The following is a 72,089-nucleotide window of genomic DNA, read 5'->3' as shown; positions in this document are numbered from 1 at the left end:
CAAGTAATTTTTATTTAATTGCTTTAAATTAATAATAAATGCAAATGAATTCTCCTGTAATATACAAGGGATATTACTGTGCATCGATAAATGAAAAACATTTTGCACAATAAATATGTTTAAGCTTCTACAATGACCCTCCAGTTTATATTACAATGACGGCAATTTTTACTTCTCATTTCTTCCAACGAAATAATTCTATTCGGTATAAGAACTAACCTATGCTTTTATTGAAAACATTAAACGGATAATAAATCGCATTTCAGTAACTTTTCAACCGGATTCTGCCGTACAATTTCGTTATTTTATGATTGATCCCTATTTAAATGAAAAATTTAAATGAAAAGTGATGGGCCGGACAAGTACTTTTAACACATATTTAAACATAATTTGTACCGATCCAAAATCGACGTCGAATATTGTCAATAATATCAGGGAATCCTGAAAGTCTGAGGGGAATCGATTATCTTCTAAATCTCTGCCACCATAGAGTTTTAATTGAAGGTATTAATACTTATTTCCATTCGAACGAAATAATAAAATCTTAAAAAGTTTCGTTGACATATGCATCACGCATTTTTTCAAAACAACACGGATCAGAGACTACATTTACGCGGCCGCGCTTTTATACTGGTTTAGTTCACTAAAGACCAGTTTTCTTAATATTATGACACCACATCACTATTTTCACTAAAAGAATAGATATTATGCACTTTACTAGATGACGAAAATTTTTTTAAATTAAATTTAGACCGCACTTCGTTATGTCGAAACTACGTTTGTTTATGATGCTATCAAAAACTGACAGGTTGTACATAGATACGTTCACGAAGTCTGAACGTGGCTACGTTCATGGAGTCTGAACATGGATACGTTCATGGAGTCTAAACGTAGTCGGTCAGCTGGAGTGAGCCAAGATCGGTGAGCCAATCAGAATCCGTTGAGACACAACTCTACTACCACTAACTTCGTCGAACGCGTATACGTATATGTCAAACCTGTTATGCGATAGTAATTTTTGCATAATCTTAAAGGTTTTTGTCAACAATCACTCCACCGATCATGTAGATTTAGGGCGGAATCGAAAGAGAATTTATTAATTAGTCTCAAGTTTAATTTCCAAAGCCTTAGATGACTTATGAGTTTCGTAATTGAACAAAATGACATACCAATATTACCCCCACCACCGCGAATCGTTTTATTCAGAGAAAGTATAGTCTCGGCGAGAGCCTCGGGCCAGCAGACGACAGGGCTGTCAATGTACTTGTCCCGAGATTCTACCGAGTCTCTTGATTGTATTCTCATTTGATATACGTAAATCTGATTCCCTATTTAGCTTTAGCGCCCCAAAAACTACGGGAAGTTCATACGTATGCAGTGGTAAGATTTTTTTGCAAATTTTGATCGCTTGAATCCGCCATTCAAATTTCGAAAACCTGATTCTGAATCTGCATTTAGTAATCTGAAGAAGCGGAGGTATCAATTTTCATGAAGTTTCGCTAAAAGCAAGTTTTTCTTATATTTGTATAATTGTTGTATTCATCAACATTTTTTCGAGATTTCCAGAGGTCCTAAAAATGAATATCCTTGTCAACTATAAACTTACTCTGTTGATAGTATTTTTCCCAATTACATTTCGTTGCCGCAACAACTTGTGACACATATTTGTATGTACGTATTATGTGAAGAATGGTTACGCTCATCATCCATTAGTACGATCGTAAGTTGTATCTAGTGTTTGAAGCATTTATGAACATTAATGCTTAGTTATTCTAAGTTTTTTCCTACTTTTCACTGAAAGAGCAATATGTGTTTGCTTCTTTGCAGCCCATTCTTGTAGCCTCAACATAACCAGCATCCTTACAATACACGATTTAGTTTTTTTTTAATAACCGATCACTCATCATCGTGTTTTTGATATACATAAAATATGAGAAAGAATGGTCGCGGTCGTGATCATTCGAAAAAGTCTCAAAATTCTAACACAAACAGTGGAAAATATCGTTCGTAGTTAGATTATTGCACAGATTTCTTCACAAGGTGCATATTTAGTCAGGCTCATAAGTTTTTCACATTAAGGGATACGTTTTATTCCACTTTCAGGCTGTCACACTTAGAATTATTATACTTCGAATAAGTCAATATTCGATAAAAGAATTTAAGGATCCATCACAATTTACCATAGTGACGTTTGGATTTATCCGTTCGATCAGAATGTCGCTTGAATTTGTGAAAAGTGAAAAGGGCCAAATAAGATTGTTACTAAATGGATTTTTATACCACAAAGACAGTTATTATATGAATACTGATAGCACCTATTGGCGTTGTATTCATCAGCGTGAAAAACACTGCACTGGTCGAGTAATCACAAGCCAAGATAAGATCGTAAAGATTGTTGATCACAATCATAGTGCTGAAGCTTCATTCATCGTTAAAGAAAAAGTTGTAGAGAATTTGAAACATAGTGCCCTAAATACTACACTCAGTAGTCATAAACTCATTTCTAATGTTGCTGCTGACATGTCTGACAGTGTTATTGCTTTGATGCCGTCGACTAGTTCATTAAAAAGAACTTTGCGAAACATTCGCCATGAAAATGAAAATCATCCGTCAAATCCATTACATCGAAAAGATTTTATCCTTCCGCAATATTTTTGTGAGACCGAAAAGAAAGCCGATTTTTTATTGTACGATAAAGGAGCTGTGGAGAATCGTATGCTCATTTTTGGAACCCAGGAAAATTTGCAATTGTTAGCCAGTGCTGAGCATTGGTATGCGGATGGAACGTTCGACTCATGTCCTTCTATTTTTGCGCAGTTGTATACGATCCATGCAAATATCGAAAATAGAATCGTACCATTGGTCTACGCTTTATTGCCTGGTAAATCAGAAGTCGTATATCGTGAAATGCTTGATCAATTGATAAACATCCAGGCAGATTTGAGTCCTTCAACTGTACTCATAGACATGGAAAGAGCTGCGGTTCAAGCATTTTTAGGCACCTTTCCCGATGTATCAATACGGTTTTGCAATTTTCACTTCAATCAATCAGTCTATCGGAAAGTCATGACTTATAACTTGAAATCGGTCTATGACACAGATGAGATTTTCGCAAAAAAAATTAAGCTTTTGGCGGCTCTTGCTTTTGTTCCGATCGATAACGTGGAAAATTTATTCGATCGAATTGTAGACGAAGTGTTTCAAAACCCTGAAAAAGATGAAGAAAACTTTCTTTTTTCTTTTGAAGAACAATTCATTGGTCGCGTTGATCGACGAGGAAACAGACGACCTGCAAATTTTCCAATAGAATATTAGAATCATTACGATTCATGTCAAGCAGATTTACCACGCACAAATAACCATGTTGAAGGATGGCATCGTGGATTCAATTCCCTTGTTAAACAAAAAAATCCAACACTGTGGTCTTTGATTACTTGTTTAAAAACTGAACAATCGAGAATCGAAATGATTATTGAACAAATTCGTAATGCAGTTCCAACAGGTCCACCGTCAAAAAAATACAAGGATCTCAACAAGAGACTTTTGGAAATAGTGCAAAAATTCAACGCACCGATTTACGAGAATAAAATGAATTATTTGAAAGCTATTGCTAATCATCTTTCTTTATAAAAAATTTAAAAAAAAATTCGGAAAAAATGATTCGAAAGCCTAAATACGAGTTCTAGCTCATAAATTATAAAGTAAGGAACAAAAAAAATCTCAGTATTGTAAAAACATTTTGAAAAAACAAAGAACATGAAGCTGCAAAGTGAAATTCGAAAAAAAAAACAGTTTTTAGGGTTTCAGGCCACGAAAATTTTTCAAATTGTAATTCAATCTGTGATAAGCGTCGAAAGATTCAGGTAAAACTCCGAAAAAAAACGTGAAGAATACAAAAAATATTCTAAATTAAAGAGATTTATGACACACGAAAATGATTTGGAAATTCAAACATTCATTTCTAGTTTGTTTCAGTGAAAGGAAAATAACAAATAAGAAATACATTAAGATTCAAAAAAACTAGCAAAATTTCTTGAAAAAAAACAACGAAAAAAAGCGAAGTACGAATTTTGATAGAAAATTAATTTCTTGTTTATAGGTCGTAGGTTAATTGGAAAGGAAAAAAACGAATAAAAAGGAAAGGAATATAAATGAAAAAAAATTACGTTTCGATTGGATAAAAAAAACTCGTACAATTGAGCAAAGCGACGAAAAAAAAATGCAAAAAACTTAATTTAATCAGAACTTAATCGTTTCTAGTTTGTAGATTGTAGGTCAATTGAAAAGATAAAAGCAAAAAAACCAATAAAAAGCAAAATAAGAAAGGAAAACTAAAAAATATAAATTAAAAAAAAATTAAAATTAAAATTAAAAAAATAAAAATAAAATAAAAAAAAATAAAAAAAATAAAAATAAAAAAAATAAAAATAAAAAAAATAAAAAAAAATAAAAATAAAAAAAATATAAAAAATGGAGTCAGAAGCCCACGACGTCCACGATCGTTGACTCTGGGTAATGCTAACAATGGGTACTAACAATTAGAAGTGAACATGTACGGGGGAAAAAATGGGAGCAGTACATTTTGCCGCAGCCGTTTCGGCGCAATCGTTTTCGAGATAATTCATCGAATACTATTCATCGAATGGAAAATTCATCGAATGGACTATTCATCGAATAGAAAATTCATGGAATGACAACGAAAAAGACAGAAAAAACCCGGATGAAAAATGTGTCGTATTATAATGAAAATTACTAAAATATGGATGAAAATATTATTTGATCCGAACAAACCGTACGGTATCTGTATACTTTATCAAGATGCGCTGTGGGCCTTCGACGTGGGAGCAGTACATTTGGCGAGAATATTTTGGCGCAGGGACGCTGTGTGCCCGAAGATTCAACTTTACGAAAAAAAACGAAATCGCACCATATCCACACTCACCCTGGCACCATGTTTTTGTGCTAAACAACCGTAGAGGGATTTAACGCGGGTGATGGGGGTTCGGGGGGCAGAGCCCCCCGAGAATGACTATTAAAATTTTAAAGCAATCATCCTCTTTTTTCCTTTTTCAGGTATTTCATCAGAGATTTTCATTTTTCTTATAAAATAACCAAACATCGGAACAGCCTCGTCTAGCAGTCTAAAAAATATTTATTGGAACAGTAGTTCAACGATATTTTCATTCATATATCAGTCATTTTGATTATAGTTTGATAAACTTTTTAATACTTTTTCAATCGATGAATTTCCCATTCGATCAATTTTTCATTCGATGAATTTTCTATTCGATGAATAGTGTTCGATGAATTGTTTTTCGACGAATTGTATTCGGTGAATGTTCCGCAAATCCTAAAATTTATGATATAAATCGGAGGACAAGCGTTTTATTGAAATTGTTCTATGGAGCGTTTAAATCCAAAAAAAAATCACTTCAAAGGTATTGTAATTCGTTACGTTATGGTGGCAGAAATTTAGAAAAAAATCGATTCTGCTCAGACTTTCAAGATCCCCTGGTATTATTGACAATATTCGACGTCGATTTTGGATCAGTACAAATTATGTTTAAATATGTGCTAAAAGTACTTGTCCGGCTTATTACTTTTCATTAAAATTTTTCATTGAAATAAAGATCAATCATAAAATAACGATATTGTACGACAGAATCTGGTTAAAAATTTACTGAAATGCGATTTATTATCCGTTGAATGTTCTCAATAAAAGGATAGGTTAGTTCTTATACCGAATAAAATTATTTGGCTTGAAGAAATAAGAAGTAAAAATTGCTGCAGTGTAATATAAACTGGACGATTATTCTAGAAGCTTAAACATTTATTGTGCAAAATGTTTTTCATTCATCGATGCACAGTAATATCCCTTGTATATTACAGGAGAATACATTTGCATTTGTTATTAATTTAACGCAATTGAGTAAAAATTACTTGAAAATGACTTTCCCAATGCCCTTTGTATGCATACTTATGATTCATCAGTTCTAGAAGAGCCCTGATTTTTATTTGAATGAAAAATTGAAATGAAAAGTGATGGGCCGGACAAGTACTTTTAACACATATTTAAATATAATTTGTATTGATCCAATCGACGTCGAATTCTGTGCGGATAATACCAGAAAATCCTAAAAGTCTGAGAAGAATTGATTTTCTTATAATTCTCGGCCACCATAGAGTAACAAATAAATTTAGCTTTCATGTGATTTTTTTTATAGTCCAGTCACCTTAGCATAAGTTCTATTCAAGAGACCTAGAGGTTAGCCAATTTTTTTATAGGTTGTTTGGACCTACAGGAATATAGCCCTGAGTTTTCGAACAAATCCGACTTGCACTTTTGCAATAAAAAATTATTGAAAAAAAAAATCGATTATTTTGAGTTGGTGCTCAGGGAACGCATCTGATCGAAAAACTTAACACATGAAAGTTGTTCGGCATAACGTCCTCTATAAAAAAGGTCTCATACAAAAATGCGCTATCATTGTTAATTAAGCAGTTAATTGCAAATAAAGACAAAAAATCACAACTTTGTTTTTGCTGCTACAATCGTTTGTTTGTAGAGTAATCGGTTTGAAATTCATACAAGATGTAGGGAATTCAATGCCCAAGAGAATGGTGCCAGATTTATTAACCTGTGAGATATAGTTTAGCAACAATTTGCGATCTTCGAAAAAACTTTGACATCTCATAGAATTTGGCGATGAAGGCCTACAGTGTAGAAAAAAATCGAGGAGCTTCGTGTCACCGTGCACAAACTTTTTGGAAAAAATAAATCGTTTTTGTTGATAATAAATAGTGTTTTTTGACGTTTTAAAAATTTTGCTTATAAACAAATAGCAATTCTGGACAAAGTTACAAAGATATTCGGAAAAATCTTGGACCATTCGATGCGTTTTTGGAAAACGAACAATTTAAAAAAAAAAAGTCGCAATATCTCTATTACAGACCGAGATATGAATATTTTTATATTTTTGCAAATATCTGTTGTTGATATTGAGATTTTTGCAAAAATCAAATTCGATAGCCTTCCGTAGGGTTCCGGCTATGAGATTCGATAAAATACTGACCTCCAACAGGGATTTTGTCATCACGGTTATCCGTGTAATCTACTCGACGGCGCGCGGCCGAGAGCGCGGCGACGGCCGCTCGCCCGGGCGCGGCGGTGGGGGTACCCCCTCACGCTCCGCAGCGCCGCTCGAGCGACTTAGTTAACAAATTTGATAATTCCCCTTAGAATGGTCGTAGAACGATGTATTTTTTTTTCATTTTGCGTGATTTTTTCTCGCGAACACGATGGTACCATTAAAAATCATGTCCGTCCCATAGGAGAGCCGCCACGATCGATTTTAAAAATTCCACATATAACCATGCTTTAAATTCAATTTACCGTTAATGGGAGCACTATTCAAGCAGCTGGTCAGAGTATAATGATGGCTATGTACGGAGCGCGTAATGGTGATCTTACGAATTATCAGGAATTCCAATATATGTGTTTTACAAAATCGAGTCTTAAAAATACATTCAATTTAAGTTCTCTTCCCCCAACTGCTCAGGCTTGTAATGAACATTCGCTTCGCACATTTCTACAAGTTTGCCAATGGCAAGGCGAATGTTCAAAGGACCCGATGCAGTGGGGGTGGAAAAAAACTGGACATATTTTAGAACCAATCACATGTAGGAAAGATCCCATTCCGTCGAATTTGTTGGAAATCATTTCTTGCTCGTGCGATAAGAGTGGCTGTACATCTTATTGTACGTGCAGGAAATTAGGATTAAAATATACGGTACTATGTAAAAAATGTAACGGCATGAGTTGTGCGAATACTGCCGAACACGAAATAATATTAAGCGATGATGAGGATGGAGAAGAAAATTTCTATTATGAAGAAGCGATCGACGATCAAATAGAAATTGACTTGCCCGTTGTAACGGTGCCAATAAATGTAAAAGTATCCAATAGCGACGATGAGTATGAACCTGACGAGAAAAAAATCAAAACGATGTGAACAACTATTCTTTCTTAATTTTTTTTCATTCACATAAATAAACGAATTGTAATGAATGAAACAATGTTGAAGAAAATATTTATTCATGATACCCTATCCCATTAACGGTAAATTGAATTTAAAGCATGGTTATATGTGGAATTTTTAAAATCGATGGTGGCGGCTCTCCTATGGGACGGACATGATTTTTAATGGTACCATCGTGTTCGCGAGAAAAAATCACGCAAAATTAAAAAAAATACATCGTTCTACGACCATTCTAAAGGGAATTATCAAATTTGTTAACTAAGTCGCTCGAGCGGCGCTGCGGAGCGTGAGGGGGTACCCCCACTGCCGCGCCCGGGCGAGCGGCCGTCACAGCGCTCTCGGCCGCGCGCCGTCGAGTAGATTACACGGATAACCGTGATGACAAAATCCCTGTTGGAGGTCAGTATTTTATCGAATCTCATAGCCGGAACCCTACGGAGGGCTATCGAATTTGATTTTTGCAAAAATCTCAATATCAACAACAGATATTTGCAAAAATATAAAAATATTCATATCTCGGTCGGTAATAGAGATATTGCGACTTTTTTTTTTTTAAATTGTTCGTTTTCCAAAAACGCATCGAATGGTCCAAGATTTTTCCGAATATCTTTGTAACTTTGTCCAGAATTGCTATTTGTTTATAAGCAAAATTTTTAAAACGTCAAAAAACACTATTTATTATCAACAAAAACGATTTATTTTTTCCAAAAAGTTTGTGCACGGTGACACGAAGCTCCTCGATTTTTTTCTACACTGTAGGCCTTCATCGCCAAATTCTATGAGATGTCAAAGTTTTTTCGAAGATCGCAAATTGTTGCTAAACTATATCTCACAGGTTAATAAATCTGCCACCATTCTCTTGGGCATTGAATTCCCTACATCTTGTATGAATTTCAAACCGATTACTCTACAAACAAACGATTGTAGCAGCAAAAACAAAGTTGTGATTTTTTGTCTTTATTTGCAATTAACTGCTTAATTAACAATGATAGCGCATTTTTGTATGAGACCTTTTTTATAGAGGACGTTATGCCGAACAACTTTCATGTGTTAAGTTTTTCGATCAGATGCGTTCCCTGAGCACCAACTCAAAATAATCGATTTTTTTTTTCAATAATTTTTTATTGCAAAAGTGCAAGTCGGATTTGTTCGAAAACTCAGGGCTATATTCCTGTTGGTCCAAACAACCTATAAAAAAATTGGCTAACCTCTAGGTCTCTTGAATAGAACTTCGTAAAATATGGCCTAAGGTGACTGGACTACTTAGCACATATTTATCCACAGAAATTTCAAAGTTCGCAGGTATCTGCTGCGATTCAATGTATCCGTGCAATGAGTTTGGAAGACAGCAATTTCAAATCCACCCATAAATGAGCAACTGAAGACTTTTGTAATGAATTTTTCACTTTATGTTTATGTTACAGTGAGAGTCAAAAAGTAAAATGAATAGCACAGTATATAAATTTTATAGTTTGCAGATTTTTGCTGTATTTCAATGATCCAAATCTATAGTATTATAGTGAAAAGTTGTTAAAAGTCATGATGTTACATTTCAATGACATAGCGCACATTGCATTCAGCAATTCTGTAAGTTTCTGGGGATGTTGGTAGGCATCATATTTGATCGCATCCAAAACTGAGCAATAGTAGACTTATCGGAATGAATTTTTTTTATAATAATTCCATATTTGTAGTTTGCAAAGTGAAAATACTCAACATACATGTCATTCTATAAGTTTTGTTATCAAAATTTGTGTTTGCATACCACATTCCTGAGATACGACTTTTCATATCATTAGCAAAAAAAGCATCCAAAGGCTTTCTGGAAAAGTTTCCAAATTTATCACTTGACAGACCTAATGGGAAAAGAATAACTACACACTATACCAAGACCAGATTTTTATTTGAAAATCTGATTTACAAAATGTGCAATTCAAGATCATGGTTAGAAAGCTCTCGAATCATGTTACCACAATCATCATGAAGGAGTAGAAAATTATAGAACACAAATTAGGGAACGAATTAATAATATGAATCGATCCGCTGCAAACTGAGCGGGTGAAAACAAAAGGATCGGAGAGGGCAGAGCCAAACTGAATATCAAGCAAAATATGGGGATGTTTAAAAATAATGACGACACAAGAAATAAATTAGAAAACATTTATTCAATTAAAGTTTCTAATATCATTCTAACAGTTGCGTGTATTTTTGTTCTATTTATTCGTATATATAACCTATGTACACATGATATATAACCACGCCACTGACAATATATTCGCACTGGACTATATTTTTCTATTTATTCGTATATATAACCTATGTACACATGATATTTGAAGGATTATTTCAGTGAACACTTATTTCCAATCGAACGAAATAATGAAATCTTGAAAAGTTTCGTTGACATATATGCATCACGCATTTTTTATATTCTTTTTCACACACACATCACAGACTACATTTACGCGGCCGCTTTGATACCGGTTTAATATTATGCACTTCTTTAGATGACGAAAATTATTTTTTTATTGATCCCGCACGCACTTCGTAATGTCGAAACTCTGTTCATACGATCAAAAACTGACACATGGTTTGTACATATATATATGTATATCGGTCGAATTTATGACTGCTGTTACCAGCTGTGCTGCGCCGTGTGCTACGTTCTGAAGTTGACGTCAGATTTCCAATCATCAACAACTAATTTCAACAACCAATCACAACGTCTAAAAATGGATGTCGTCAGATCCAACGAATCAGAAACTCGAGAGCATCAAAGTGCCTTTGATGGTGTTTATAAATACAGACGCATAAATTCTTGAATGTGTTGGTAACTTTTGCATAATCTTGAGCCCGTGCAAAGTTTTGTCTCAGCAAATACGCCACCGATCATGCTGATTTAGGGCGGAATCGAAAGAGAATTACTCAACTGGCTTAAACTTCAATTTTCAAGTTGCTAAATGGCTCCTGAGCTTCGTAATTCAATAAAATCACATGCCAATTTTACCCCCACCACGGCGAGTCGTTTTATTCAGAGAAAGTATAGTCTCGGCGAGAGTCTCAGGCCAGCAGACGACAGGGCTGTCAATGTACTTGTCCCGAGACTCTACCGAGTCTCTTGATTCGAGGCAGTGGGGGTAAAATTGGCATGTGATTTTCTTTAATAGCGAAGCTCATGAGTTATGTACGGCTTTGAAAATTGAACTTTAAGCTAATTAAGAAGTTCTCTGTCGAATGAGCCCAAAATCAGCATTCTCGGTGGCATATTTGCTGAGAAAAAACTTTGCACGGGCTCAAGATTATGCAAAAGTTACTGACACATCACGAGTTCGACGTATACGTATTTTGACGTAGTTAGTGGTAGTAGAGTTGTGCCTCTACGCATTCTGATTGGCTCAACGATGTCGGCTCCTCCAGCTGCTAGGCCGACCGCCGGTGGAGCTCAAGAGTTAGAAGGCCTAAAATAGCGAACAGGCATTCTGTATATCTATATATGCGTTACACAGAATGCCTGTTCGCCATTTTAGGCCTTCTAACTTTTGAGTTTTACCCCGACCGCGCTCAGACTCCGTGAATATTATATATACATATATAAACCATGTGTCAGTTTTCGATCATCGTATAAACAAACGGAGTTTTGACATTATGGAATGCGTGTGGGAAAAATAAAGAAAACTTTGGTCATCTAACGAAGTGCATAGTACTAAAACCTGTGGAATACTAAACTAAACCGGTATAAAAGCAGTCGCGTAAATGTAGTCTGTGATCCGACGTGTGTAAAAAAGAATAAAATAAAAAAATACGCGGTGCATGTCGACGAAACTTTTTAAGATTTCATTAATTCGTTTGACTGAAAATAAGTTTATCATTTATATCATTTGTAAAAATAAATTAGAAAACATTTATTCGATTGGAGTTTCTCACATTATATATACTAACAGTTCCGTGCGTTCTTGTTTTATTAATTATCAACCATAATATTTCAGATCGCAAAAAGAAAATTTGACGTTATAAGTTGACGAACATTTTTTCTTACAACTTCCAGACCTATTTTTGATAAACTGATTTGCCTTATTTATATTATTCACTAACTATGCGAACGTTTGTTACATATGTCCCGCACTTCGTAACGTCAAACCCCGGCCGGTTCGTTGTTACCACACAGCTATCAAAGGGAACTCGTATATATAACCTACATAATTACACATGATATATAATCACGCAACTGACGATATATTTACACTGAACAATATTCCGCGCACTCTAGTTTAATTGAAAGATTATCTCAGTTGACACTTATTTCCAATCTAATGAAATAATGAAATCTTGAAAAGTTTCGTTGACATACGCATCGCGCATTTTTTATATTTTTTATTTGCACACACACAGATCACAGTCTACATTTACGCGGCCGCTTTTATACCGGTTTAGTATACCACAAGGTTTAACAAAATAAATATTAACCACTTTTCACTAACCATTTTCATTTATTAATTAGAGTCCGCACACAACAGCACTTTGGGGATCATAACCTCACCTGTCAAAATGACGTTCAGTATGAAAACAAGTCTCGGGTGGTTTCTGATGTGCGTATCGATGCATTGATATCATATAACCTATTTTGTGTCATCATTATTTTTGAATATTCCCATATTTTGCTTCCTATTGAATCTGGCTCTGCTCTTTCCGATCCTTGTTTTGACTCCATCGGTTTGCAGCGGATCGATACATATTATTAATTGGTTGCCTAATATGTGTCCTTTAATTTTCTACCATTTCTTCATGCTGATTGTGGTAACCTGATTCAAGTGGTTTCCGACTATGATCATTATTCGCACATTTTGTATATCAGATTCTCAAAACAGTTTCTGGTGTTGATATAAGTGTAGTTATACTTTTTCCACCTGGCCTGTCGAGTAATAAATTTTGAAACTTGTTCCAAAAAGTCTTTGGATGCTTTTTTTGCTGATAATATGAAAAGTTAAATCTTTGGAATGCAGTAGGCAAACACAAATTTTGACAACAATACTTATGAAATAACGTGTATGTTGAGTATTCCTATTCTGCAAACTGCAAATGTGGAATTATTAGTGAAAACATTCATTACGATAAGTCTACAGTTGCTCAGTTTTGGATGCGATTGAGTATAATGCCTGCCAATATCATGGAAACCTACAGAATTTCTGAATGTTATGTGCGCTATGTCATTTTAATGTAACATCATGACTTCTAACACCCTTTCACTATAATACTATATATTTGGATCACTGAAATACAGAAAAATCTGCAAACTATAAAATTTATATACTGTGCCATTCATTTTACTTTTTGACTCTCACCGTAACATAAATATGAAGTGAAAAATTCATTAGAAAAGTCTTCAGTTGCTCATTTATGGATGGATTTGAAATTGCTGTCTTCCAAACTAATTGCGCAGATACATTGAATCGCAGCAGATACCTGCGAACTTTGAAATTTCTGTGGATAAGTATATGTGCTAGTATCATCCCCTATCTTTGATTATAGTAATATGGAATGGAACTTTGTTCAGCAAGTTTTAAAGTGTTTCTTTTCAAATAGTATTGAAGTTTGTATTACTGCGGTATGGAGCGAATACCTTCAAACTTTGATATTTTTGTGTCTCAGCATGTGTGCCAATCATTTTAATTTTTTACTCCAACCGTAACATGTAATTTCAAAAATTCATCACAATAGTTTTCAGCTTTACTATTTAACTTAATTTTCTTTTTTCTAAATTCCATGCTAAATTTCTTAATTTCTAAATTTATTTCTAAATTATCCTGAAATGAAATGTTTTCCTCCACAACCAATGCAGGTACCTTAATCGTCTTTGATTTCCGTTGCTCTGTAGAATTAAGTACGCTCAGTTTTTTTTGCTTCTTTGAGTTCTGACACAATAAATGTTTTCGGGTGCCTTTTTTCTGCAACTATCAAACTGTAGATAATTGGATCTCAGCGGCCACTTGCAAACTTTGGAAATATATTTCATCGGGGGCATGTTTTGGATGACACGAAAACGTCTGGATTCAGAATGGAAAAGCGACATTTAAAAATGGCCAATTCTGTTGGATTTGTTGTGTCTTGAATTTGATCTGTCTTTCCTCTTCTCCTTTCTTTTTTCTAACGTTATAAGCCGGAAATCACATCTCAGCCCGCAACACGCATTGCTACATGCTCTTGAGTTCCCAATGGACAAAACATATTAGGGTACAAGGAAAAAAAGCGCCAAAGTCCAAGAACAGACCTGTGACGAAATATTTCCAGTAAAATTTTGACGCAAAATAGGTCCTTTTTCGTGGAAACCAGCGTTATAAGCCGAAAATCATATCCCGGCCTCCAACCCGCTTGCGACCGTGCGCCTCGGTTTCTAATTGACAAAACATATCAAAGTACAAAGAAAAAAATTGCCAAAGTCCAAGGACAGACCTGTGACGAAATATTTTCAGTACTATTTTGACGAAAAATAGGTCTTTTTTCGTGAAAACCAACGTTATAAGACGAAAATCATAAATAATCCATAGAAATTCAAACTAAAATCCTATCGTTCACTGAAAATAAATAAGGAACTTTTGAGAAAAAAGACGTGATATCAAACCATAAACTTCCCCTAGGAAAAAAAAGGTTGGGACAAGTACATTGATGGTCCCTCGTTTGCTGATAATTCCATCCATAAAAAAAACTTAAAAAAAAATTTTTTTTAAATTGTAAAAAAAATTATTTCATAAAAAAAAATACAGAACAATTCGAAAAAAAATTCACAAATCTTGAAAAAACATTATATTAAAACAAAAACTAATCTGTATCTATTTTTTAAAGTGTCAAAAGAATCAAATAACAAGTAAAAAATAAAAAACCGAAAAACCGGTCTTGAAATCATTTTGGAAACCGATGCCTCATTCTTCTTATTAGATTCGAACAGCTAAATCAACTGAAAAAAATTCCATCGAATTTACGTGCGGCATTAAAATTTATTATATTAATTCGAGGCCAAGTATTTTCTAATGAATTGAAAAAATTTACCACTCGAATTACGTGCAGCATTAAAATTTGTGATATCAATCGGTGGACAAGTATTTTATTAGTAACTCCAAATTTGGACATTATTAAATTCTTCTAAGAAGCTTTTAAATCCAAAAAAATCACATGAAAGCTAGTCATTTGTTACTCTATGGTGGCAGAGACTTATAAGAAAATCGATTCTTATCAGACTTTCAGGATCCTCTGGTATTATTCACAAAATTCGACGTCGATTGGATCGATACAAATTATGTTTAAATATGTGTTAAAAGTACTTGTCCGGCCCATCACTTTCCGTTTAAATTGTTCATCCCAATAATAATCAGTACTTGTCTAGAGCTGATGGATCACAAGTATCCATGCAGAGGGAATTGAGAGAATTATCTTCAAGTAATTTTTACGTAATTGCACTAATTTAATAAAAAAAGCAAAGAAATTGTTCCGCAATATACAAGGGATATTATTGTCCATTGATAAATGAAAATAATTGTACATAATATATATGTTCAAGTTTAAAAAATAACTCTCCAGTTTGTATTCAATGACGGCAATTTTTGCTTCTCACTTATTCTTCCAGCAAACGAATTCCATTCGGAATAAGAACTAACCTATACTATTATTGAGAACATTTAACTTATAATGAATCGCATTTCAATAAATGTTTAACCGGATTCTGCCATACAATTCCATTTTTTCATGATTGATTTTTATTTAAATGAATAGTGATGGGCCGGACAAGTACTTTTAACACATATTTAAACATAATTTGTACCCCTAGGAAAAAAAAGGTTGGGACAAGTACATTGATGGTCCCTCGTTTGTTGATAATTCCATCCATGAAAAAAACTTTAAAACAAAATTTTTATAAAAAATGGGCAAAAAAATTATTTTATAAAAAAAATACAGAACAATTCGAAAAAAATTTCACAAATCTTGAAAAAGCATTATCTTTAAAAAAAACTAAACTTTATCTCTTTTTTAAAGTGTTAAAAGAATCAAATAACAAGTAAAAAATAAAAACCGAAAAATCGCGCTTGAAATCATTTTGGAAACCGATGCCTCATTCTTCTTATTTGATTCGAAGGGCTAAATCAACTAAAAAAAATTCCATCTAATTTACGTGCAGCATTAAAATTTATTATATCAATTCGAGGCCAAGTATTTTCTAATAAATTGAAAAAAGTTACCATTTGAGTTACGTGCAGCACTAAAATTTATGATATCAATCGAAGGACAAGTAATTTATGAGTAACTCCAAATTTCAACATTATGGAACTGTTTTAAGAAGCTTTTAAATCCAAAAAAATCACATGCAAACAAGTCATTTCTTACTCTATGATGGCAGAGACAATCGATTTTTTTCAGACTTTCAGGAGCTACTGATATTATTCACAATATTCGACGTCGATTGGATCGATAGAAATTATGTTTAAATATGAGTTAAAAGTACTTGTCCGGCCCATCACTTTTCATTTAAATCAAATAAAAATCAATCATAAAAAAACGAAACTGTACGGGAGAATCCGGTTAAAAATTTATTGACATGCGATTTAGGTTAGTTATGCCGAATGAAATTCGTTCGCTGGAAGAAGTGAGAAGTAAACACTGCCGTCATAGCAATACAAACTGGGGAGTTATTTTGGAAGCTTCAACATATTTAATGTGCAAAATGTTTTTTATTTATCGATGCACAATAACATCTTTTGTATATTACAGGACAATTTGTTTCCATTCTTATTAAATTAGTGCAATTAAGAGAAAATTACTTGAAGATAACTCTCTAAATTCCCTCTGCATGAATATTTGTGCTCCAACAGTTCTAAAAAAGCCCTGATTTTTATTTAAATATAATAAGTTTAATAGAAAGTGATGGGCCGGACAAGTACTTTTAACTCATATTTAAACATAATTTCTATCGATCCAATCGACGTCGAATATTGTGAATAATATCAGTAGCTCCTGAAAGTCTGAAAAAAATCGATTGTCTCTGCCATCATAGAGTAAGAAATGACTTGCTTGCATGTGATTTTTTTGGATTTAAAAGCTTCTTAAAACAGTTCCATAATGTTGAAATTTGGAGTTACTCATAAATTACTTGTCCTTCGATTGATATCATAAATTTTAGTGCTGCACGTAACTCAAATGGTAACTTTTTTCAATTTATTAGAAAATACTTGGCCTCGAATTGATATAATAAATTTTAATGCTGCACGTAAATTAGATGGAATTTTTTTTAGTTGATTTAGCCCTTCGAATCAAATAAGAAGAATGAGGCATCGGTTTCCAAAATGATTTCAAGCGCGATTTTTCGGTTTTTATTTTTTACTTGTTATTTGATTCTTTTAACACTTTAAAAAAGAGATAAAGTTTAGTTTTTTTTAAAGATAATGCTTTTTCAAGATTTGTGAAATTTTTTTCGAATTGTTCTGTATTTTTTTTATAAAATAATTTTTTTGCCCATTTTTTATAAAAATTTTGTTTTAAAGTTTTTTTCATGGATGGAATTATCAACAAACGAGGGACCATCAATGTACTTGTCCCAACCTTTTTTTTCCTAGGGGAAGTTTATGGTTTGATATCACGTCTTTTTTCTCAAAAGTTCCTTATTTATGTTCAGTTGACTATAGGATATTAGTTTAAATTTCTATGAATTATTTATGATTTTCGTCTTATAACGTTGGTTTAAAAAGACCTATTTTTCGTCAAAATTGTACTGGACATATTTCGTCACAGGTCTGTCCTCGGACTTCGGCGATTTTTTCCCTTGTACTCTAATATGTTTTGTCAATTAAGAACCCAAGAGCACGGCCGCAAGCGGGTTGGAGGCCGGGATATGATTTTCGGCTTATAGCGTAGGTTTCCACGAAAAAAGACCTATTTTTCGTAAAAATTGAACTGAAAATATTTCGTCACAGGTCTCTCCTTGGACTTTGGCGATTTTTTTCCTTGTACTCTAATATGTTTTGTCAATTAGGAACCAAAGAGTACGGTGAAAAGCAGGTTGTAGGTCGTGATATGATTTTCGGCTTATAACGTTGGTTTCCACGAAAAAAGACCTAAATTTCGTCAAATTTGAACTGGAAATATTTCGATAGAGGTTTGTTCTTGGACTTTGGTGATTTTTCTCCTTGTCTTCTAATATGTTTTGTCCATTGGAAACTCAAGAGCATGTAGCAATGCGTGTTGCGGGCTGAGATATGATTTCCGGCTTATAACGTTAGTGAAAAGAAAGGAAAAGAGAAAAGATAGATCAAATTCAAGACACAACGAATACAACAGAATTGGCCATTTTTAAATGTCGTTTTGGCATTCTGAATCTAGACATTTTCGTGTCATCCAAAACATGCCCCCGATGAAATATATTTCCAAAGTTTGCAAGTGGCCGCGGAGATCCAATTATCTACAGTTTGCTAGTTGCAGAAAAAAGGCACCCGGAAACATTTATTATGTCAGAATTCAAAGAAGTAAAAAAAACTGAGCGTACTTGATTCAACAGAGCAACGGAATTCAAAGACGTTTAAGGTACCTGCATTGCTTGTGGAGGAAAACAATTTCATTTCAGGATAATTTAGAAATAAATTAGGAAATTCAGAAATTTAGCATAGAATTTAGAAAAAGGAAAATTAAGATAATTAGTAAAGCTGAAAACTTTTGTGATGAATTTTTGAAATTACATGATACGGTTGGAGTAAAAAATTTAAATGATTGGCACACATGCTGCGACACAAAAATATCAAAGTTTGAAGGTATTCGCTCCATACTGCAGTAATACAAACTTCAACACTATTTGAAAGGAAACACTTTAAAACTTGCTGAACAAAGTTCCATTACATATTACCATAATCAAAGATAGGGGGTGATACTTAGCACATATACTTATCCACAGAAATTTCCAAATTCGCAGGTATCGGCTGCAATTCAATGTATCTGCGCAATGAGTTTGGAAGACAGCAGTTTCAAATCCATCCATAAATGAGCAACTGAAGACTTTTGTAATGAATTTTTCACTTCATATTTATGTTACGGTGGGAGTCAAAAAATAAAATGAATGGCGCAGTATATAAATTTTATAGTTTGCAGATTTTTGCTGTATTTCAATGATCCAAATCTATAGTATTAGAGTGGAAAGTTGTTAGAAGTCATGATGTTACATTAAAATCACATAGCGCACATAACATTCAGAAATTCTGTAGGTTTCCATGATGTTGGCAGGTATTATACTTAGTCGCATCGAAAACTGACCAACTGTACACTTATCGTAATGAATGTGTTCACCAATAATTCCACATTTGCAGTTTGCAGAATAGGAATACTCAACATACACGTCATTTCATAAGTATTGTTGTCAATATTTGTGTTTGCCTACCGCATTCCGACGATTCAAATTTTCATATTATCAGCAAAAAAAGCATCCCAAGACTTTTTGGAACAAGTTTCAAAATTTATTACTCGACAGACCAGGTGGAAAAAGAATAACTACACTTATATCAAGACCAGAAACTGTTTTGAGAATCTGTTGTACAAAATGTGCGATTGATGATCATAATTGGAAACCTTTTGAATCACGTTACCACAATCAGCATGAAGAAATAGTAGAAAATCATAGGACACATATTAGGCAACCAATTAATAATATGCATCGATCCGCTGCAAACCGATGGAGTCAAAACAAGGATCGGAAAGAGCAGAGCCATAGTTAAAAAGAAAAAAGACAGCGCAATTGAAAGAGAACAGAAATCAAAATTGTTTCATGTATCTGTGCATTAGTTTCTGAAGACAGTAATTTCAGATCTATTCAGAAATAAGTAGGTGAAGACTTTAGTAATGAATATCTTCGTTAATATATTCCAGTCGGAACCAAAAAGCTAAAAGATTGGCATACCTGCTATTTCACAGAAATATCAAAGTTCATAGGTACTTGCTACGTACCAGTTATACAGACTTTGGTGCTATAGGGAAAAACACTTCAAAATTACATGAACCACATTTTTGAAACTTATTATGACACATTCAAAAAAAAAGTGACAGATACGATGCATGTTGAAGCAAGCAAAATGCTGTAATTTTGTATGTCTCCATGGTTATCCGCAGACAAAATATTTGATCACATCCAAAAATGATCAGGTGTAGACTTACAGACATGAATTTTTCAACCCACAATGCCAATCGCAAACATGGTCTGGAAATATTCAATATACATGTCGCTTCATCACTTTGTCGAACTTTAGAGGTGTTCATTGCATTTCGAAGATACAAATTTTGATAACATGAAAATTAAGCACCCAATGACTTATTGAAATAAATTTCCAAATTTATCATGTAACAACTCAAGTGAATATATCTATACATTATTACATGGCTCAAAGATTTTTCAAAACTTGGGTGTATGAACAAGCAATTATGAAGGCTTTTTGTTATAAATATTTCAAATTATCTTGTTGAAATTAATATAAAAAAAATAGAAATATGAATATCTCTCGTATTGTCTGGAGAACAAATAGAAATTGGTATGACAATACACTGTAAGCTAAGGAGGTGGAAAAAAGGGACCGGTGAACACAGCCAAACTAAATGAAAGAAATTATGACAACAATACATTGAATTACTTGACCAAAGTTTTTTAAAATTTATTTGAATTCGTTTACACACAACCATCCACCTCTTTCTTTAATGTAATTACACAACATAGAATTTCTGTTTGGAAAGAACGCTTTAGAGGTTATAATGAACGAACGTTTTTTTTCTCATTGTTATTATTATTATTATTCAACACTAATTAGTCACGTCATTAATAATATCGATTCCTTCCACTTTTCAATAACCACTTTTATTTTTCTACACTCTGCACGCTACAGCACTCCGGCGGTCATAACCTCAAACGTCAACATGACGCGAAATCTCGCAAATTTGCTATCTATGTATATATTACGATATCGAAGTAGAACAGATAATTCTTAATTTTCACGACACACATTATTCACGTTTTCACTTCTCAATATTTTATTCACTCTCAGTACACTGTATGAGATCAATTAATCCACTTTTGAGGTTTTATTTATTATAGATATTATTGTCGTGAATTGGGCTCGAAACTTATTGAAACCTCTTTTATGAAAAAAATAAAATTGATTATATCCATTGCTATTTCCAATAATGTTTTATTTATTTAAACGAAATTTGCAAATCTTGCACCGTTGATCCACGGGGCTACGATCGCAATCACTTTATAATAACATAACAGACGATAACAGACGGTATACAAGAAAACATTGAGGACTATCAGAAACTTTCTCATCGGCGATTGGTCGAGACGGATAGATTCTCACCGGTGATTGGTTATGATGGGCATCAAGAAGCCCTTGTATGTATCGGTCTGAACCCATATACGGATACATCAGCTGCGTAAATGTGTTGGTACTTTTTGCATAATCTTGAGCCCGTGCAAAGTTTTTTCTCAGCAAATACGCCACCGAGAATGCTGATTTTGGGCTCGTTCGACAGAGAACTTCTTAATTAGCTTAAAGTTCAATTTTCAAAGCCGTACATAACTCATGAGCTTCGCTATTAAAGAAAATCACATGCCAATTTTACCCCCACCACCGCGAATCGTTTTATTCAGAGAAAGTATAGTCTCGGCGAGAGCCTTGGGCCAGCAGACGACAGGGCTGTCAATGTACTTGTCCCGAGACTCTACCGAGTCTCTTGATCGATCCAATCGACGTCGAATTTTGTGAATAATACCAGAGGATCCTGAAAGTCTGATAAGAATCGATTTTCTTATAAGTCTCTGCCACCATAGAGTAACAAATGACTAGCTTTCATGTGATTTTTTTGGATTTAAAAGCTTCTTAGAAGAATTTAATAATGTCAAAATTTGGAGTTACTAATAAAATACTTGTCCACCGATTGATATCACAAATTTTAATGCTGCACGTAATTCCAGTGGTAAATTTTTTCAATTCATTAGAAAATACTTGGCCTCGAATTAATATAATAAATTTTAATACCGCACGTAAATTCGATGGAATTTTTTTCAGTTGATTTAGCTGTTCGAATCTAATAAGAAGAATGAGGCATCGGTTTCCAAAATGATTTCAAGACCGGTTTTTCGGTTTTTTATTTTGTACTTGTTATTTGATTCTTTTGATACTTTAAAAAATAGATACAGATTAGTTTTTGTTTTAATATAATGTTTTTTCAAGGTTTGTGAATTTTTTTCGAATTGTTCTGTATTTTTTTTAAGTTTTTTTTATGGATGGCATCATTATTACAAAGCAATATTTACAACGACGAAGGCTTTTCCCCGCATTATTCACGAATTGGATTATCGAGCAGATTGAGAGACACGGATTGATTGTTCCGCGATTTTTGCTCTCTGTGAAGTCGCGACGAAAGACAACGTGTGTCCGGCGGCCATCTGTCGTCTCGGCTCTCTACGCAATTGCCAAGTCATTTTCCCGTTTTCTTCCCTGCTTATTCTCCGAGCCTGTCGGACTTGTTTGAAAGTATCTTTTCCTCGCTTCACCCCGATTTCGCACGACTATCCGTCGTAATATAAGAAGTGCCGTGGTCGTTAGGAATTAGTGTAGTGAATCGCGCGTGGGCAGCGGCCCTCTTTTCCCCCGCTCCTCTCCCGGTTTGCAGCCCCACGTGGGCTCGTTTTTTTTGCATTGTATCGTGTATTGTCGGAAATTCACGGATATTAAGAGGATGGATCAGTCGGTATATCGCAACCGTGAGTGTGAGAGAGATAGCTGCAAATTTCGAAATCAAAATTCTTTGACACAGTTTGACCGATTAAAAAAAGGCTCTGTCAGTCGATTTTTGCCATCGTTCTGCGTAGGCTGACAGAGCCTTTTTTTAATCGGTCAAACTGTGTCAGAGAATTTCAATTTCGAAAATTCCAAGTGAGGTTAGTCGACTGATCCATACTCTTAAAGACGCCTGAGCGACAGGCGCCCATCGACCCCGTGATTTAGAGTCTTGTAGCCGTCGCCCCCCCCCCCCTCTTTTTTCTTATATTGTTTAGCCCTCGACCAAATATTACTCTGTTTTCTTTACTTCGCCCAGTGTTACTGCGATTTACTTTCGTTACTACTCCTTTTTTTACATCACAAAAGAGATTGATCTAATTTATTTTCGTTAGTTTCCATCATAAAAATTAACTGGCGCCCAAGACGAAGATTTTGTGAAATAAAGCCACCTTTTGTTATTTCTTTTTCATTTATTTTATAATTTCGATTCTCATTTTTTTTGCCTCATTCCCCCACAATCCCCTTCCCGCTCGAGTGACAGGTAAGTAATATCACCACAGTATAATCGATACACAATATTGACGTTGCACTCCCATATTCATCTGCTTCAACTTCATTCTCGTACAACACACATCCGACTAATATATTACTGACATTATAATTGTTTTATCGAGATTACCATCACCAACTTAGCCAGTAAATCGAATATTTCAACAATATCGAATACCATATTTATTGAACGATCAATTAATTATTGTCGATGCTTATTCAACCCCATGACTAACTCGGAATGCTCGGCAGCCTCGGCCTTTGATGATTGATGGGAGAGAATCGAATTGATCCCACCGAATTAAATCATATTGCGACAATGAACGAAACTCGAACTCCGTTATTGATTCGTGTCGTTGGTATAAAAAACAGTTTGATTTTTGTTATGCAGATATACAGCTTTCGACACGATATGATATACTCAACAAATACATTTATTCTTGCGTGATACAACGGGATAAAATATTAGCATAGAAAGCTCATCGAGGAATATGAAAGAAAATACGTGAAACACACCGTGAAATACTTCAAAGATCATCGTCCGAATCATGGAATCTTTGATACTTGGTGCCGCAACCCTTGTCGATGCTACTGTACTCCTTAGTTTCTTCGCCAGCCAGAAGTTTTCTTCTTTCAAATGTAACACAAGCCAACAACGGGCAATAAACAATATTGATGAAACCGACGGTTCTCATGACCCATTGAAAACCTATAACACGAACGAGTTCACTGCCGAGTATCGGCCCTGCAAATTACAAAAGAAAAATCATACCTCATTCACGATCGATCTTTATTTCTGTAGCTAAGTAATTTTATGATTTTCTATTTCTCGGATTTCATTATTGTGATCTGTGATATCGCTTCTTACCTAACGCGTAAGCCAAGCTCACTGCCACCTGCTGTATCGAGTATACAGGACCATAGTTTCCATCCTGATCGACGAGACTCGCTAAAAGAGGAACAAGAGCAGCATCTGCTATTCCAATTCCAAGACCCATTCCAAGATGTGGTATTATCAATTGGGACATCGTCTTTGCCGAAGGTAACAGTATCAGACTCACACCCACCAAACACATCGCTAATATCGCCGTTTTCACTCTACCATAACGATAAGCAACCGCACCGAAAAAATTCGTTCCTATCAGATATCCAACGCTGTCAGGTATAAACACTGTGCCCAATTGCCATTTCTGTAGAAAAAAAAAAAAAATTTTTATTTGACGGAAATGTTTCTTTTTCTTCTTCAGCAAACGTGTTATTCACTGATTTTATCCGCATACGTCAAGAAACCTTTAAATTCCTACATCACAGCCGTCGAAAAAAACAAAAAAACAAATGATTGGCTTGATGAATCAAAAAATTGTTAAAACATTTTCCTTCCTTTTGAGAGTAAATTGTATCTTAGGGTGTCCCAAAAAATGGCGTTATTTTTGGCATTGATCGTCTTTCAACAGCTCATATATGGTGAAAGAAGGCCCTGTAGCTCAATTTTAAAAGGTGTGACGTGACATTTTGCTTCGCCACTCGTACGAATTGTGTCGACCAGTGGACCGGATTTACGGCCCATTTCTGATGACTTTTCGACTCGTCAGGTATTGATCGGAACGAGACTCATCACTGCGTAAATATAATTTTAAGTTCGAAAAACCGCCTACATTTCCGATTTGAGAGATTTTAGTTATCTTTAGCTTCCTATTACGTACGTGGCAGGAAGAGACAGATTTTTTTTATTTATTCTGAGTTCAATTTGACGTTTATTAACAGAGAATTTCGTTGTCTATTTTGAGTTCAATGTGACGTTTATTTACAGTAAAAATTCCGCTGTCGTTTTGGGTATTCGATGTCGCCTCCGCTGCTTGGCATTGCGAACTGTCTTGTATTTTGACAATGCTTTGCTGTTGCTCGATCCGATCTCGTTCGCCGGAACCACCCTCCCACACCGTCTTCGAGTAACGAGTATCATTCTCGACCAGCGGACAGTTGAAAGGACACGCTGGTATAGGCCATTCGTTGAACGCTACCCGTGCCTCTCCCGCTGTAGCAACCGAGAGTTGCACCGTCCGCTACACCGTAAATTCGGGTGCCATGGTCCGTGCGATACGGCACCTCGTCAGGTGGGATTCGGGGGGGAGTTTTCTGGAACCGAGGTGCTATTATTGCCTGGTGGCTTATTGTCGTGGGCCCACCATGACTACTAGACGTCCAAAGTCATGAGGGAGGCCTCCCCTCAACCTTTTAGAGCTGCCCGCAGGATCCCCAAGAGGAAAGGCACTCGAATTACGGTAATCCAGTCGGGAGAAGTGTTTCGAGTGGACAGGAGAGGCGAGAGTAACAGGAAGGTAAGTTATCGACGTGTCGCGCTACGTAATTCGAATTCCCGCGAAAGCGGACTACGAGCCCGTGCTCTAATTCACGCCTAGCGTGTGAGCGCTGCGATTCGTAGGCCTAGTGGTGGGAAGAGCGCCGAATATTGAGGACTACTCGTTCGCACAATTAGTCTTGTTCCGATCACCTCACCGGCGAGTCAGAAGTCCGAGCCTATAGTCACCCAGGGCTCTTTTGTCTTTTCTTCGTGTGTGACGAGTGATCTCCTCGGTAAGCCCGCTACTCTTTCTCCCCGAATCCTTTGGTCGAATTGAGCGTATTGTTTCGGAATTTAGTTCCGGTTTTCTTTGAGTTTTGTTGCCTGGTGGCATTTTTCTTTGAGGGAGGCATGTGTGACGAAATAGTGAGCGAGATTGCGGCCGCCACTTCCCATGCCCCAGCTTTTTTGTGTAGTTTAGTTAGACGCTCAACTCTATCAGAGAATTCGCTCTTAATTGGTTCAATGCATTATTATCTGATTTCGTAAATTATGTGAATGGTTAGTCTTTCGAGTTTTGATAAAGCGCTGAATATATCGCGCAGTAACGTTCGTTTTCTCTTTTGTCTCTCTCTCCCTGCACGCGCCGAGAGCTCTAACGAGCGTGTTCGTCACATGATGTTTTCGCTGCATCTCTCTCGCTCTCATTGTCGCGTTCGGAATGTACGGCGGTTAGTCAAGACTTTATTTTTCAGTATTTTTCTTTCGTTTACTTTGTATCACGCATTTCTTTTGATATTCTATTGTAATATTTGCTACCTTTAACGATCGACGTATGTTCTGTTACCTTTTTCGAAATATTCTTTTGTACAATTATTTTATTTTCCGTCATCGATTGTACTTTCGCCTATCTTTTGCCTTTCGCATTGCTACCGTATATTGTTTTTTTTTTTTTTTTTTTATTTTTTTTTATTTTTAAGGGCTTTGGGCAACAGATGTCGCCCATGCTGCCCTGCCGAGAAAGTTGAGCTAAATACCGGAGTTTTCCTAGGGGCATGGCTCGGCCCAGAGGCTTACAAAAGACGCCGCTAGGTCGCGTACCATGCCTCCTCCTATTCCCCGAGCATTTGTCTCCATCCTCTCGGCTGATATTTACACTGGTTTTTGTGTTTTACATTTTGGTTTTACATATATGTACATATATATACTCTTTGTTAGTTGATAGGGTACGGAGTTATGGTAGTACAGTGTCCTCTCCTTTTTTTCTTTTTTTTTTTTGATCTAAATGTTAACATCTATTCTATTAATAAATTTAGCTAATGCTTTCATTACTGTAACGTTTTGTTTTACTTTAAACAGTGCCTCTATCGTATATGGGCCATGGATTCCTGCTTTCCTCAAGCTAGAGATCAGTTCGATTCTTTCTTGCGTAAAGTGGTCGCACTTCCAAAAAATATGGTCAGGGGTATCACATTCGATATCACAGATACATTTGTCGTTTGCCACTATGTTAAATCTCTTAAGGCTATAGTTGAGTGAGTTATGGTTAGATCTTATGCGGTTTAAGGATACGATCGCTTTTCGACTTATTTTTACTTTTTCGTACCACGGTACCGCGTCATATTCGAAATATAATTGAAAAAAATGGGTTCCCTTGCTTTGGCTAGACTCTCGGTACCACCTGATTTGGGCCTGTTTGAGCGAGCATCTGAACCTTTGAGTGAAGTCTGTGTAAGGTGTTAAGAGTTGTGTGTCCACTCCTTCTTTTATTGCCGATTTAGCTCCAGCGTCCACAATTTCGTTTGGTGTTATTCCCACGTGGGCTGGTACCCAATAGAACCTAATGTTTAGCTTCTTTTGTGCTAGTTCCCATGTTAATTCTTTTATTCGTAGAACTAAATATGATGTTTTGCTATTCGGCTGTTTGTTTTCACAGGCCTTTAGGACACTGAGGGAGTCCGAAAAGATGCAAGCCTCTTGAATATTTAACTCTTGGATCATTCTTACTGCTTCAAATATAGCCATTGCCTCCGCGGAGAATATTGACGTATTCTTGTGTGCTCTATGCCGGGTCAATACCTTTTCTTTTGTCCGATATACCGCAAAACCTACGAATGGCGCATGTTTCATAACTGATCCGTCCGTGACAAAGGTTTCGGTGTTCTCGAGTTGGTCCCCAAATTTACAGAGGAATTCAGCGTACGGTACCGAAGAACCCTGTATCTCCATACCTTCTTTAAACGAGATATTTGGACAAAATCCAATAGACTGTAATTTGGAACAGCAGAAACTCGGTCCGTCAAATGTAGCTATCACATGCTTGATTGTTTCGATTTCGTTGTAACATCTTACTAGCAACGGTTTTTCCATATTAGTTACCCATAGTGGGTCATCAAAGCGCAACGCTAATTCTTCGAGGGTGTTAGGCAGCGGGTGTCTGCTGTCCGCTATCACTTTTACTAAGTATTTGTCGCAAAGGAATTTCTTCCGTATTGAGATCGGGGGTTCGCGTGATTCCGCCAATAAAATATTGGTCGGCGTCGAAGCCCTGTATCCCAGCGCTAGTCTTATCGCTTTGAATTGTACTCTATCTAATTTTAATTTCTGTTTATCATTTTCCGTATTTACAATAAACCCTGCGTATTCTATACGAGATCTAATTAGCCCCTTGTATATATTCATCAAGGTAGTTGGGTCAGCCCCCCACCACGTATGACGAAGGCAATTCATTATGTTAAGGCCATTTTGGCATGCCTTAATGACGTTGTTAATATGTGGGTCCCAATTCAAGTTCTCCTGGAGGGTAACCCCGAGAAACTTAGTTGCGTCTACTGTCTCTATTCTTGTCTTATTAATTCTTATACTTAGTGTTCTTCTAGTGTAATTTTTCTTCTTCTTTTTAAAAATCATAAGTTTGCATTTCGAAGCCTCTAATTCAAGCCCGTTCTCACTCAGACCCTGATTTAGTTTTTCAACATTATGTTCAACTTGTCTTAATCCCTGAGCAATTGGACCCTCGTTTGTATATATGACTATATCGTCAGCAAACTGTAATATTTTGCAGTTCCCTGATATTTTTTCCTCCAATTGTGCTGTGTATAGTGAGTATAGGATGGGGCTCAGGGCACTGCCCTGGGGTAATCCTTTATACGTTGTACTCGAGATGGTTGAATCGCCTATACGAAAGCTAAGCCTTCTCTCTGATGTTATGTTATAAATGAAATGTGTAAGGTTTGCTGGGAATTTGGCATCTTTCAATTTTTGGGCAAGTAACTCGGGTATGACATTGTCGTATGCTCCTTTTATGTCCAAGAATACACTAATAATATGATTATCTCTACTGAATTCTTTTTGTATATCTGAATATAAAACTGCTAGGTTATCTATGCAGGACTTCTGTCTTCTAAATCCGTATTGGGTTTTTGCAAGTATACCTTCTCGTTCTAACCACCAGTTTACCCTGCTATTTATCATTTTCTCTAGGATTTTTGACATACACGGGGCCAACGAAATTGGTCTAAATTTGTTCGGTGCTGTTTTGGGAATGAAAAATATTAGGTATTCTCTCCACTCTTCCGGGAATAGATGTGATGCTAAGATATCGTTGTAAATCTTGAGTAGGCATTTTTTGGTATTCTGTTTGAAATGTTTTATTATATTGTAATCTATTCCATCTGTACCCGGGGCTGATCCTGTCCTAACCGAATTAATAGCTGCCTCCAGCTCTCCCATATCATACGGTCTGTCAAGGGGTTCCCCCTGCTTGTTACCCGATAGGTCTGGTTTTCCTACTTTCACCCATGGTGGGCATAAAGTCTCAATATTCATTTTAAGGGCTTGTTCTTTTTCTGTGCTAGTTGTTCGGTGTGCACTGTTTTGTGCCCATCTGTTCTTAAAGCATTTTACTTTATTCCAAATATACTTTGGGCTTGTAAATCTATTTAGACTTTCACAAAATTCTATGAAATTATTTTTTTTTTCCCTTTTGAACGTATATTTAGCCTTTCCTTCCATTTTTTTATATTCCATAAAATCTTCTCTTTTATTTGTCCTTTTGAAGGTTGCTAGAGCTTGCTTCCTATTTTTCGCTGCCTCCTCACATATATCATTCCACCAAGGGCTTACTGGACCCGCACTTCTTTGTTTTACTTTTGGACGCGCTTGTTTTTTAACCCTCCCCGCCATGGGGTCATAAATGTTTTCATGGATCATGTTTATTAGCCGCGTATACCTTTTTTCTGCCGAAATCTGGGGGTTGTTCACGATCTCGTCCTGTTCTATCATGTTTTCTAGCTTATTCGAGAAACCATCCCACGAAATTTTGGACGCCGAGTAGATTCTTGTCCCTGCACCTGAACATTCAGTCAGCTTTGGGCCCATTCCAAGTGTGATTTCTATCGGTAAATGATCACTCCCCCAGCCGTCTTCTAAAACTTGCCAGGTGTTAACGAGAGCCAGAGCGCCATCCATCACAGTCAAGTCTAAACTCGACTGAGTGCCAAACGTTGGAGAGAGATACGTTGAATAACCTTCATTTGCTAATGTCATGTCTAATTCTTCTAAACATTCTTTAATCGAATTCCCTGCATTGCAGGTCCGCGTCCCACCCCACCAGGGGTGATGCGCGTTGAAGTCACCGGTGATCAAGAATTTTTGATAACGGATGCATGACTCGAAAAATTGTTTCCATTCTCTTTTTTCTACTCTAAGGTCCGGAGGTTTATAGCAGGACATCATTAATATATTCCCAATTTCTGTTTCAATAATTATTGCTACATATTCAATTTTACCTGTAAAGTTACCCAAATTTTTGACCACCGTATATTCAATGTCTTTCCGTATTGCTATAGCCACTCCTCCACCACCCATGACTCTTCTATCACTCCTTACGAAATCAAAATCCTTTAAGTACACCGTGTCTTTCTCTTTTAACCATGTCTCTGATAATAATAATAAATCATAATCTTCTGCTCTTTTATTGAGCTCTGGAATTTTACCTTTAATGCTACGGCAGTTCCATTGTAATATCTTAATTCTTTTTTTGTTGAGTTGTATGTTTCTTTTAGAGTTCGCCATTGATAAACTTATGTATTTTGAGGACACTGCATACCTTTACTAGCATTTCTATCGTTTCTTCTGTTCTCCTTGTTGTTGGAATGTAGGTCCGCTGCCTTGAAGAGTCTCATTAGGAATGAGCCCTTGTTGTCGTCTGCTGTTATTCGTTTGACCAGTTCGTATATTAAGATGTTTAGTTGTTCCGTAGTTGGTATGTTCGATGCTGATTCCTCTGCTGTTTCTAGGTCCTTGATGATTCTCGAGATTTCTTCGGAAGTCAAGTATCCCTCTCTGCCATGGTCTCTCTTGTGTTTTGGTCTGAAGGTGGTCATTGCGTTGCCGAGTGCTGGTCGTCCTTCTATATCCCCATACATGTACCTCATCCTGTCTTGTTCTCGGTTTGCGATTGGTTTCAGTACAGGAAAATCTCTCAGGTCTGTGGCATCAAAGTTGTTCCTCGCCTCCATAGTGTTCGACAGAACACAGCGCTTTTTTGCTTCCTCGAATGAGACATTATCGTATCCCATAATTTTGTTTATTTGTTTATGCTGCGTATAGATCGGACAATTTTGGTCTGTGCTCTTGTGATTTTGGTTGCAGTTTACGCACTTTGTTGCTGCTTGGCATGTTATGTTGTTTTCATGTTGTTTGTCTCCGCAGTTTTCACATTTCGGGGTATTTTTGCAAAATTTTTTGATGTGACCAATTTTGAAGCAGTTGAGACAAAACCGTACTCTGTTGATGTACGGCTTTATATCAAATATGCATCTCCACATGATTAGGTTTATTGGGAGAATACGATTTCTGAGGGTTACACTTACGGTTTCCGTATTTACGAATTCAGTTTTGCCATTTTCTATTATCCGGCGTGTGAATCTGTACACGTCCACTGCAGTCAGCTCGCGATTCTCTCTATTAATTGTCTCTATGATCTCTTCGTTGCTGACATCTCCAGGGATTCATGTGATGACGCCTTTGCGGTACATTCTAAACCAAGGAATAGTCACCGAGAGTTTTTCGCTAGCTAATTGGGTATTCTTGATACTAGAATTCGCTTCTGCGAATTTTTTAAACATGACAGAGAACTTATTTCCTCTGATTCGGGTGACCGTATCGTAATTAATCTGCGCCTTGTATAGTATCCTAGCTATGGCGCCTAGGGATTTGTGCTCTTTTTCTGTGCTCTGTAGCATGACTTCGAATGGACCTAGGTCGCTGCTCAAATAGTTTTGCTTTGTTACTTCGGATTGACTTACATTATAGGGCGGATTGCTTACTGCTCTTGGAGTATTTCCGTGTTCCTCTTGGACATCAACCTGTTTTCCGTTCCGCGTAGATGAGTCGTCGTTTTTTTTTGGTTTTTTCCCCGAGTTGATTTTTTCTTGGTTATACCCACTACTTTCGGAATGTAGATTTTTTAAAGACGTTCGTATAATGGTTTCATCCCCTTCTTCTTCATTTAGTCCTCTCTTGGCTTTCCTTTGTTCTTCGATGTCCATTTCTGGATTCCATTTCTCTTTTCGGTCATCCGGTGGATTTTGGTCATTATATTTCTGTCCTTTCGGTTTTGTCATGGCGTCGCCGGTGGCCCGGCCACGCCGGATTGCCCCACAAAGAACCCCTCGTAGTTTCGAAGTGAGGGACCTTTTATCATATAAAGAATGCGGGTTCTGTTTCTTTCTTGGTGGAATTTTGAGTGTATTTGTTCAGCACGAGTTTATATCGGTTTATCTACTCAGAAAGCTCTTTTTACATGGATGAAAGAACGAACGAACGTAAAACACGTCTTTCTGTCGCAACCGACCTCCACGAACTCCCGTATATTGTTCAGGATCGCGGGACTCTGGCGTTACCTTGCGGTGTTTTAGAGGATCTCGCGATGGAACTATTGGGTAGAGAATTACCGGGTGTCGATTACCTTTTGCCTTTGCGCTACCTACGATACCCGTGTAAGTTACCTGGAATTGTTTCGCAGTGGTCACTTTGTTGCCTCCATACCATAGTGACCAATGCGTTACAATTTCCGTCGTCGTAGTTATCTATTACCTATTACTTGTAGTTATCTTGCGTACTCGGGTAGGCCACTTGCGACGTCTTAGTTACCTGCCTGTAATTAGGGCCAGCGCGATGGCGAATCAAAACTGTTATTTTTCCGAATTATTATTCCGTTTGAATTGAATTGGCGCGATCTCATATTTTTCTCTTGTATAATTTATATCCTCATCTAAATTGTTAATAACTGGCGAATATTGTTTTGAATCTTATATTTTATTGTTGGCTATTTTTTGTGTTTCGTAATTGCTACTTTGCCCCAAGAATCCCCCCCCCCCCTCTATCTTTTGTATCTCAGATGAGCTGAGTAGTCCGACCGTCCTCGGTCAATCGTTTTCCCTTTGGTCCATAATTTTTTCGCTGTGTTAACACCCCGAGATTAGACGAAAATCAAGTCGATTAATTCGGCGGTACTTGGTACCTGACGCCCGGTTTATTCTCATAGCCGGAAAGTTGCGCGAGAAGAGGCGGATGAGTCGAGAAGGGACAGATCGTACCTTCTGGGAAAATCTCGTTACAATGTTTTTATACATGTAATGAGAAGTCTTCAGCTAAATGTTTAGCTCGTTATCCCCAACCATTCCGGAATTATCGATTTTTGTTTAAAAAATGTATATCTCTGACTATGATTATAATAATGTCGCTTAATACGATTTTTTTTACTTTTTAACGCTCTTTCTAAATAAGACTTAAAAAATAATTTTTATTAATGCTTTTTCAACTATTTTTAGTCGAAAGATTAGTTTCTCGTTCAATGGAACTCTTACGATTTTTTGCAAAAAAATTCACAAAATTTTACGTTAAAAAACAAAATTTTTGTGCCGTATTGCAAGATGGGCTTCAAATAACTTATAGTAAAAAAAATTGAAAAACTTTTTTTCCCTGTCATTTTGATTTGTTTTGTTTTCGAGATCACGTAATTCCTTTAATCAGTCTCAAAATACATAACTTTTTTCTTACATTTTACATCTTACTTGATTCGGTATCATTACAGACTTTTTCTTTTATTTACTATTATTTTGAATACTATGTCTTTTTATTTCCATTGATCTAGAAAGTCTTATTACAATAGTTGTGTTATCAGTATTCGGGGTGGCAAAATGAATTTGTTGTATGTTGGGTGTGGATTTAGCACTCATAAAACGATTGAACAATGTTTTCTCCATTGATTTATACTGAGTTTTAGACAAAAATTTAACTTCAACTTTTGGAAAATTACTTGATTGAAGAGCCCAATCATAAAACTCTTGTGTCATTGTGATTTGCTAATCTAAAGATAACTGAAGACTTGTTCTAACAGCCATCCTTTTTACGATTCCACCTATACCATCACAAGACCCCTTACCGCATATTAAAATTAAATTTTCGTCTAAAACTCACAAGGAACATCACTTAAGTGTCCCTCTCCGATTTTCTTGAAATTGCTGTATGTGAAAGAGCATTCGAAAGTAAGAGACACATATTTTTTTTTTATCGGCGGAAAAACGGTTTTAAGGGGTAAAACCAACATTAAAAGTAAGCCATGTCAAGAGGGTGATTTTGCAGTTTCACCAACAAGCACTCAACTGATTTCGATAAAAAAGAAACCAAAATGTTTCTTATGTAAAGTGATGAAAAGTTCACCATGTGTACGGAAAAAAAAACAGGGGGTTAATCACCCTTATATTCTTATATTTCTCACGACCAATAAAAAGGAATGAATATGATGGAATGAAACGGGTTCTATTTCCATAAAAACATGAAAACCAAGGGAAAAAAGGTTGGGACAAGTACATTAACGGTCCCTTGTTTCCTGATCATATCACGAAAAGTGTAAAAAAAAATTATAAAACCATGTATAAATAATGTCAACAGAATAATTCGAAAAAAGTTGTACACCGATGCCTCATTCTTTTTATCTTATTCTAAAAGTTAAATCAATTGACAAAAAATTCCATCTAATTTCCATATAAACATGAAAATAAAGTTCATGTGTTTTTGCATTTTTGCAAAATAGCAGTCTTAAGGGGGTGAACTACCCCTTTTTTGAATTCTCGTACTGTAGGTGGCTTATTCCTGTTTTACATGTTTTTGCTGATTCAAAATATTATAATAGTTTCAAATCAAGATTTTCTGACATATTGAAGTCAATACTTGACTCTGGAAGGGTGAATCTCCCTCATTCGATTTTCCTCTTTATTCGCTATTTCGAAATTTCTCCCTGCATTTCGTTTAATTTGGTGGCTCTGCATCGAAATTACGAATTTAATAATTTTAGGAATGTATAAAACTCGTATTTACCTGGATCGCGGTGGTTTGGCGAGGGGGAGGCGGGAGTTTCCTTAACTACTTTTTCGGTGACCATAGAAACCTTGTAAACTGCATGTAAATTAATAGGTACCGTGCTACGGATAAAAATGTCACTATAAAATACTTTTTTTACCTTTGGCGGAAAAACAGAGGCGTAGACATTTGACCCCGGTGTTTGTGCTAGATAAAAATGTTATCAAGTATTTATGATCACCTGATATTTTTGGCATTCTCACACACGGAATGACATTAGTCATTCTGATAATTCTCGAGTCATGCATCAGACAAAAACATTATCAGGCATTGTGACATTAATAATTACTTTTCTGTTCCGAAACTTATTTTCGTAGGCGGTAACCATTCGCATTGTACTTGTGCATATTTGAGTGTTTCATTGAGGCATTTGAGGCTATTTCGATACAGATCAACCAAATTGAACGAAATGCAGGGAGAAATTTTGAAATAGCGAATAAAAAGGAAAATCGAGTGGGGGGGGATTCATCCTTTCAGAGCCTTGTATTGACTTCAATACGTCAGAAAATCTTAATTCGAAACTATTATAATATTTTGAATCAGCAAACACATGTAAAACAGAAATAAGCCACCTACAATACGAGAATTCAAAAAAGTTCACCCCCTTAAGACTGCTATTTTGCAAAAATGCGAAAACACGTGAACTTTATTTTCATGTTTTTATATTAATAGAACCCGTTTCATTCCATCATATTCATTCCTTTTCATTGTGGCGTGAGAAATATAAGAATATAAGGGTCGTTAACCGCCTGTTTTTTTTTTTTCGTACACATGGTGAACCTTTTATCACTTTAGATAAGAAACATTTTGGTTTCTTTTTTATCGAAATCAGTTGAGTGCTTGTTGGTGAAACTGCAAAATCACCCCCTTGACATGCCTTACTTTTAATGGTGGTTTTACCCCTTAAAACCGTTTTTCCGCCGATAAAAAAAAAATATGTGTCTCTTACTTTTGAATGCTCTTTCACATACAGTAATTTCAAGAAAATCGGAGAGGGACACCTAAGTGATGTTCCTTATCAGTATAAATCAATGGAGAATTTTATTTTTTTTTTAATTACACGTTTTACACTCGAGTCAAAATTTGAATAACGGAAAATCAAAAACTTTTGATAATCCAAAAATGTTTTGATGTTATACAAAAAAAATTATTATTTCATTAATTTTTGCGATACAACCTCAAATCCATGCCGCGGCCTTTTCAGTTATCGAAAATTTACAAAATTTACAAATTTGCAGAAAAAAATTTAAGTCTGATTGGGGTTTCAATGTTTGCAATAATAATAAAATTCATGCTCAAAAAAATCTACAAAATTTATAAAAATACAATTTATGCACAAGAAAGATCTTTGATTCTAGCAAGCAAAAAGAATTCAAAAAAATGTTATGTTAAGTTAAGGATGCGAACTTCAGACTGTGGAATCGAAAGGTCGCCGAACCTCTCCAACAGTGCAACAATAAATCGGAATTTTTAAGTTATGGGAGCGAACCCTGGACTACAGGATAAGAACATTGTCATATCTCTCCAATATGCCGGGCATCCAAAAAGAATTTCTGGATTGAAGTTTGAAGAGTCGAGTACTGAAAATTAATCTCGCATCCTGTTCTACGCATTATTTACTAATTTTTCGAATTTAATTGGCTCTGCACTCACGCTCACGCAATTTGACTCGTTCGCCGGTATTATTCAGCTCCGACTGCGAGATGCTCGAAAAGCGTTTTGACGATTTACAGTTTTATTTAACAATAAAAACGTCTAAATTTGACGTTATTAATTATTTAACAATTTTTATACAAATATTATTTAACAATAAAATCAAAATTTGAAAATTCAGATTGACCAAAAAAGTTTCCGCGTCGCGATTATTTCTAGAGCATTCGATTTTCTCATGCGCTATGCTCATGCGATTCTCATGCGCATTTTTGTTTCGGCAATTTCCCAAAGTTATTTACAAAATTTAGTGCTGAGAGTATTTTCTATCTATTCCTCAGATTGTTTCACCATTTTTGTGTCTATAATTACATCAAAAAGAAATATCACGATGGTATTCAAATATCAAAACAAAAAAGTATAAAATTTCAGCGCTTAGTAAGTTTTTTCTACGACACACTTAGTCGTATTAACATCGCGCTGAATCGCGGATGTATTTTGGGATTATTTTCGGTTAGGTCGGAGGGGGGGAGTATATCACATTATATTGTTGAATGAAATTTTCGATCGTGAAATCGCTTAGCGCCTAATTATTACAACTGCAATTTAACCCTTTTTCTGACGTCCCAATTCTCTACAAATAGCAACCACTTCAACTTCACAAATCAGGGGAGATCAACCAATCTTAAGGAAAGATCCACGGCCCATCTTGACTTGCTTTGCCAAAATTTTTCTTTTCAATACTTGTAGTTAAAATGCCACCGCGTCTCTAGATAAAAATGTTAAAGAGAACAAAGAGTACAAAACTTTACCTTTGGTTTTATATGAACTCTCAACCAAATTGGTAAACAAGGTTCGAGAATAGCCATTGGAGAAGTTGACGACCAAATTGCACCTGCTATTATAAGAATTTTTCCTTGACAGAGTAAATCGTTCCAGCTTGTCGAACTTAGTATTTTCTAAAAATAAAAAAACACAGTGATCGTAAATGAGACGAAAAAAATTGTACAAGTAGTAGTTTTGATTACCTCGGATTGAGATTTTGGCTGTAAATCCAATGCAAATAGTTGCAAACCTGCAAAAATAGTGGTTAGTTTTCTAAATTGTGAAATTTAGAAAACTAAATGTTCTAAATATTTTTTAAGAATTCAAAAAACTCACCTATCGGTACAACAATGAGAATAGAAACGAGCAAAAATGGTGCCATTTTTCCTTCCATATCGTAGAGTATCGAACCGATTGGATAACCAACTAAAACTCCCAGTGCTATGCTCCCAAGAACAAAGCCCATTATCTTCGACCGTTCATTGTCCTCAGGATATAGCGAAGCAACCAGTGACATACCAGATACACTAATACAAGCTGATGATATTCCTTGGATACTTCTTGCCAGGAATAAAAACTCGTAGGTTTGACCAAATGCGAAAACTGAAAATTATCCGCATCATGAGTTTTGAAGTGAAATCATTTTTCCTCGTTTCATTTTCAATCAATCTGAGATTTCATGAGTAAGAGAAAATCGTATTTCCAGGCGATAACTATCGATTATCCAAACGTTCAACAATCACTGTACCATTGAATCAATTGGAAATTACATACGTAAAGCTGCTATCAGAAGACTGAAATTTCCGAGAAACAATGGCATCGCATAACCTGTGATTCCAGTAAGACTTCCAACAACCGGATTGAGTAATAATTGTACAAAAGCTTTGGAGCTGAGTAAAAAGCCTACTTTGCCATTTTCATCGTAGTCTTCGTCGTTTTCAGATCCCGTTGAATTTCCATTGATGCTGCAGAGATAATCAGGTATAATCGGTACTGGAATCGATAAATTAACGCATACGATTGATATTGTCGATCCCATCACTTCCCCTTTATCCGTATTATACAACACCAGATATGAATAAACTTCACAATATTTTTCTCACCAACAACTGTCAATAAAACATTATCCAGAAAAAGGCTCAAATAAACCACGCTCACTGTCATTAACCGGGAACCTTTAAAACTTTTTTGAATCATTATACCACGAGTTTCATAAAATTTTATTTGGTCGCACTCTTTCTATTTTATTAAAAAGACACTTTGTTTTGTTTATTTATTTGGTTCAATGAAAGATAAAATTTGGTGAATATAGTGCGCTCCACGCAGACACTTGGGAGCTTCTAAAGTTGTCATTCTCACTGGAGGAAAATCAGTACTCGATCGTACGGCTTTTATAGAATTTGTTCACTTTACTTGGCATGCCTTCGAAAACTCGAAGGACTTGCGCACTTTACACTCGACTCCGTGAAATTTGCAGTATCGCTTGCGAACTACCTATGGGTTTTATGGACTATGTTCTCTCATACGAGCATGCTTCTTCGTATAAACGCAACTTTTAATACACAATTTGATGTATTATCGGAATCGTCGATGAAATAGAGTCTGATGCGCTGTTTTACGAGTCACCGCACTTTTCGATTTGTTTCGGTAACCCAGAATGGCTTATCAGCACTGGACAGACATTCCAGTCTGGAGGAACACTCTCCGTTCTCCCATCATGTGGAAACCATTATTTACTTTTATCCCGTCATTATTGAATTAATGTTTACCCGTTATCTGTCAGTATTTTGCATCGTTGTAGAAAACATTTATTGTCGTCGGAAAAGCAATTTTCATTCATATGTAATAACTTACAGATATAGGGAAATGTGTACACTTATTGCTCAACGGTCGAGCTCCATGATTACTATGACTCCGTCCATTTTTCAGAGAATTAATTTCACCCTCGAATATTCTTAAATGCAAGAATATTTGAAAATTTATCGAATTTCGTTGATTCAAGCGAATAAATGGAAATGAGACGAAACCGCTGATGCGTTCGTTCCTATGAGATACGCTTCGATAGATCCACCTGCTGCCTGATTGCTAAATTACTGATATAGACAACTCAATTTCCCTTGTCGATGCGACCAGTCTGCCGATGGGCTTTGTAATGGCCCTTCTCGAATTCTTATCGTACATATCAACCAATGGAGCACTAACAATATTTTCAACATGAAACCTTTTTTTCATAATCATTCTTACCACAAGGTGACCGATTGCAGAATCCCTACACTCTCTACAGTTATTGAACATGATCAGCCATTAGGTGATCTTCATTGTCGAACTATATATATTAAAAATATCACTTTTTTATGATGCAATTACTTCACACTTGAATCGGGATACTCCACATCTTCGTACTAAACAAGTTTCTTCAGAGGTATCTTTATTAAATTTGACATGGCTTTTTTTAGATTCTCTATCGAGGAAACAAGAAAAAGATTTTGGAGAAAGTTCGAAAAAAAATATGAATCAAATTATAAAATCTTTGGGGTCGTTACAATTTTCATTCCATTTTATTTAATTTGTTTATTAAAACATATTTTACCAGCGGAACGGGCAATAAGAAATTGCAGCTTTGAAGTCCGTTCATTTTTAAGGTCAATATTCCACGATTGAATGAAAAAATACAGAAACTAAATACTTCGATTCCCACATTGATTCGTTGATTGTATTCACACCCTCGTGAACAGGCATGAGTTTAGATGCACCAGGATGAGAAAATGAAAAAGCGCACCGTTATAATTCTAATGAAAATGAAAAACTTGAATTTATTAACTTTATTCACTACGAATAAATAAGACGGAGAAGAACGATATAAGTGTTTAGAGTCTAGTTATCCTCGTAGCATCACGATCCTGTTCCTCCTCTTCGCGAATAGTGTCCTCAGACTGGTAAAGCCTCGGACTCACGCTACGAGACGGATAAACCTCGTTTGGCCCTCGTCTGTCTGGAGATAACTTTCTATCTTCCACGTAAACATCTGTTTCAATGCAATCTTTATGATTTCGAAATACGAATTTTGGCCTTCCTGGACATCGTGGTTGTGCGTAACACATCTCATTGTTCGAATCTCTGCCTATCGGAACTCTGGACCCCTGATAATATTATTGTTATTCGTTTTACTTGACTCTAATGAATAAAATATTTGATATTTTTCTAAACAAAAAAATATTTTTCCGAAAAAAATTCTTTTTTTCCTCTTCGACGACCTTCAGTATCCAAAGTACACCAAAGCCTTCGGTTTGTATACAAAATTTTCACCATGATTTTTAACACTTCTCAAAGAATTTAGTAATTTTTATAATTCACCTCTGGATTTTCCAAACAAATCCGTGGCATGACATAAGGGTTTTCCGTTTCTTGCATATCCGGACGATATTCGTAATTGTTATAAGCCGGCAGTCGTACAGGATCATTGAAGAAATCTCTTCCAATCGCGGCCATACGATAATGCGGATTAGGACTCGATCCACCGTAGTAATTTGGATACCTCAAAATTTGTGGTAATTGGCCTCCAGTTATATCTTCGATTGGATACACATAATCGTAAAGTGGTCTCGGAACCGACTACCGAAAAGAATTCATCATTTCTTTACCATAAGTGAAAATTCATTTTGATCATCGCTGATAAATGTTCGGTTAAAGCTCTATGTAAAAAAATAAACTTAACTATGCGTTCTTATGATCAATGGCTACTCGGAATATTCATTTGTGTCTCTAACATAAGAAAGGTCTAGTACTTAGTAATAAGAGAAGCCATTGTGATTTATGGATTGCTACAGGTTTTGCTTAATTTTACACATATAATATGGATAAATATTTATATACTTACTTCTACTCCGACTACGCTTTAAGGATAGCGCAAATAGCATGAGCACATTAAAGGTATGTATTCATCGAGCCGCTTAACAAAGCGTGAGACAAGTACCATTTTTCTTTCTCCCCTTATTACGAATCGCGAGGCTTATATGCTCAAAATATTATTTTCTTTCTTTTATTTTTCTTCTTCGTTAATCACCAGAATCAAAGCTGAGAAAGTATATTTTTCTCTGAGATTTTCTTTGTACTTCAAATACGGAATAAATTCTTCTTTATTATTCTTAAAGAGATCCAATGAAAGCAAGCGCGTCAACGTTTGAAAATAGTGATGGATTAATTTAATATTTATTTGACAAGAAAAATGATTTTGTTTACGAATAAAAATAATTGGAGAAAGTAAAAATATGGATTATGGTAGTTGAAGGAGCTCAGTAGAATCGAACGAGGAGCAGACTTCTGAGTTGATACGGAAAGAACATAGAAAGTTGTAAGTGAAGAAGAGCTTTGGTACAGGAATGGTCAATTAAAAAAAAAGCAAGAGCTCCAGGAGCGGGTCGTTTATTCCAAATTCGAGGATCAGGGCTCTGGGTCATTCTGACCTGCCTGGCGATTGTACTGGTTCGAGGATCAGGCCCAAGGTCAGTTGTTTCGTAGCGGCGAAAAAAATCTTTTCCTCCAACGAGATGCGTTAGCATGTAATACGTACGAGGTATTAGTATACCAATTATAATAATATAGCCAGTAGCTATAATGCCTGAAGAAACAACCATATCTCGCAAATTGATTTCAACGAGGGCGAAAGACGTTAACCAAACTGCCCAGGCAATAACAAGTCCAATGGCCGTGCCAAAGAAACATTTGCCCTCGCGATAATTGCGCTGTATTTGAGCAACGAAACAGCAAACGACGAACAGAACGAGGAGAAGAAATATGTTGTAGCCTGGAAAGTAAAATAGGTGATGAAGAGAGATTTGTGCTCTCTTTGAAAAAATAATAATTTTCCAATGTAAATGGTACTCACCAAGAAGCGCAACGAAAGTCAAACTTCTAACGATCTTGGAAGAATCAGCGGTACTAAGAAGGAAGTACATCGTTGAAATAGCGACTTGAACGCCAGCCATAAAGAAGAGCATGAGTCCTTGAAGGTATCCATTAATGTGGCTGGTAAAGACGCCGCCGGTTGAAAAAGCGAGGAAGAAAGCTCGGGATAGCATAATTGAAAAGGTCATTCCATACGAAAGAGTGGAGAAAAATATTTTTCGGGAATTTAAATATTCTCGCATATCATTCGAACGATCGTTCATACAAAATGGGAGAATCGTTTGGAGGACAAATGTATTTGCGATGACGAGAAGTACCGTCAGGCTCGGATTACCCTCGAGCACTGGTTCCCTCAAGTAACGGTGAACTATGAAAATAACAATCACGAGGGAAGCAAAAGTGCCACAGCCCATTACAGTCAAAAAAATTGGCACGAGAACCCCTTCTTTGAGATAATTATTCGTCGAAGTAATATCTTCTGCGGCTTTGGAAGTCTTGGCGAGGGCATTTACTCTCACTTTGAAATTAACACATTTTTGACACTTGTTCGTTAATTTGTTAACGCATAATTTGGGCATTTTTTTCTCTGGTATTTCTGGTGTAACACGGAGATTCGTCACATTCACGTTGTATGTTGCGACTCGCGCAAATTCCTCCGTATCCAGATCATTCGTACGTTGGGAAATTTCATATTTGACAATGTGCGATTTCGGCAATATGTGTAGTGCCTCGTATATTTCCGTATTTGATATATCACGAATACTCTTTGAATTGAAACGCGGCAGAACACAAGCTTCCCCGTGCGGACATGTACGCCTCTGCAAATCCACCAGCACTTGGGCTATTTGAATAATCGATTTTCCAACGCTCAGTAAATGAGGGGAGTGGATCACCGGATATTCGCTCGTATCGAGGAAATCATCCACCGATGGAAACTCTTGTAGAAGGTCGAAATAGAAGGACTCGCTTCTTATTATGTACGAACCTGATGGTGTTATACCTGTAATTCATTTATTATCAATTGCATTTCCATATGTATGCTTATTTCATTTGCTTATCCTAACGATCTCAATATATTTTTAAATGCTTTAATTCTAGAGCAGTCCATTTTGGATAATCAAATGAACGACAATCTTTGCACAGGCCAGAAAACGGATTACCAACTACTATTTTTGTATAAACCATTGTATATGGAATTCGAAAATGCCAGAATTTTCATAAATTATTTGATTCATTAATCGTGGTTAGCTAATTCGTTGAGTAAACCAGCGCCCGTAAAAGTTTCTATCCGCAAAGTCGATTGATACATATGGTGTGTCAAAAAAAGCGGTTTTCTTTTTTTCATTTACCATCTCTTAAAAGTTCATACATGATGAAAGAAAGAACCTCATCAAAAGAAGGCCCTATAGTTTAATTTTGAAAGGTGGCGCAAGCCATTTTTTTGTTTTTTTTCGTAATTTTATAAAAAGAATTAGGTTCTTAGTCGGAAATTGTTAATATAAATCGTTGCATGATTATTTTACAATATCTTGAGTCTATACCTAAGTATATGTGGATGTGGAAAGGAATTTTTTTCTTAAGATTTGAAAAAAATGTCCATTCGTATTAATAAATATTTACAAGTGGTCTTTTTGCGAAAAATGATCCCAAAATTTTTGACGACGTGTAATTGCGGGAGTTTCATGGGCTTTTCATCACGCACGTACGCGACGAACACCGGGTCGACTGATTTTGCCCATTCGTGTTCTCACCACGGGACAATTTTCGGGCTCATATGCACTATTTATTGTACAATCTCATCGGAAAGTGATTACCAATAAATTATTCATCATTTTTCGAGGCCTCGCTCAATCCTGAACAAATATTATTATTGGTTTTGAGAAGGAGGAAGGTAAAAAAAAACAAAAAAAACGCAATTTCGTTTGTATGAAAGAAATTTCCATTTCTCAGCTACTGTAATCATCCATTCTTTCAGTATTTATTGTCCCAAACCCATACAACCCCCTATCTTTAACACGTATATACATAGAAGTCGTTAGGTTGGTCGGGAACACCTTTCAATGTGTAAATTTTTTGCACAAATTTTTATCAAATTTCTAAATGTATTAGTAACCTTTGAATAATCTTCAGCAATTGCGTCACTGATCATGTTGGTTTTGGGCTTATTCCAAAGGGATTTTAAAAATTAGTATTTAAACCAATTTTTGCTTTACGAAACATCTTTTGAGCTCGGTAATTCTAGGAAATGACATGCTAATTTGACCCCCACCACCGCGAATTGGTTTATTCAGAGAAGGTATATAGTCTCAGCGAGCCTCGGGACAGCAGACGACAGGACTGTCAATGTACTTGTCCCGAGATTCTACCAAGTCTCTTGATAAGTGGTCCTTTTGCGAAAAATGGTCCCGAATTTTTGTCATGCATTATTATCAATAAAAAATGATACCATGATTTATTTAAGGGAGGGGAAGGTGAAAATTTTCTTTTAGAATCTGAAACAAATCACGAAGGGGAAATGAAAAAACGTAATGAGGAAGATGTTTCAGACCCACCCAACGATACCCCGCTCACACATTGAAAGTGTCCGAAACCCACCTAATGATCCCGTACGCACATCGAAAGAATTTCAAACCCACCCAACGATACCACACATATCAAAAGTGTTCCAGACCCACCCAACGATTCCGCACACGCATCGAAAGATGCTCCGTACTCACCCAACTTTCTACGTGTTGAAGATAAGGGGTTATATAAGTTTGGAACAATGAACACTGCAAGAACGGATGATTACAGTAGTTGAGAAATTTAAATTTCTGTCATAAAAACGAAAGTTTGTTTTTTTTACCTTCCTTCTTTTTAACATTGATCGTAATATCTTTTTTTATTAATATCACACATCGTCAAAAATTTTGGAACCGTTTTCCACAAAACGAGCACTTATAAACATTTAGCCCCAAAATATTTTATTGTGAAATAATCGTACAATGATTTATATTATCAATTTCCGACGAAGGCCGTATTTTTTTCATAAAATTGCAAAAAAAACACTAAAATGGCTTGCGCCACTTTTTAAAATTGAGCTACAGGGTCTTCTTTTGATGAGGTTTTTAATTTCGTTCAAAATATATGAGCTTTGAAGAGATGATACGGGAAAAAAAACGCTTTTTTTGGGACACCCTAATACATATGTATATTCGACTGGGTATTAGAATCCTCAAATTTCAAAGACGTCTTATCCGTTCATGCAAGCAATGTAAGTGAAAATTACAAAAAAACTTCTGCACTTGATACGAGCTCACATTCGGGCGTAACTTTCCAGCCACGCTTAAAGCACGCGTAGTGTAATAAACTCCACGTGGAAGGAGTATAGACGTATGAACTAACCGTCTGAATAAGAACCGTTGATTGGCAGTACGATCCAAGTTTTTCGAAGAAAAAGAGAGTCTCTTTTAATCCAGGATCGAATGCTTTCATCGGAGCCAACGACGACGACGACAACGGTTTCGGTTTCGGTTCTATTGTTCATAGCAGCAAATTCATTCACGCTTTTAACACAAATTCCAGCCTCTTTACTCGCATCGAGAACACGACTGAGTAGCTCAAGCGAATCAATGAGCAAGAGATCGACAACTTCGAATTTGGAGCTTATAAATTGGATCATCGTATCGAGCAAGGCACTCGTCATATTTGCATCCTTGTAAACGCTAATCGGCAACATGTTGTAATCACCGAGTGGCTTCAAAATCGAACTGTAAATCGACGGTACCAGGACACCAAGCTCGTAATAATCGAGACAATCGAAAGCCACAGCTTCCATGAGGGCTTGCTTGTAAACTGTCATACTGTTGTGACAGGTATCAAATATTTTCAGACCTGGATCATAAATACGAGATACAACATTCGCAATTATTATCCTCTTGTTTTTAACCGGTTGAGTTGTATTGTATCATATATGTAGATTGTAGATATTGAAATAACTTCTTCAATTTTCAATCGATTTTGACAAAAATTCATACACAACCGCTCTTTGGGTCGCCGATTCCATTTCTGAACTTAATTTTCATCTTACTATCCTCAAAAGAGAAGAAAATTTAGGGTTGAGAGTGAAATTTTTTGATTTTATAATGGAACGTTTTTATGTTGAATTGCGAATTTTGTTTTATTTCGAGAAAAGAGTCTGGTGTCCTTGAAAACTTGGAATTTCATGTCATATAGAATAAAAACTTGCAAGAGAAAAATCTGGAAAGTTCACTCCGAACTCCCTTACAGATATCAAATTTTGTTTTATTTCGATAAAAAAAAATGTATAAAAAAATATAAAAATTCCACTGGCGGCACCTTTAAAAAATTTGTCAGGTAATTCAAATTTTGAGAATAAAATGTTTTCATAATATGCTCCATATCAACCTACGTAACAAAGCAGAATCATTTTTTTATTTCTAGACGTTTACGAAAAATCGAAAAAAAAACTTTAGAAAAACCATTGAGACGACTTCTAGATATTTTTCCTCCAAGCTCAAATTTTGAGAGAATTACTTTATGATTATGTGTTAACACAATCACTTGTGACTTTGAGGAAAAAAAAATTTTTTTAAGTGAAACTTCTTTACTGAGGGGGCTACGAGTGAAATATTTTATATAACTATTCTGAAAAAATATATTAAGAATTCCGGAAACAATATCATGTTATGGAGCATTGTTCAGGCATCGCGTAGGCATTATTCTCATTTTAAAGCTTATAATTCGTATTGCATTATTCGAAAATCATCAACGAAATTAATTTAAGAACCAAAACAATTCTGTATCGACTCAATATTTAAGAATTTTTTGAAATTTCGGGAATGTTAATAGCTTGTAAAACACTGAAAAAATAATGTACCCACTACCAGTGATGACTTGAAATTTTTTATGTTGTCACGATATTTTTTTAATTTTTCAGATTTTTAAAACAACGTTTTTTTGAAAATTTTTTTTTTCTGAAATGAGGGATATCTGAAACACTAAAAATGTGAAGAGGGTATTTTTTAGACCCACTGTAATCATATAAAAAAAATCAAAGATATCCAAGATGGTCCGGGTCACAGGTTTACACATCCAAGTGTGTAAACCCGTGTAAACCATCTCGGTCAAGTCGAAAACGGTGATTGTTGTCTTGAACAATTTTTTACATAACTTTCTATAGATGCCGTACAGTGCTCTTATTTGTGGTATGTCAAGGTTTATCGCAAAAATTTTTGTTTATTTAACTTTAACTTTACATATCGTTTGAACATATCCTTGGGATGGAATACCTCATATATAACATAGAATTGACACACTTGGCCATTTGGCCGCTGTTGTGTACAACAGTGTAAAGTAATCGATGATCAAAGACTGCCATACATGGTCATATTGCGATATGTTCAAACAATGCGTAACGTTAACGTTAAATAAACAAAAAATTTTGCCATGAATCTTGACATACTACAAATAAGAACACTGTACGGCATCTATAGAGAGTTATATAAAAAATTGGTTTTTGATTATACGATCAGTTCTTGATAGAATTCGATCATTTATTGATAGAAGGAAAAATACAGATCCTTTATATGAGACGGTTCACGGACAACTGACTTCCATTTAACGTATGACGTACATCATGATTTCATAACTTAAGTAGGCAACGGAATAATTTTCACGTTAAATAAAATAAATAACGATTGAACCAATATATAGCGACACTCCCACTCGTTATTTACTGATGAATTGAAAGTAGCGTTCGATTTATTAAGAATTTATCACGAGGGACCGCTTTTGTCAAAATGTCAGCCAATTGCTCTTCTGTGCAAACATAAATGATTTTTATAAATCGTGTTCAACACATTCCCGAATATAATGATATTTAATGTCGATGTGTTTAGTTTTTTTATGATGCTCCGTATTTTTTGTTAAGCGAATAGCACTTTGATTGTCCATGTGAAGAGGTGTTGGATTCTTCAAGTCAACATAAAGTTCTTGGAGTAGGATTCGGAGCCAAGTCACTCCTTGAGAAGCATTTGAAGCTGCTACATATTCCGCTTTAGTCGTTGAACGCGATATACAGTTTTGTCGATGCGATGACCATGTTACAGGACCTCCCGCCATTAGAGTAATATAGCCGGTCGTTGATCGCTTTGTATCCAAATCACCAGCAAAATCAGCATCGGAATAAGCAGTAAAATCTATACGACTCCTACTGTATTTAATTCCCACATATTTGATTCCTTGAAAGCGCCTTAGGATTCATTTTACCGCTTTCCAATGTTCTTTTTCGGGATTATTGAGGAATCGACTAACTTGACTCACCGCGTACATATTGTCCGGTCGTGTTAAAATTCCAGCAAACATAAGACGACCAACAGCTTCTCTGTATGGTATTCCTTGCATACTGACTTTTTCTTCGTCATTTGCAGGACTCTGCTCATTATCATTAGAAAGAGAAGCATTAGGATCCGCTGGTACTGAATTCGATTTACATTCTTGCATGTTAAATTTTCTTAAAATTCTATTGATGTATCCTTATTGGTCGATGAAGACATTCTTCGCTTTTCTGTCTCGTTTTTTTTTAAGACCAACAAAATAATTCGAATTTCCAATAGTTATTTCAAAATTGGTATTAAGTTCTTTAATAATCTTGTTCATTATATAAATATTCTGTTTTGGACATGATTAGTTCTTCGTCAACATATAGAGCTAGAAAGATCTCTTCCCCATTGATTTTTGAATAAAAAACACATTTGTCGGCCTCTAATTGTTTAAAATCTAATTTCTTTAAAAATTCCACAATTTATTCCAATAGCGTGGTGATTGTTTGAGCACATATAGACTCTTATTGAGCTTGCAAACAAGATCAGGAGATATAAAAAATTTCTTCTTTTAAATCTCCGTTCAGAAACGCTGTTTTTACGTCAAATTATTCAATTTCAAAATCATTAACCGTAGCTAATGCAAGAAGAACTCGAATTGAATCATACCGAACTACTGGTGAAAAAATCTCTTGATAAATAATCAATTCCTTTTTCCTGCCAATATCCCTTTGCACATAATTTGGTTTTGTATCGATATATTATACCATCGGGATTGAGTTTTAATTTGTAAACCCACTTGCAGCCTTTGCGTTTACGTTTTGGTGGTAATGATTGTAGTATCCAAGTTTCGTTCTTCTTTAATGACGCAATCTCTTCATTCATAGCTTATTGCCATTCTCTTGCATCTTCACTCTCTATAGCTTCTTTATATGTTTGTGGTTCTATTGTAGCAGTTATACATATGCTAAGTGTGCTACATCAGGTCGATTCAAAGTAATACGATCTCGAAGTACTCGTTGTTCTTGCTGAGTTCTAGCTTCAATTTCAATATTTTCAGGCAAATATTCTGTGGCATCAAGAAATTCGCCCGACTCGTTAGCTTCACCGTGATTCTCATTTTCCAAATGGTTTTCTTCTTCCACTTCTCGAACTATTCGTTCTTCTTCTCTCAGATGTGCTGATTTTTCCATATCGAACGACAAATAGCATTTTTTATTCCGACTAATTTCTTTTGGAAACTCTGTGATATTTTGTTCATTGAAGTTCACATCTCGTGCTGTTATCACCTTTCCAGAACTTTTATCGAATAATCTATAATTCATGCTGTACACTTCATAACCCACGAAAAACAATTTCTTCGAGTTACTCTCGAACTTTGAACGAAATTGTTTTGGTACATGTGCATATGCTGTTGCTCCGAATTTTCGCATATGCGTTAGAGTTAGTTCTTTTCCTGTCCATTTTTCATACGGTGTCTTCGTATTGTTTGGCATGCAAGGACGTCGATTCAGTGTATAAACAGCTGTATTTACTGCCTCAGCCCATAAGGAACGTGGGAGATTAGTAGCATTCAGCATGGTAATTGTGCTTTCAATGATCGATCTAAGATCACGTTCAGCTCTTCCGTTTTGTTGAGGAGTGTATGGTGTACTTATTTCATGAATAATCCCATGTTTTTTTAAATGATCTTTAAATTATTGATTTATAAATTCTCGATCATTATCACTGCGAAATACTCTTATTTTATTACCTGTTTGCTTCTGCACCAATTTTTAAAACTCAAGAAATTTTGAAAATACATCATTCTTGTGTTTGATAAAATATGTAAATCGGTATGAAGGGCAATCATCTTTGAAGAGAACAAAATAGTCTGCGCAAGCAACAGAAGTAGTTTCCATTTTTCTACAAACATCTGAGTGTATATATTCACCTGGTTTCTTCGTGCGTTCTTGTAAATTATCTCTGTATGGTTTGAGATGTAACTTGCCAAATTGACACGATTCACAAAAAAGACCCTCAATATTTTTTATTTTCAAACCCGGTATTTTACCTTCATCGGCCATCTTTTTCAAATTAGAAAAATTCATGTGACCCATACTTTCGTGCCACAAAATTGTGGGATTTACTGTTGTGACGTTTGCTTGTTCAGGACGCATTATTCTGAAAAGCATCTTGTAACACTGATTTCCCAACTTTATTCCAGTAGCAACTAAGTTCTTGTTCCGAACTTCAATCTTGTTTTTATCGAATTTCCCTTGTAAATTCTTATTCGTTACTGCTCCAATTGAGAATAGATTTTTCCCAAGTTTTGGCACGTATAGAGTATCTTCAAGGGTACGTGGTTCACATTGTCCCTGCACTATTGCTATAATTTGTACCGAGCTAATTCCTTCGGCATACATAATCGAATTATCTCCGATCTATACTGATATCTCACATTCGACTGGTTTTAAACCACGAAACCACTCTTTATGTGATGTCATATGTTCAGAGACACCACTATCTGCTAACCAAATATTTTCACATCCTGTTATAGATAGATTTTTTATTTCGCCAATCAATGCTTGATTTTTATAACCATGATCATCTTCTTGATAATGAGTGTTTTCTTGTGATCCCAATCTTTTTCTACACTCCGATTTGAAATGACCCTTCTTATGACAAAAATAACATTCTATATTCTTTTTATTCCTTTTATTAATTTTAGGATTTTTTTCTTCTCGCATTATTCTTGAATTCTCTGACTTTTTAATGTTTAAAGCAGTAAATGCGGTGACCATATCATCACCAAGACTTAAACGTTGTTCTTCTTTAACCTTTAGAGGACGGGAAATTTTCAGTTCAAATCGACATCTTTCAAATCGTGTAATTCATATATAAATCGAACGTATACCTCAGGACAAGTCTCCGACCAAGTAGGTGGTCCCTAAAGGGACCAGTCCCGTCCACTAAAGGTTAAGGGACAACACCACTGTGACCCCCTGTTTTTTTGCCGATTTTCAAGATTTTTTTGGGTGGGAAAAAAGAGATATTCCAATTTTTTTTGTTTTATATGTTGTTTATTAAAGATACATAAATTTTTTTTTTTATTTTTCACGCCCCATGGTGGCGCTGGGGAAGCTCCCGCGTCAGGTGCTGTTGCCTCTGCAGTGATCCGCGGCACGCAGCGCAGAACTGTCTTCAAAGTCGATCTGAAAAAAAATACCGAGTGTTTTCGTTAATAATATGATATTTTGAAGAGAAGTACATAGGGATTTGAAAAAATATTGATTTTAAAAAAATAGGCACGCTTTTGAAATTCAAGGTCGATTTTCGAGCAAAATTTCTCGTCGAAAAAAGGCTATAACTTTTTTTTTATTGAGATATCGAAAAAATCCTATGTACTTCTTTAGATAATCTAGTTTTATTGATGCAGTCCAAATTTGGAGTCGATCGGATAAAAATTGCTCGAGTTCTGCTGCGTGCCGCACTCAAAAAAGTGGTTTTGAGAAAAACGCGTTCAAAGTTTGAAGTTTGTTAATTTATGTGATAAATTGGAAAAAAAATTTTTCCCCTTTAATCAGCGATTCCGGCACCATATAGCTGGCCTTCAAGAAGCAAATCAAGGTCCCCAACATCTTTTCTCGAACTTATAGCGGCTCTTCTTGCCTTTTTTGCAGCATCCGTGAGCGAGCGCTCCGCCTGCTCGATCCGCGCTGCGTCGGTTTCAACGCAAAAATTGAAACAATTTGGGCTGATGGTTACTCTCAACGTTTCCATAACTTTCATGAGGCTTCTCAGGCCATCGTTGAATAATAATACCGCGATATCAGCGACAATATCGACGATTTTTTTGCTCTCGGACTAACACTTGGGGGCTATTGCCCAAACTGATTTGTTGTAGCTTTTGTTATTGTTTTGCGTAAAGCCGCCCAAATAACGCTGCAGCAAATCATCTCTGCTCAAATTTTCATACGCTGGCGTAATTGCCTCCAATACTTCCTTAGGAAGAGGCGGCTTATGGCGATATTCAGAAATATTACCGCTTGCGACCGCTCGCTGCCACGAAGACCACGACTCGGCTCCCTTTGGGCAATCGTCATGTTGTGGCTCACTATGTGTGGATATTTTATGCTTGATAGTTGCCCAAATTTCCTTCCTCATTTTTTAAACATCATCGCTATTCCTCCGAATAGCCAAGCCGTAACATGTGCTCAACTCGTCGATCAATTTTCCAGTGAGCTTTCCTCTGCCAAACAATCCTTTTTGTTTTTTCACGATTTCGCGAAGGCGCGTCCCCATATGTTTTTGGACATGCTCGATGCACTCTTTTTTTTATCTCAAAACCGTCGTATTCCCAAAACTTTTGAAACTTTATCAATATCGCTCAATTTTTCTCCTACGTCATTTAACGCTTGAGCCATTGATTCAATCTTGCTTATATGTTGAGCAATTGTTTCTGTTTCGGTCATCCGGTAATTAAAGAACTGTTGTTTAAGTGTTACCATATTTATCGCAGAACGTTGTTCGTCAATTATTTTCAAACGTTTCTACATATTTGGTGCCGTAGCGCAGGCCATAACTGTTTGTAAATGCTCAAATTCTATGATAGTAGAGATTATAAGCATTGTCTTAGCATTTGAATCGTCCCATTTTGGTCTCGCTTCATTATCCAGTTCCGGACGAATCGATGCTTCATGTATTACATCAAGTACTCCTTCCACTCGAAAAAGTATTTCCATCTGATATTTCCAGAGCTGGAAATTTTTCCCGTTGAATTTCCGAATGTGAAAATTCTTGAGATTGTCCATCTTGACCTTGCTGTTACAAATTTTATTTTGCTTGTCAACAAAACAAATTTTAATCCATAGCGCACTGCGATGTGACAATTTCTTCTCTTGTTCACTATTCAAACACTGATTATTTGTTCTTGCCCTAAAAGCCTTGGGCCCATAACCATTTGATTATACGATAAACATTTATTGATAGAAGGAAAAATACAGATCCTTTTTATGAGATGGTTCACAGACAACTGACGTTCATTTAACATATGATGTACATCATGATTTCATAACTTGAGTATGCAACGGAATAATCTTCACTTTAAATAAAACAAATAACGATTGAACCATATATAGCGACATTGGTAAAGACAATAATCACCATTTTCGAAAAAACTGGCGTCAAAGGAATATTACTTCACCCACTGATCGCAGTGTAACGCATAACTCCCTTCTTTTTGTTCTACGGACAATTGGGAGTTGTATAGTTTATGTAAGGTAATGTAATGTAAATAACTTCCCATTGAAAAATCTGAAAATTGCATCCACAACCCATATTTTTCACCCCAAGAAAGGGGATATGAATTTTGTTTGATTTCGATATAAGAGTCTAGTATCCGAAAAAACTTGGAATTTTTATGTAATATAACATATAAACATGCCATTGAAAAATCTCAAATTTTCTTCTTCAACTCTCATTCCCCTTTTGAGGGTAGCTTACAAGAAGAGGCTGTTTACTCGTCATCACCATTTTCGTTCAAATTGCTAGGATATGCAGGGCTTGGCTAGAATTAGAAGTATCCAAAGTGGGAACTCCAGATGGCCAAGCTTTTAGAAAATCAAAATTTTGACCCGGCTCTCGCACCGCTTAATTCAAGAATGTTTGCCAAGCGTAGTCAATCGGGCTCGAACGCTCATGGAAAACGATCGCGTACCATGAAGCTCTCGTAGCGTCGACACTTTCAGTCACAATAAAACGCTCGTTTCTTTACTCCATTCTCAACCTTTAAAATTGTTAATATTCACTCAATTTGATCGTGTTGAAATATATAAAAAATTAAAAATACTCTAAATACTCAAGAAACGTTCAACGTGTAAAATAAAAACACGCCCAAATGTTTCTACCCTTCTGACACGTTTCACCATCACCAGGTGAAATGCCGCCGACTAAGAAACCTTCGGGAAAAGTCTCCGAAAAAATCTCAAAACAACGCTAGCCACTTCCGTTGCACAGTCTGCCAACCTTACACGTTCTACCCCTGAATTCGAAATTCTTTCTCCTCTCGAAAACCAGGCCTGAATTATGAAGTGAAAGTGACCTTCCAGAGACTATTCCAATCCCACCGATTATGCTCTATGCATCAAAATGCATTCCTGAGATTATCAAACACCTCGAATCCATCGTCAAAAAAAACTTCAAATTAAGAGGTAGTGCTCTTACTCAAATTCTTCTATATTCCAAATCGGTCTACGAAGCAGTATTAGAATATCTCAACTCAAATAAACATCAATTCTACTTATACGGCTATAAACGGGACCAAAATATATTCGTAAGGAGCTTGAAACCTCTATCCATAATCTCCATCAAACAATTCACCAAAACAAATAAAGCAAACAACTTGACTATGGCCCTTCGCCAGTATTTCAAATCATCATAGCGTCAACTGTTACTCTCGCTCACCTAACCGCAGTAAAAACAATCTTCCACTACACCTTCAAAGTTAAAAAATACTCAAACGCGGTTTAACCAACTCAGTGCTTCCGCTGCCAACTCTTTGGACACTCAAATTTGTACTATCACCTTGACCCTCGCTGTGTTCGTTGCGCTGGGCCTCACAACATCAAGAACTGCGATAACCCCGACATTTTGTGCTATGCAAACTGTCGTCAACAACATACTACGAGCTGTCGTCACTGCCTTACACATCTAAAATACATAGACCGTAGATCCAAGAAACCACTTCCAGTACATAACCTACTTAAGGGACAACACCACTGTGACCCATTTTTTTCACATTTTTCAAGAATTTTTTTGTAGGAAAAAAAAGAGACATTCGAAAAATTTTTTTTGGGTTTTGTTCCTTGTTTATTAATGCATCGAAAAACATTTTTTTCACGTTTTTCACTCCGCATGGTGGCGCTGGGGAAGCTCTCGCGTCAGGTGCTGTCATCTCCGCAGTGGTTCGCGGCACACAGCAGAACTCTCTTCAACATCGATCTGAAAAAAAATACCGAGTGTTTTCGTTAATAATATGATATTTTGGAGAGAAGTATATAGGGATTTGGAAAAATATCGATTTTAAAAAATAGGCACCCCTTTGAAATTAAAGAATGATTGTTGAGCAAAACTTCGGGTGGGGCTCGAAAGTTAGAACGACTAAAATAGCGAACAGGCATTCTATATATCTATATACAAAATATACAGAATATATAGATAGCCTGTTCGCTATTTTAGTCCTTCTAACTTTTGGGCCCCACGCAAAATTTGTCGTCGAAAATAGACTATAACTTTTATAATTATTGAGATATCGAAAAAATCTTACGTACTTCTCTAGATAATCTACTTTTATTGATACAGTCCAAATTTGAAGTCGATCGGATAAAAATTGCTCGAGTTCTGCTGCCTGCCGCACTCAAAAAAGTGGTTTTGAGAAAAACACATTCAAAGTTTTAGGTTTGTTAACTTATGTTATGAATTGAAAAAAAAAAAAATTATTTACCTTCAATCAGCAATGTCGGCACCATATAGCTGGCCTTCAAGAAGCAAATCGTTGTCTCCTGATTCTTTCCTCGAACTTGTTAAGGCTTATCTCGTTTCTTTTGCAGCGTCTGTGAGCGAGCGCTCCGCGTGCTGGATCCGCGCTGCGTCGGTTTCAACGCAAAAGTTGAAACAGTTTGGGCCGATGGTTATCCCCAACGTCTCCAGTACTTTCATGAGACTTCTCAGGCCATCATTGAATACTAATACCGCGATATCAGTTGCAATATCAATGATTTTTTTGCTTTCGGACTGGCCGATAATTCCGTCTGCCACTCCATTTTCCAACGAAATTCTCTGCTCCACAAGTGCAGCCTTTTTTTGCTCCTTGCGCTCACCGCTTTAGTGGCAATCGAAATCGAATTTATGATTCGATCGTAAAAAGACTGAAATTTTTGATGAAATCATCGTGAATAAAAAATATATGAAAGCTTTTAAATAAAACAAATGTTTCCGTTGATTTTCTTCAAAATTTGACAGAAAGAGAGACAGAGAAAAAAACATAATACTCATCAAGTCCAACAGAATTGGCAATTTTTAGATATCGTATATCTGAAAAATTTCCCTAGGGAAAAAAAGGTTGGGACAAGCACATTGATGGTCCCTTGTATCCTGATCATATCACAAAAAATGTGAAAAAAAATTTCATAAAAAAAATTATTAAACCAACTGTAAACAATTTCAACAGAACAATTGAAAAAAAATTCACAAATCCTGAAAAAACATTACATTAAAAAAAATAAAAATCTGTCATTATTTTTTAAAGTGTCAAAAAAATCAAATAAAACGTAAGAAATAGAAAAAAAATTAAAACGAAAAATTAAAAAAAAATCAATTGAAAAGAATTTCCATCTAAGTTACGGCCAGCATTAAAACTTATGATATCAATTCGAGACCAAGTATTTAATTGTAATTCAGAATATTCATTCCTACGGGTACCATCAGGAACTTGAGAAAGTTCTTATGAATCAAAACGTTACCATTTAAGATATAACTGGATGGATAAGCTCGACCAAAAATTATATCTGATTGGAATTTCCGTACTTGGTAATGCAATAAAAATCTGAAAAAATTCAACAACGTTTGGAAAGCTATGAAAAACAATTATCAATAATAATATTGCCCAAAAGTTAATAACAAATTGTTTAAACAATTAATTAATCAATAATTTTGCAGTGACCTATTGTTTTTTTTTACGAATCAAATGTGTGTATTTTTCCGAATGCTTTTGAATTTTTTCAGAATTTTCATGGATTTTTGAAATTTCTTGAAAAAATTTCGAAAAAAATTTTTAAAAATTTGAATTTGTTTATGTTTTAGAAGACATATTTACCATCAGTTTTGAAAAGCCTCAAGGTTACTAGATCAAAAATGTACAAATAGAGCCACATAAAAAATTTAAAAAAGGGAATTTCAAAAATCCATGAAAATTCTGAAAAAAATCATGAGCATTCAGAAAAGTGCGCACATTCGATTCGTAAAAAAAAACAATAGGTCACCGCAAAATTATTGAATAATTAATTGTTTAAACAATTTGTTATTAACTTTTGGGCAATATTATTATTGATAATTGTTGTTCATAGCTTTCCAAATGTTGTTGAATTTTTTCAGATTTTTATTGCATTACGAGGTATGGAAATTCCGATCAAGATATAATTTTTGGTCGAGCCTAACCATCCAGTTATACCTTAAGTTACGTGCAGCACTTTAATTTATGGTATCAATCGGAGGACAAGTGTTTTATTAGTAATTTCGAGTTTTAACATTATGAAATTGCTCTAAGAAGCGTTTAAATCCAAAAAAAATCACACCAAAAGTATAGTAATTTTTTACTCTATGGTGGCAGAGACTTGGAAGAACATCGATTCTTCTCAGTATCGATCCCCTAGTATTATTCCCAAGATTCGACGTCGATTTTAGATCGGTTTAAATTATGTTTAACTATGTGTTGAAAGTACTCGTCCGGCCCATTACTTTTATTTAAATTATTCATTCAGATAAAAATCGGGGCCTTTCTAGAATTGATGCATCATAAGTATGCGTACAGAGGAAATTGAGGAAGTTATTTTCAAGAAAGTTAGTTAAATGAAAAAACAAACGAATTCTGCTGTAATATACAAGGGATATTATTGTGCATCTATAAATGAAAAATATTTGGCACAATAAATATGTTCAAGCTTCTGATATAACCCCACAGTTTATTCTGCAATGAGGGCAATTTTTCCTTCTCATTTCTTCCAGCGACCAAGTTCTATTCTGTATAAGAACTTACCTATACTTTTATTGAGAACATTGAACTGATAATAAATCGCATTTAAATAAATTTTCAACCGGATTCTGCCGTACAATTTTGTTTTTTCATGATCTAGAGTCGCGGTAGCGACTCTGAGACAAGTACATTTATGTATGACGAGTCGCTTCCAGAGAGTCTTTGCCGGAGCGAGTGTGTTTTTCAGCTGTTTTCGAAACACTCAAAATTTATTTCTTTGATAACTGAATAATTACAGTATTCCAAAGAATCCTGCAAGATGACATATTTTTTATTTTTTTCTATCTTTCGATCGCGACCTCTACGAACTCTGTAGCTTAACGCATTGAAAAGATATTAATTATTTATCTTTTAATTTCATCAAAAAATGTTGCATTTTTTCGCACACATTTTTTATGTTTATTTGTTTTTTCTTTAGTGACAAATCTGGTGCCATAATACATTTTATATATCTATATATTTTTTTCTGGCGCCATAATACAAATTGTATACCTATATATTTCCATGAATCTGTTCATACTTCAAAAATTTGGAAAGTGACAGTTCCCCGTTGTATTCAAAATTTAAGCTGTCAATTTCACGAAATGTTATCGAATCATTCAGGGATTAAAGGATACCACATGTTCGTTTTACCAAGAAATCTGAGTCACGTATTGTGGCCGAATCTTTTTTTTTTAATGTTCTTTTAGTAGGTGTGATGCTATCGTTTAATGTTCTTTTAGTAGGTATGATGCTATCGAGTAAATCGTTGGATTGGGATTTTTTTTTACTCGTGCTTATCGTTGATGATAAGCATTGGGGTGAATTTAAGTGAAGAATGCGCCAAATGTACATTCGTACATTCTTTTTTTTTGTATGAGCAAAGCTTGCAGGAAAAAAATAATTACGCGCGTCATCGTACGAGGTTAGAATGATGTGTCGGTGCATACGCAGTAGAAAAACGATCTCGACCCCTTTTCACCAAGGGCACAAGCAAAATCCATCTCTCGTAGGTGGCTTGATAGTTTTCGATTTCTAGGTCGACGGCTCCATGGTTTTCGATGTCTAGATAGATTTCTCCCAGGTTTTCGAAGTCTAGGTATATTTCTTCATGGTTTTCGATGCTAAGTATATTTCTCCACGATTCTCAATGTCTAGGTCGACGGCTCCAAGAATTTCGATGTCTAGGTTGATGGGTCCGTAGTTTCCGATGTCTAGGTATATTTCAAAATGAATATTTTATCAAAATGAAGTTGTACAGGAGTAGCGATGAAAAAACATAGTTTTATCGGAATAGAGATTTTTTTTGCAAATAATTAAGCAGAGATTTGTATACGAATAGAAATGACTCAACATAAAGATAATTTAAAAAAGATGATCTAACATAGAAATATTCAAGATAGAGTTATTTCCCAAGTCAGTTTAATTAGTCATACAGTTTTCCCAGAGGAGATATTTATAAATAGAGATTATTCCAATAGACTAATTACCGATAGAGTTGATTGAAAATAAAGAAATGAAACATAGAGCTGTTGTGCTGCCGCCGCTATCGAAGAAAAATAGAGAAAAGGTTAAAGCGTGTAGAAAATTTGTATTATTTCAATTAAAGCGAGTCGCGTGCTTACGGCGCATGCGCGGGGGTAAGCGTTCATGGGCTATAGGAACCCGAATCTGACTTTTTCCGATTTTACTGATAAAATTAAATTTAACGGTATTAAATCAAACAAAAAAGCCAAATCATTCAAATAATTAAACAATAACAATTGGCATTGTAATTTTATTATTTTAAAGTCATGCTGAGCTGGAAATTACTAAAAGCGGAATTCGGCGCATCGGGCAAAATAGCGATCAGCCAATAACAAGGCGTGAATTAAGGCAGCGAGCCAATAGTGAAGCCCGTTTACAAAAGAATGCGCAGAAAGCGTCCGAAACATTCGAGAGGCAGTTCACCCTACCTCTAGAACTAACTCGGATCTCCTAGAAGAACTAAGAACTAGAAGACTCAAATAGAAGAATACACTCTATTCTGGTATAACCTAAAATCCTTTTTTCCTACTATTCCTTTGGATGCCTGGGATATTGGTGAGACTCGGCGACGTATCGATCCCGTAGTCCAGGGTCCACTCCACATAACCTAAAATTTCCGAATTTTCGTTGCACGGGGCATTGGTGAGACTCGGCGACGTATCGATCCCGTGGTCCGTGGACGAGAATTACCTAACCTAGTGAATGCTCGGGACATTGGCGAGACTCGGCGACGTATGGAGCCCGTGGTCTGGGGTTCACATCCTAACCTGTCTTGTGTCTTTGAGCATTGGCACCATTCGGCGACGTTTGGGGCCCGTGGTCAAGCAGAAACTTTCCACCTAGCATTTTTTTTGGGTTTATTCAGAATAGAGGCGATAAATAAATGATTTTATGATTAATTATTATTAAATTCAAGATTGTTTTACCATTTATCTGATTTGGTTGGGTCGAACGAATTAATTAGCGTTAGAATTGAATAATTAAATAATCCGCAGTCCATTTGAGCCATTGTACGACACCAAAGTCGATATAAATTATTCGAACAAATTATAAGAAATTACAGCGAATAAAAACAAATAACAAGTGAATAAAAGCATTAATTCAAGAGGCTGCGGTAAGATTAGAGTTAGTATAGCATCCAAGCGATCATAAATTGAAAAAAATTGTAAAAGCGTACAACACTCTTGAATTATCAGGCAGCGTAAAAGGCTCAAGCGGTTAGGATTACAGGATATCGGTTGTCAATCATTAATGTTGCGAATTTCATTTTTTTTTTTGTTTTTAAAAAATCTCATGCAAGGCGGAAAGGAAAGGAAATAGAATAAGCAAGGGGCACGATAAATCACAAAGCATTCTTTATTATACAAATAAAAACGAAAACAAATTTGAAAATTCAATCGAAATTTCATACAGAAAAACGCTCCATTTTTCCGGGTCTTTCGAGTTTTCTCTCGCCTGATTCGGTCAAACAACGCGGACAAACAAAAATTAAAATTAAAGACGCGTACCATTTTGTAAAAACACAGAATTATTGTTGAATAAATTCATTTTGTTATTTTATCAATATAATCCTCGTCTCTCGTCTCGTTCATACCTGCTCCTTTTAAAAATAAGGTAGCTCGAACCGACGCGTGGCGGCGTTCAGGCCGGGTCGGCAAGAGCGTTACGTTACAATATATAGAGAGAGATGGGTGTAGGTGAATATATAAACTGCTTTATTGGGTGATCAGATGTTTCAATTTTATGATTATTATTTCAATTTTTCAATATATCCCATAAAATTTCAGATTTCGAGTACAGAAAAAGTCGTCAAATAAACCTGAAACACAGCACGAATGCTGTAAAAAAACTAGAGACAAGTACATTTATGCCCTCTGGGAAATCATCTGTAAAATCATGGAAATCAATGGTCGTAAGACTTTAAATCCAAGAAACAAAACGTTGTTAAATAAATGCAGAAGTTGCCGAGCACATCGCACTACGAATAAAAGAATTACAAAAGAAGAAAAATAGGACACAACAAATTACAACCACAAAGAATACAAAGACAAAACATTACAAAAACGAATTGCGACTAAAAAAAATTAAGATCATAAAAATTTTTTTAAAATTACCCACGGAAAAAAATTATATACCAAAAAATTGAAACAAAAAAAATTTGGCCGTTGTACTTGGCGTTTTTTTTCTAGCAATATTATCTAATTTATCTGTATCTTATACTCACAAATTCGAAAGTCGAGTAAAAAAGAAGAAAAATAGGACACAACAAATTACAACCACAAAGAATACAAAGACAAAACATTACAAAAACAAATTGCGACTAAAAAAAATTAAGATCATAAAAATTTTTAAAAAATTACCCACGGAAAAAAATTATATACCAAAAAATTGAAACAAAAAAATTTTGGCCGTTGTACTTGGCGTTTTTTTTCTAGCAATATTATCTAATTTATCTGTATCTTATACTCACACATTCGAAAGTCGAGTAAAATGCCAAGTACAACGGCCAAATTTTTTTTGTTTCAATTTTTTGGTATATAATTTTTTTCCGTGGGTAATTTTTAAAAAATTTTTATGATCTTAATTTTTTTTAGTCGCAATTTGTTTTTGTAATGTTTTGTCTTTGTATTCTTTGTGGTTGTAATTTGTTGTGTCCTATTTTTCTTCTTTTGTAATTCTTTTGTTCGTAGTGCGATGTGCTCGGCAACTTCTGCATTTATTTAACAACGTTTTGTGTCTTGGATTTAAAGTCTTACGACCATTGATTTCCATGATTTTACAGATGATTTCCCAGAGGGCATAAATGTACTTGTCTCTAGTTTTTTTTACAGCATTCGTGCTGTGTTTCAGGTTTTGATTTTTATTTGAATGAATAGTGATGGGCCAGACAAGTACTTTTAAGACATATTTAAACCTAATTTGCACCGATCTAAAATCGACGTCGAATCTTGGGAATAATACCAGGGGATCCTGAAAGTCTGAGAAGAATCGATTTTTTTCTAAGTCTCTGCCACCATAGAGTAACAAATTACTATACCTCTGATGTGATTTTTTTTATTTAAACGCTTCTTACAAGGAAGGTCACCTTAGTGTACCCCCACAACCTGGGCTGAAAAAATTACATTTTGTAGTTCACATCAAAGTATAAACCCTCACAAAAAATTAGCTGCCCACTCGCATATTTAAGGTATAAAATTAATTCCTCAAAATCGGTCGTTTTTTCGTTTTTCGTTGATATCTCCGTAACTAAAATAGATACGGCAAAAGTTTAAATGGCAAATTTATTCATTTTTCAGTTCTCTGCAATAATATATAATCGTTAATTATATAGCCTTTTATATTCATTTTATTTTCATAAAAAAACGTTTTTTTTATACATTTTTCTCTATTTTTCCATATTAAACCTAATTATGGGTGGGGGTCGAAACAGCGAACGATCAAAATCCCGAACAGGCATTCTGTATATCTATATATGCATATATAGATATACAGGTCGCTGTTTCGACCCCCACCCCTAATTATTCCGATTTGAAATTCAATCATATCAATCTACATTGGTTTTTTCTAACACAAGCGCTCATTAAAAGGAGTCAATTTTTTCAAACGCAATTTTTTTTATCAATTTCAACTGATAACATGTTTTCATCAAACTATGAGGTGGGTTTCTGAAAATACGTTTTATTTTTCTATGATATCCTATCTATTGTGTTAAACACTGATATATCGGTAAAAGATAAGGCTCTATATAATCTCATTGTTGTCACATTTAAGTTAGTTTTAGAGCGGTTCCCGTTCACTAAAGTTCTCTGATCATAGGTGTGCATTGTTGAGTACGTATTGAATACTACGAATTTTTTTAAAAATGCATATCAATCCAGTGAATGTCATACATATTTTGTCGACTTATTTTATGACGATGAATTTGCCCGAAACACCGGTGAATGAAAGTGAAATGAAATTAGCCAATACCATTAAAGAGATTTTAATTGAAAGCATAAACAAATACACGGGAATCGAAATTGAAGAAGACGAAAATCTACATTTTCAGGAACAATTCAAACACCATGAGCCTGAAAGTGTAGAAGATAGTGAATTGGAACGGGATTCAATTTCATCCGATGAAGCAGATGGATTTCATTGTACGAAAAATGAAGATGAACTCTCATTTGATTACAAGAAGAAAGCTGTGGAGTATTGGAGAAGTTGAAAAAATTTAAATATTCGTACGGTGGCACACCGTTTTGGAAAAGTAATTTCTAAAACACAATTAAAGCGTTGGGCTCATGAAATAAATAAAGGTGGGACTTATAAAGAAAAATTGAATGAAATATCTCAATACTTTAAATCGCTTCATTGAAGCAACTGAATGTGGCAAGATCATACATGATATTGATTTACAACGATGGGCTTTGACCGCACATAAAGATTTCATAAATTCCGATGCACGATTTAAAGCATCAAAAAATTGGGTGAATAAGTTCAAAAGAGCACATCGCATAACGTTTCGAAAAATTACAAAATTTATTACCCGGAAAACTTTAGAAGACTCAAAAAATCTTGCAAAAACGGCTGAAGAGTTGATAAATAACGTTAAATCTGTTATCAACGACATTGGTCTGGAAAACGTTTACAATTCGGACCAAAGTGGATTCCAATTTGAAATGCATTCCGGTCGCACTCTTGCAAACCAAGGATCAAAAGAGATTTAATGCGTTGTTCAATCCATATCTTCGACAACCCATTCGTATACGATTCAACCAATGATATCGGCCGATGGAAAATTACTTTCACCGTTATATCTTGTATTAAAAGAAATCGGTGGTGACTTTGGCCCACGCGTAGAAAAAGCGTTGTTTAAACCCAGAAATGTTTTTGTTTCGGCATCAAAATCGGGAAAGTTAACATCAGGTAAAAACTATTGAAGTTATATATTTGGGCGGTAAATTAAATATAGCAAACCAAATCATACTAAATATTTTGTTTTTTCGACAGATCATTTCAAAGAGTGGCTAACCGAAATCTATTTTCCGAATGTTGATGACAGCAGTGCCCTCTTGATCGACTCTTAGAAATTATTCCAATAGGAACAACAGAACAAATACAACCATTAGATGTGTTTGGTTTTCGAATATGGAAAAATTTTATACGGCACTTTTCAGACATAGCTATTCTTTCCGGTAGCGATATAAATTTACATTTAAGGAATAACATTATTAAACTACAGTCATTTGTTCACAATCAACTGTCTTCCCCACGTTATGTTAATATGTTTAAATACGCATGGTACAAAAGTGGCTATATAGAAAAAGTACTCTCTGAATTTATTAATCCTGTGACGTTTAGTTTTGAAGATAATTCGGAACCACGATGTCACATTTGTGGTGATTTAGCTGTTATAACATGTTCGTGGTGCAAAAAACCTTTATGTCTCAAACATTTCTTTGAGGAGTATCATTATTGTAATGAATACATTCCATAATACGAAGATAAAAGAACTAATAAGTGCATGGCAGGGTTTTCTATTCTACTTGTCATGAGTCCTAGACATCGTAACAACGAGAATACATGAATTGAAGGCTTCTAGGAAATAATACGGAAATATGTATATTGAATAAAGTTTTATATAAAATGGAAAAAATCATTTAATGGTTATTCGCTTGTACTACAATTAATGTATGCACAAAACTAAACTAAAGGTAAATGATTCATGAGTATTTTAAGACAAGGGTAGGATGCATACCTGGATACACTCATTTTCTATTTGACAATTTTTCTAATCTTGTTTTATTTTCAGGTAAAGTAAAAACTTTTTCGACGATAAAATAAAGAGAAATGTACAACAAACACGTTTTGTTAGGAAAATAAAATAATTTTGAAAAGCTATGCAATTAACGATTACATATTATTGCAAAGCACTGAAAAATGAATAAATTTGCCATTTAAACTTTTGCCGTATCTATTTTAGTTACGGAGATATCAACGAAAAACGAAAAAACGACCGATTTTGAGGAATTAATTTTACCCCTTAAATATGCGAGTGGGCAGCTAATTTTTTGTGAGGGTTTGTACTTTGATGTGAACTACAAAATGTAATTTTTTCAACCCATGTTGTGGGTGTATCCTAAGGTGACTTTCCTTGTAAGAGACCTTTTTTGTAGAGTATCAAATTTGCTTCAAGAATCTGTCATAGTTTCATTTTTATATTCATTGATTCGTTAGTTACAAAATTCCAAAGTAAAACCGTCAAATCGAAAAAACATATCGATTTAAAAAGCTTAATAACTCGGAAACGGCTCGTCTGAAGAAATTTTTTAATCAGACCTTTTTTGTAGAGAATTCAATTTGATATAAAAATGAGTGAAAATAAATTCTTTTCACTTTAATCTCCTAGCAGTTTTGACGTAAAATATCGAATCATGCATAAAAATTAAAAACCGCAATGATAGACCTCTTAAAATTAATATTAAGGGCTCCAACTTTCACCAATTTTTTTTTTTCGTCATTCTGAATATTATTCACGATATATTTTTTGGAAAAAAAATATTGACTTTTTTTGGCCCAGTCTAACCTACATATTACAAACTATGGAACCGTCGACCTAGACACTGAAAACTGTGGAGAAATATATCTAGATATTGTAAAGGATGGAGCCGTTGACCTGGATCGACAAACCTCTGAAAAAATACGTCTAGACATCGGAAACTATGGAGAAATATTTCTAGACCTCGAAAACTATAGAACCGTCGACCTGGATAGCGAAGAGTATGACGAAATTTACCTAGACATCGAGAACCATAGGAAATCTATATTTATTCCATCATCATACTCATCTACAATAAAAATTTGTTCAAGTGTGTGTGTGTGTAGGGAAATATTTTATATTTGTTTGTTAATAAAATTGTTAATAAATGTATAGCGAAACGAAATATAATGTATGATGATGAAAAAATGAAGTTTACCTGGACATCGAATTTATGAAGAAATATATTGACATATTTTTTTTTGATAATTAGTTGATTTTTTTTATACTCATTTACTTAATAATATACTCATTACAATAAAGATTTGTTTTTCACATACTCACATAAAAATAAATGTATAATATAATAATTTTCACGAAAAAATGGCTCGACCGAAAACCTTAATAGATTTTTTTTCGATTTTCATTTTCTAATTACTTTTTATTGCATCTAAATCGATTCAGTCATTCATCGTGTACGATGAGAACTGGGAGCAGTACGTTTTGGCGCCTCTGTTTTGGCGCGGCCGTTTTTTTTTAATTATCTTTTGAACTTTTGAATTATCACTACTATTTTTAAAAGCGAGCGAAAAACGCGTAAATTAAAAATTTATCCATTCGAAAACGGCGAGCGCAATCGAATTTCGCCTAATTGGCGAACACAATCACAATAATAAATTTAAAAAACCGAAGATCCTGTAAAATCGATCAAAATTGAATAAATCGTAATTGTTAAATTCTTCAAAATCGAAATTCCGCGTTCTCACGTTTCTTTCATACCTGCTCCTTTTAAAAATTAAGGTAGCTCGAACCGACACGTGGCGGCGTTCAGGCCAGGTCGGCAAGAGCGTTACGTTACAATATATATGTATATTAGGGTGGTCCTCATTTGAGGTTGACATTCTTTTTTCAAATTCCCCCCCTGGTTCGATTCCAAATCATTAAAAAAGACACCAGGAAAAAGCTAGAGTCAGTAGCACGATGGGAAATGGTGCCGGCAAGTCCGAATTGATTCAAAAAAGGCATTTTATATAAATGTGGGATGAGTTGTTTTGAAAGAACGAGCGAAACAGCCGAGGCAGAAAAAAGAAAAAATGAAGAGAGAATAAACAAACCAAAAGAAGAAGGAGGACATAAAATAATTCGATGTCCAATAATTACAATTAATTTATCAATTCAATAAAGTCTATTTGTGATTGTTCGTTTCCAAAATTTGTTCGCGTTTAATCTTTTGTCTAATGACCAATACTTAGACCCTACATAAAAGTGATGTTTTTCTGATGGGGCTGGTTATTTATCATTTTATTCGAATCTTTCTTCCTTTTGTAATCTCTGCGTGTTTTCCTATTATAGCCTCTGCGGCAGAGAGTCCAACTATCACACTTCCCTGGGAAAGCCGACGCTGTTCCGAATATCGTGTCTCGTGGCACAGCGTCCAGCTAACACGATATTCTTCCCGATATCTTTTAAGTTTTCTCGGCATAGCCCAAGCCACCTTAACTACAAATTCTATCCGCAAATATTAATCTTCTCAAATAATCATTATTCTTTAATAACTTTCATATAAAATGCTGATATAGATCATCCGATGGTTCAGGAATTGTATCTTATTGCGAATTATTCATCAAAACGTTGCGTTCGACTTTCTTTTGACAAAAAAATTCTCAAAATAGTTATTTTATTCTGTGTCTCTCAACATAGCGCCTGACTATCACGTTATAAAAAAATTCCTCAGATGTAAGAAATCACATCAAAACACTCACAAACTGACAAGCCTACGAAACAAGATTACTTCGTTTCATCGGCCCTAAAAAAAGGCTGTTCTTTATTAATGGATACCGTAAACGACAGATATATAAATTCAGTAATAGCATGCAAGAACCGTTTACCTCCAGGTCATGAAGAAAATATCAGAGGAAGTAATGATCTAGAAATTTTAGAAAATATAATTCTCTCGACGAATAGAAAAACGATAGAAAAGCTGTCTATTATCGAAATTCAGGAGCAAAGAATAAAAAATCATTTGATGATCTATTCCTGGGCATACGGAAAAATATTGTAGTTCGAATTTTCAACGACTATATTTTAAATAAATACTTGAATGGTTGTTCTTAATGACGATTGACAAGGGTTTCGAGTACACTTGGATGGCTCGACGTGATTTATACATAGAAAAAGAATAGCAGCCAAAGATAAAGCAAACACAAATTTGATTGAAGTAGAAACAACGACCGGGCTTGCCGGCACCCTTTCCCATCATCCCACTGATCACAGCTTTGTTATGGTGTCTTTTTTAGTGACTTAGAATCGAACCAGGGGAGGAATTTGAGAAAAAAAATTTCAACCCCAAACAAGGACCACCCTAATGTATATATTGAAAAACCGAGTGAAATAAGCAATCATAAGATATTTCTAATAATAAATTATTAAATATGATCTTGTATAGATTTATACGAATACAATTTAAATTGCCCTAAGATTTATTCAATACAGAAAACCTTTCTTATAACCTATTTTATTTCGACGATTAATAAATAGTCATTTGACCATAGAGTCGCGCGACTCTTACCTTAAAGCTCTTACCGCTACACCATCCGCTGCTTGATATACATACAAACATTCTTGGCTTAACGCTTCGGGTACCACCTCCAGCCCAATTCCCATAACAATATATGTAAAATCTGGGGGCTACTGGACCCCAGGTGTACTCGAAGGGTTAAGCGGTGCAAGAGCCGGGTCAAAATTTCGATATTCTAAACGCTTGGCCATCTGTAGTTCCCACTTTGAGTACTGCCAATTCTAGCCAACCCCCGCATATCGTATTAGAGCGCTATCAATAAGTGATGACGAGTAGACAGCCCTCTCTTGTTAGTCAAAACTAGGTTTGGGAATGGTATCAGCAACCTCGAAGACTCCAGAAATAAATTTTCGTGTATTTCGGTAACTTATTAACTCGTACCAGTTTTGGCATGAAAACTGAAAAAAAAACTTACCAGTCAACCGGTTAATATGTTCTTGAATTATTAATGAAACAAACGGAGTTAAGTTTTAATACATCATCGCTATATCTTCGAATATGATGGATTAAACTTAAAGACTCGACCTTTAGTGGATTTCCTCAAGGCAATTTGTACTTAAGAGATATTGAAATCTGTGGGAAAAACTCACCTAATGAGAGACCAGGAACATAATCATATTTATTCAACATTTGAACGACGTACAGAGCTGTTGATATTTCTTCGAATCCTCTCGTCGTTGTTTCATTGCAATGAAAACCGGTGTTCGCGTTAACGAAGACTGAAATAATTCACCGGAAGCAGCATTTGAATATAGACGAAACTTCATTAAGGTATTCCTTACGCATGACCGTGTTTTTTGGTGGCGCGAACTAGGGCACTCGAAATTTTGACTGATTCCTAATGTCAGGGAAGTCATGGTTATATGAAAAAAGCTTCTGCTTCTGCCATTTTTCCAACTTCTATCGTTAATATCTCTTTTAAAGATTCAGCGACCTTTTATTTTTATCATCGCTATGAATTGCTCGTTAGGGTTCCTTAGATTTTTTTCTATCTGTGCGACAGATTGTATCAGGAATATAGAATTATTTAGTACATGAATTATTGAATAGAAATGTGGTGATGATGGAATCTCCATAAGCTCCCATATAAATTTTACGATTTTTGAAGTTTTAATTCTTTATTGAATGTTCGGTAACCTGACCTGAAATTTCGCCAATCTATTATCTCATGCACTTTTACTTTACTGTCATTTAAAATCAGTTATTTATAGAATATTCGGACTCGCGAAAGGAATACCTTAAGGAACAAAGTTTCATTGATTCTTGTGATTTTTCAATGACAATTTCAACGATAAATATGTACCTGATATGACCGCGTCCCCCGGAGCATCAAGAAGAGTGTGGTTCCCGGTACACATTGCATTCTCGTTCGTCAATATGACCTTGACGAAACTCAAAATAATTACGAAAAAAACTAACATTTTTCGCGAAAGATAAATGTGTCGATTGTATGAAGAAACCAAAAAAAATCGTTCTAAAACATCCATACGCGTATAACCTTCAAAAATTGGGAAAAAAATGACAGAGCCCTCGAGAATCTGTAAATCATTATAACAGATGCGTCAGTGGGTGCACAGTCCATAACCCACAAAATTCTTAACTATAACTAAATCGTTGCCTCTTTTCATCAACATGATTTTTTTAGTCAGTCCACTTTGATAAATCCTTGAATCATTTTTATAATCATATTTTGAGAGTGAATTGATCCTTTTTAATTATAATTGAACACCGCTTTGTCACTGGTAGATCGAGAAAAACCTGAAGGGAACATCGAAGCTTCAGTCGGCTACCACAGCACCTTTATTATTTCCAACCACGTACTCAATACCAACCGAATCGTAATGCATGATTTTATTTATTAACCTCTACAGGACCGGAAAACTGATATATCAGATCACTCTGCAATACAAACTTTGCTGTATATGGTTGATAGGTGGTGATACCAGACACTAATTTAGGCACTTTTCGAGGACGATTTTCACTCTCGAATTCCGGTCGTCTAAAGATCAATTCAATCACAACTCACGCTTCAAGACAACATTTTTACGTCAAACTGAAACTGTTTCGAAGAACTTTTATTGAAATATCAAAAAAGGTTAAATGAATTTAGCAAGTGAATGATTTTACGAGCAAAACTTTGGTTCGAATGCAGAGATATTGCCAACATTAAATGACCTACGTTTTATTTCACAAACTCCACGTTATCTTCGATTATTGGCGAATTGAAAAGAAAACCTTCGGGAGCTCCGAATGTTTAGTCTCATTATTGTTCTATCGATGAAATAAAAGTGAACAATTCAATTTTCAGTTGGAACAACAAAAATGAAGAAAGCTAATAAAATCGCGGACGTTTTTTGAACGACTTCAAAAGTAAGAGCGGTGCGCGTTCGTACATAAGTTTGTGGGCACTTTCCTTCTACCGCGAATGTCCCTGGTAAAACACTGGAAGCCATACGTTTGCTTCGTAAGCCTCATTTTTAAACGAATTAAGCATTTAATCACAATAGGGTGGGGATAATTATAGAATGACTAAAATTTTGATCCGGTAAATCTTGAGTTTATAAACTTCGAATGATAAAATAGAGACAGATCAATTCGACTAGAGCTCTGAATGTCGAAAATAAATATTCAAGGTTCGCAACACGTTTACATCGAAAATAGA

At 35.4% G+C, this 72,089-nt stretch overlaps 3 protein-coding genes across 6 annotated transcripts; 1 reads left to right on the top strand and 2 right to left on the bottom strand.

The window, feature by feature from the left end:
• Positions 1 to 2,214: 2,214 nt before the first annotated feature.
• LOC122406329 (uncharacterized) lies at positions 2,215 to 3,315 on the top strand. Its single transcript, XM_043411725.1, has one exon. It carries the CDS (start codon positions 2,215 to 2,217, stop codon positions 3,313 to 3,315), a length of 1,101 nt encoding a protein of 366 aa, XP_043267660.1.
• Positions 3,316 to 23,798: 20,483 nt separating this feature from the next.
• LOC122405812 (synaptic vesicular amine transporter) lies at positions 23,799 to 40,000 on the bottom strand. Its single transcript, XM_043410802.1, has 7 exons — positions 38,690 to 40,000; positions 38,361 to 38,579; positions 37,923 to 38,189; positions 37,790 to 37,836; positions 37,574 to 37,720; positions 24,249 to 24,570; positions 23,799 to 24,125 (listed from the first exon to the last, which is right to left on the bottom strand). Exons 1-7 carry the CDS (start codon positions 38,781 to 38,783, stop codon positions 23,908 to 23,910), a joined length of 1,314 nt encoding a protein of 437 aa, XP_043266737.1. The 5' UTR covers positions 38,784 to 40,000; the 3' UTR covers positions 23,799 to 23,907.
• Positions 40,001 to 40,122: 122 nt separating this feature from the next.
• On the bottom strand, positions 40,123 to 71,854 carry boss (bride of sevenless). 4 transcript variants are annotated; one of them, XM_043410797.1, is made up of 8 exons: positions 71,607 to 71,854; positions 70,731 to 70,965; positions 70,018 to 70,146; positions 45,876 to 46,364; positions 42,472 to 43,491; positions 42,050 to 42,390; positions 40,941 to 41,198; positions 40,123 to 40,726 (listed from the first exon to the last, which is right to left on the bottom strand). In XM_043410797.1, exons 2-8 carry the CDS (start codon positions 70,912 to 70,914, stop codon positions 40,454 to 40,456), a joined length of 2,694 nt encoding a protein of 897 aa, XP_043266732.1. In that variant the 5' UTR covers positions 70,915 to 70,965; positions 71,607 to 71,854; the 3' UTR covers positions 40,123 to 40,453. The 4 variants fall into 4 exon arrangements, with proteins under 4 accessions (XP_043266732.1, XP_043266733.1, XP_043266735.1 ...); XM_043410798.1 differs by having other exon boundaries at positions 70,731 to 70,809; XM_043410800.1 differs by lacking the exon at positions 45,876 to 46,364 and having other exon boundaries at positions 71,607 to 71,853.
• Positions 71,855 to 72,089: the final 235 nt, after the last annotated feature.

Source organism: Venturia canescens, chromosome 2 (genome assembly GCF_019457755.1).
Source record: "Venturia canescens isolate UGA chromosome 2, ASM1945775v1, whole genome shotgun sequence".
In the NCBI taxonomy this organism is placed as follows: Eukaryota; Metazoa; Arthropoda; class Insecta; order Hymenoptera; family Ichneumonidae; genus Venturia; species Venturia canescens.
This window is presented reverse-complemented; position numbering and strand designations above follow the sequence as displayed.

Coding starts and splice junctions, on each gene's coding strand:
- LOC122406329 (XM_043411725.1), top strand. CDS start 2,215: ATGTCGCTTGAATTTGTGAAAAGTGAAAAGGGCCAAATAAGATTGTTA.
- LOC122405812 (XM_043410802.1), bottom strand. CDS start 38,783: ATGATTCAAAAAAGTTTTAAAGGTTCCCGGTTAATGACAGTGAGCGTG. Junction 38,190..38,360: donor TCTTCTGATAGCAGCTTTAC/GTATGTAATTTC, acceptor GATAATTTTCAG/TTTTCGCATTTGGTCAAACC. Junction 37,837..37,922: donor TCTCATTGTTGTACCGATAG/GTGAGTTTTTTG, acceptor CTATTTTTGCAG/GTTTGCAACTATTTGCATTG.
- boss (XM_043410797.1), bottom strand. CDS start 70,914: ATGGATGTTTTAGAACGATTTTTTTTGGTTTCTTCATACAATCGACAC. Junction 70,147..70,730: donor GGGGGACGCGGTCATATCAG/GTACATATTTAT, acceptor GAATTATTTCAG/TCTTCGTTAACGCGAACACC. Junction 40,727..40,940: donor TTTGTTTGGAAAATCCAGAG/GTGAATTATAAA, acceptor TAATATTATCAG/GGGTCCAGAGTTCCGATAGG.